Source organism: Brachycentrus maculatus, unplaced genomic scaffold, assembly GCF_059751285.1.
Source record: "Brachycentrus maculatus isolate JH-2025_06_01 unplaced genomic scaffold, ASM5975128v1 h1tg000564l, whole genome shotgun sequence".
NCBI classification, from domain to species: domain Eukaryota; kingdom Metazoa; phylum Arthropoda; class Insecta; order Trichoptera; family Brachycentridae; genus Brachycentrus; species Brachycentrus maculatus.
The window spans coordinates 73194-145282 of NW_028281307.1; the positions used below are offsets into that span (position 1 = coordinate 73194).

Below are 72089 nucleotides of genomic sequence, written 5' to 3' on the forward strand. Positions count from 1 at the left end.
TTTTAAGATTTTTTGATTGTATATTACTTTCCGTAAAGATTGGGTAAGGTGGCCTTGGCGTATTCATGGATTCACAAAACTGGATTATCTCCAATTATAAGAGTTACTTTTTTTTTTAAATTGACATCTCACCAAAGATGAAGAAGAATATTGAAGTCTAGCTATTTATGGGGCTTACGACCGTCAAAGGCTAGCTTAAATGACACACTTGTAACATTCACCAACTCTACCCATGATTGACAACCACACTACTTAAAATCTTGGAAGTTCTATATATACATATGATCCAATTTCAAAACATTGTGCTTGAATCACTAGAATTTCACTAGAGACATCTATTGGTTAGATGAAAGAAGCTTTTTATTGAGAAGACACTTTTTTATTTAAACCAAGCCATGACGGTCGTATGCCCTGTAAATGCTCAGATTTCCATATTCTTCTTCATCTATGTTGAGATGTCTTTTTTTTAAATAACTCCTTTAATTGGAGATAATCCAGATTTATGAACAACTATTTGGACACACTCAAAATGTTTTATAATATGTTATAAATGTTAGGAAGCTTACAGTAAAATATAACGTGTTGTTGATTGGAAAAAATCCTGCAGCTGTGAATCTCGGAGGTGTGTTTAGAATACTTGAAGAAATCTGGTGCACCTAAAAATATGAAAATATTAAGAAAGCTTTTATAGATTTTTATAAAAACATATAAATATGTATTTAAAATCCCGAATTATGAACGTATGAAAAGCCTTGGACCCTTAAGGTATGAAGGTGATAAAAATGTATAGAGTCTATGAAAGGGTGATTTTATGGAAAGATATTGCGTTTATCTGGTCCAACGGTAATTGAATGGGTACCATATAGAGTCAGAAAAATTACTGATTTTAATCAAATGAGGGAATTTCATTTATTGCTTTGAAAGTCACCTCGCGATAATTAATATCTATCCATTTGTTTAAGTTTTGATTAGTAAATATCACTTTTTCTTATTACGGTATTTGAAAATGATGCGGAATGCATCGAAACACGTGTCGCAATGGATTTTAAAAAATAGTGGAGTTTACTAAGAAATTGAGTACCTGTATCATGAGATATGACCAACTTATCCAAGGAATAATGATGAGGAATGTAGAAGGCAAAAGAGAAATGTCTTAGCTTTGCAACATCTGGAAGCGGACTGAGATTTAACGCGCTGAGGTCGTTTATGTCGATGGTGAAGCAACATTTAATATATTCCTGGATGATGTTACCAACCTTCATTTATTCGAGAGACAAAGATGAAACATAGATACAATACAATAAACTACAATAATTATTTCCAATCTATATTCATTTTACCTTTATTGTGATCTCTTTGTCTGTTTCCTTGCTAACGAATGTATTTAAAACCTGCGAAAACCATTTAGCCTGAAACATTTTTAAAAGTTATCAAGATTTTTAATAATATATCATTTTATACCAATATTACTACTCCTACCACCGTGACACCATTTCTCTGCTGGGAAAGATGGAAAGAATAGAACGCCACACTCGTCCTGACATACACTCCTAGCTTCCTCTACATCCGTACATCTAGTCATACATGCTCTCCAATTTGCGTAGATTTTTGAGACAACCAGATTTTAGGTTCTGATTAATTTGGTTTATTAAATTTTAAAACATTAAAAACATTAAAATACTCATAATTAATTACATTCCTTTACCAAAAAACTAAATCCTAAATGTTATTAAGTGGTTAAAACAAAGTTGTTTAATTTTATAAAGTTCATAAAATGTGCCACAAAGTATCTGCGAAAAACATTCAAGAAAAAATATAACTCTCTCCTTATCAGTCATCCTTCACATTATGTAATACCTCTTTAAAGTGGTATTACATAAAGCGAACGATGAATGATAAGGAGAACTAATTGTTTGCAAAATCTTTTCCGCAATCTCCTTTTCCACAATTTAGTAATTGTAAAACGTACTTAAGATAATTACGAAAAAAATGCTTTATTAATTATTTAAAACCAATATTATAATTATTACCTTTGTTTCACACTTGTTGCAAGTTTGAATCAGAGTTATGAGGTTCACAGAGCTGATGAAACATTGCGATAAAGTTGAAATGAGATTATCCCACTGAAAACCTATTCCTTGAAAAAAATCTATACACTGGCACATAAAGAAGAATGTATTGAGTAAGAATGTTAAAAACGACCATGTAATAATACCCAAGAAAGTCATAGAATACTGTTCATCCAGAACTCTGTTGCTGTAGCAAATTTTGACGTACGCAGTCCATATATTTTGCAATTTGTCTAAAATGATTTGATTTCTCGAATTAACGTTTTTGTTTTTCCGAAATTCGATCGCATTAATCTTGTTTGTATTGGTTTGGTAATCGTAAGGAGTTGATGTCAGGTTCCTTGTGATTTCACCAAGTTGGTTTATATTTTCCCAAATGAAGTTAACGTAAAATGTGCACACTAATCTCGTACAAAGTATATGGTATGTTGCTCCATAGTCGGCAATAGCCCAGGCAAAGTCTTCTAAGCTATTTATTGATGGATTCACGTATAAAACGAGTATCAGATAAGTATAGCATAGAATATGCTGAAATATTACTGAAAAAAGTATCTTTTTCTTGAGTATTGTATAATTTTTAACAGCGCCGAGTTTATGAAAAAGGCTGTCAATTTCTTCGATGGATTTTAAATAGATTGACCATTTTTGTAATGAGTAGTACCGGAAGAATAGAAGATAAAGTACAACAAATATTCCATTGAATATTTCAAAAATTTCAATGTAAATTATTGTTACATTTTCTTGTTGCTTTAATATGAACTGTAAATCCTTAGTGTAAAAAATATATAAGGAATATGTATAGACAAATAAAAAAAATAAACTTAATAAAAGCATGGGAATTAACAATTTGGTTTTTGGTTTTCCTGAAATAAATTCGTATCTAAATGGTGTAATTCCAGTAAGTCTCCCAACATTGATCATCGGGGACATTGAATCTAGGAAAGAATCCGATCTACAAAGCGAATCTAAATATGACTCTTTAGCCATTTTTAAATACTAAAAATATTAGAGTCTTAGATATGAAAATTATTTAAACTAATAACGTTATTCTATGCGTTTAAATAAATAATTATAACAGTCGAGAATGCTTCAAGAAGCTAGCTTTGTTTGATGACCTGTGAAGAATTGAATACAAATGGTGGCTCATTAATTATTCGATTACCTAATGTAAAGAAACTATTATCTGCAAGTATCAAATAAAAATATTAATGGAAATTAATGATCAATTAATTAAAGGTTCTAAAAAATAACATGATTTTATTATTGTAGAGTAATGAATATGGGAGATGGTATTATATTAAATATATCATAAAATACATGTTATATATTATACACACTCATTTTTTAAGGAGTGTTGAAACCAAATACTTGGTTTATTTATCAAACATTATTCTCAGTTATTAAAACAACTGTATAGGTAATTTCAACCCATACAGGCCTGGCATTAATTTCACCGATATATTTCAATTTGACCAAAAATATAATGCTCACAGTCATTCACACAGTCACAATTCATTAAGGTAATTGTTGAAACAGGTAAAAAATTTAATTTTTCATTATATCAAATCGTTGTGCAGTGGTCAGAGCGTTTGGCTACCGATCTAGACGTTCCGGGCTTAATTCCCAAGGGGATCAAATAAATAACAGTGATTTTTTACACTAATATTTATTTATTTATTCCCTGATTTGGTCACTGAAACACAGGGCCGACCACATTATTTAGGTATATAACCATGAAAATAACACTGCTTGTATACTATGCAGTATCCTATGCACTTAAAGGGTGCGGATAAGGGGTTGAAAGAATAATTTAAGTAAAATATGTAGTGAATAATAGAATCAACATTGCGGAGACTGCAGATTGCTCTTTTTGATTTACTAACTAACCATCGCATTCCGCAGGGCTGGGCACAATAAATAGAACGCCACACAACTGTATTTGCAAATACGTTGACAAATATTTGACATACGACATTTCCATGATAATTTCAAGTTCTTCTTTGCTTCTACTTTTAAGTATTTTTGCTCATATATTTGTTTTGCGATTTTTTTTCTCTCATTCATTCTACATGTTCAAACTATCTCAACACACTTTCTCGATTTTATCAACGTTTCTTATCTCAGCTCTGTTTTTTTATATTTAATTTACCATTCGAACATGCATCATCATGCAGCACATTTGTATACAAAAGGCGAATGAAGCAAAGACCTTTTTTTAAGAAATCCTTATTTAAATCAGGTTTTTTACTATTTTTTTTTTTCATGTATATCGATTGCTTATGACTTAACATTATAAAGCCAGGTCTGAAAAGGTTAATGTGTTTCATTCAAACAAGTCTTTTATTCCTCTTATTTCATTAGAGCATTGGACATCCATTGTTTTACTATTGTATTATATAAAACAAGATTCTCTGCTTCGTTCAAAAATGAAACAATTACTATCCAATGCGTTAGATAGTATCACCAAGAAATATTTCAAGTCCAATTCTGTTATGGATTCGATGAGCTATATCATCACAACTGGTCGAATCTTGGGAATGCTTCCGTTTGATTTCGACATCAGCAATGGCCAAACTAAAACCAAAATTAATCTTCCATCGCTTTTCTGGTCTATTCTAGTAAAGCTCGTTTACTTCATTTGTGCTTTGTTTGTAATTCTGAATGGCGTGACGTCCATCAACAATAATTTCTCAAATACTCTGCATTCCGTGGGAGCTATTGTGCAAACCAATGTAGCTTTTGCCGTTATGTGGATTATCTCCATAGACACGCTTTGTAAAAAAGATAGCTTGGCCAAAATATTTTACTTGCTAACTGAAATCGACAAGCTTCTGAAATCAATAAATCCCAGGAGGACCCAGAGTGATCTTAAATTCAATGTATTTCTTTGGACGGCGTTGATTTACGTCGCCACTGCTAGTATAACTATAAGTGAAGTCATCTTGTCTAATTCGTGGTTCAATATGAGTACGCTTATTCTCAGATACACCAAATATCTTCCATCCTATAGTTTTGTTTTCATTTCTGGAATATTCACTTTATTTTTATATATTATATCCATCAATTTAAGAACACTAAACCGAGAAATCGTCAAACTTTCCAAAATTTCAAATACATCCACCGCTTATCAGTTAAATATTATAACTGTTGAACGCATGGGAATCAAAAATACTTCAAGTCTAAAGAAAAACGACCCGATGAAAGACCGCATACAACTTATCTGGAAAATATACATGAAAATTTGCGAATGCTGCTTCGAATTAAACAATTTCTTTTCGATAAAGTTTCTCGCTATTTTGAGCGTCACATTTCTGAGCGTAGTTTTTAAGACATTTTTTTTGTTGAGTTGCGTATTTAATTTATTGAATAATAGAGTCGTGGCTTCAAGTAGTCTAGTGTACGTATCGTCACAGTTATTAATGACCATATGTTACTTGTTTTTAAGTATTCACGGCAGTGACTCTTGTGAAAAATTGGTAAGAAATCCGTACTTCTTATTTTGTAATCATTCATCTCTTTTGGATAACTTGGGCTATAGCATTTATAAGTTATCTACTATACAGATTTATACTTAATATAAATTTTAATCAGACTTAAAATAGAAAAGTAAATCATATGTTTTGTACCTACGTATTGCTTTCGTTCTTTATGATTCGGTATAATTATAATTAATATGTACATTCAATTATTTTTTAGACGAAAAAAATGGCTAATCTTATAAATAACATCATGATCACCGAAAACGATCAAGGAAACTCAAAACAGGTAAAATACATTTTGAGTGTGTCCAAATTCAGCTGTTCAAGTGTTAACTTGACATTTCGTTTCATGAAGGCAAGTTTACAAACACATCTTGCCTTCATGAAAAAAAACTAAGTTAAGCTAAACTTTTTACTGTCTGATTTCAGCTTCTTCGCTTCTCTACCTATATTCTTCATGTCCACCCCAACTTCACTGCTGGTGGACTGTTTACCATTAATAACACTCTTTATTTTACTGTAAGTACTCAGATGGAATATATTTTATATACCTTAATACCAAATGCACCTTCTCTCATAACTTTTGAGAAACGTCTGAGACATTACTATCTATCATTAGATTCCTAACTGTCCATCAAACCTCCTCCCCTTTATTTTCCCTCTAACTCCTTCCCTCAACTCATTTTTTCATTATCATCACTATCATCAACTTGTAATTTATGATTTTTTTTTATGTTTAATCACTATCTACCTTCTGATTGCAAACAGCTATATTTGGTATCTTACGTTTTGACCAATATCATAAGTCTGTTTTTAGTTGGTTGGAAGATATTGCTTTTTAGCAATAAGCCCACCAATGTACTTATTTCTTTTCTGTACATGAAATTTAAATAAACAAAAAACTATCATGTCGCTTCCCCTCAGAAGTAGGAAGGCAGCGTAGAACATTTGGCTTCCACGATGGAGTTAAAAGCTACATAAGTTAATTTTTTACAATTATATATTTTTTTTAAATTAAAGACTACTTATCACCTTTTTTAAAGATATCTTAGCATATAGTGCCCACTCGTTAAGTATTAACATTACTGAATGTCAAACAAATATTGTTCTAATTTATGATTCCTTTTTTTCAGATTATTGGTGCCATTACCACATATATGGTTATTCTTCTACAACTTACCCTCGACAAGTAAAATGTTTAATTATATTATTTCCAAAAAAAACTTAATGACAGTAAAAAAATAGTTAATACTAAAAGTCAAACATAACCTAAGGAGAATAAAAAGTTCTAAGTTTTAATCAATACTTTTTCAACACAAACAAGTAATGTTTCTTTAAATTCACAACTTCATCATAAAATTATGCTCAAAAAACCCGACAATTCACTTTGACAGTATGAATTCCTTAAATCACAGGAAAAATGCACTCTTAAGATTCAGGATTTAAATCCGTGTAATTTTATATAAGAATATTGCTTAGCTTAGAATCAAGATGGAGTCAAGTCTTGGAGGTACCAGATCGGACATTAAATGATCCAGGTTTGAATCTTGTGATATAAGAAATATCTTTTTTCCTTAACTATCGGTATGAACGATAAGTTTTCTACAGCAAAAAATATTATTTTGTAGGTCAGATATATTCCTAAACTAGGAAACATGAAGGATTGTTGATCACTTAAAATATAGTTCAAAAAGGAAAACACTACAGGTCTGAGATAGGAGCCTTGCTGCACATCCGACTTGCCATTGGTAATAAAATGGGAAGGTGAAATGGACAGAAACGGTGGAGAAGAAGACCAATGGACCGCAAAATCAAACATTGAGCAAGAAAAAACTTATAAAACAGTTTAATTAAGAAATGTTGAAAAACACATATAGAAGCAAATTCACTTTTAGGAGCATTAATTAAACTGTATTAATATAATCATGTACGTCGTCACAGCACCCACAATCTGGAACAAAAATCAACAGTTAGTCTGATCTAGGTACAATGTGTACTTTTTTCCAAATCTTAAAGTGAAGTGTGCAAAACCTTAAGTCTTATCGCCAACTATGTTACATGAATGCAAGGTGATCAGTACATGACTGCAGATCCCGGATGATAGAGTTTGATCATTAACGGACAACCCATCACCTCCTTGAACCGCTCACTCCATATCCACATTAATACAAAACAGAAACTTACCGTGAAATACAGAGTGTTATTTATTTGAAATAATCCCGAGGCTGTAAATCTGGGTGATGTATTTAGTATGCTTGAAGATATCTGAAGAACCTAGAGATAAAGTGTGATTATTAAAACAGTGACTATTAAAATGTAAAAGAGGACATTTGGGATCGAGTCGTTTTACTTTTAATAAATAAAAAATATTTTTGTTCCTAATTCAGTATAATAATGTATTACTCACCTTTGCTGCTATATCTTTGTCCGTTTCATTGCTCACAAAGGTGTTTAAGGACTGTGAAAACATTCTTACCTGAAAAATTATAAATAGGATGTTTTAAAAAAAAGTTGAACAGCCATATTAAGATTATTAGCGTAAAATACTCACACTTTGCTAACGAGATTTTTTTTTTAATTCTCAAACATTTCTCATGAAAAAAAAACTAAAAAAAAAACCAAAACAATAACAAAAAACAAAAAAATAAAACACAGAAATAGAAACAAAACTAAAAATAAAAAATAAAACAGAATACAAACACATGGACTAAAACAAAAATAACAAAAACATAAACAAAATCAAAAACGAAAACAAAAACGAAAACAGAAACTAAATACAAAAAAACAAGAACAAAAACAAAAAAGGGAAAAGTAAAAAGAAAACATGTTTTTGCTTTTGAGTGCTCTATTATAACTTTAGAAGTGGAATCACATGCTAGAATTTGGAAATCTGTTTTGAAAAGACGTATGTATCATAAGAAATTCTTACCTTTGTTTCACATTTGTCGCAAGAATGAATCAATCGAATTAGATTACTACAGCTGATACCACATTGTGCTATAGCCAAAAAGACTAGCTCCCATTTAATAACAGCTCCTACCAAGAACCGTACTAATACGGATGTAATATAGAATATATTAAACAAAAAAGTTAAAAACGACCATAATATGATTCCCAAAAAAGTCGTCGAATAATATTCCTCCAGAACTCTGTTACTTTCACAAATTTTGACGTATACCCTCCATACATTTTGTAATTTCTCTAAAAGCATCGCGTTTCTCGGTTTGAAGTTTGTCATTTTGCAAACATTCGTTACTTTTGAATCCCAAGGGTCAATTCGGTAATTGTTTGGAATGGTACTCAGGGCTGTAGTCACGTCGGCGAGACGATGGAGGTTATCCCAAATGAAGTCCACATAGAAATTACAAACCAGTCGAGTGCATATTAGGTGGTAAGTTGCTCCATACTTAGTTAAAGCCCAAACGAAATCATCCGAGCTCTTGACCAAAGGATTTACGTAGATCGTGCACAAAAGATAAACAGTCAAATATATTAACTGGTATGATACTGACAAACAAAAGGCCTTTTTCTGTTTGGTATAATTTTTCGGTGAAGCGAGGTTGTGAAAGTGCCTATCAATCTCCTGGAGCAGATTCAAATAGATTGACCAGTTTTTCTTAGACTTATATCGAAAGAACAAAAAGTAATAAGTAAATACAAATCCAATTAATATGTCAATTTTTTCAATATAAATTATTATGGTTGGAATATCATTTCGTTTATCTAAAATGAAAACGCTCTGTGTAAAAACAGAGTAGAATGTATACGTATAAGGTAACACGTTTAAAAAATTTAATATAAATGCTATTTTGAATAATTTAGTCTTTGGTTCACCAGAAATATACTCATATCGAAATGGAGTGATGCCAGTAACTCTTCCGATGTAAATAATCGGAGACAAAGAGTCGAGGAGTGAGCTTGACTTGCAAAACGAATCTAAAAACGAAACTTTTGTCATATTATGTGTTTTTCAATATCCTTTATATTTTCAAATACCAAATTTTCTCGTATACACACCAATCTTGCTACAAGAAACGTACTTTTGGTAATGACTGGAACTTTAATTTAAATATTATACAACATATATTTTTATCTTCATACAGTTTTCCAAGATAATAAATCATCCTTAGCTCTTTGTTGTTGTTATATTCCAATGCATATGGTAATTTGGGACATAAATAATAAATAATGTGACAGGTGGATGTTCATTTTAACTACTTTATAGCTATCCAATTTCTTACAACCATTTACTTTGATAATGTATAATATCAAAAACATTGAAGCAATGATATGATAATTTGATGCAAATACATACTTTATGGAATACAGCGGCAATTTTAAACACTTAAAATACGCTAGCTCGAATCTATTATACTTCGATGAGAAAGTTGGGGCTTGTGCGCCCGTATACCTCGCCGCTGTCATGGAGTACCTAGCTGCTAAGGTGTTGGAGATGCCCGACAATGCTGCCAGAGGCAACACGAAGACCAGCATCACCCCCCGCCATCTGCAGTTGTCTATCCACAATGACGAGAAAGCTCTCGCTTTTTGAGCAAAAAGTAGCTCTCCGGCGTCACCATCGCTCAGGGAGGCGTCCTGCCAACATCTTGGCCATGCTCCAGCCCAATAAGACCGAGAAGAAGGCGCAATAATACGACGGTTCCACTTTCCACCCTTCAGACTCAGCCGATTGACGACGTTTTCTTTCATATTTTTTAAATATCTATCATTATAATGATTAAAGAAAACACTTGTTTTTACCACTTGAGTTTTATTAAAGACTACATGTTTCAGAAGTTAAACTTCCATCATTCAGGTCTGTACAATAACTATAGCTTATATATATGTATAGTTATTATACAGACCTGAATGATGGAAGTTTAACTTCTGAAACATGTAGTCTTTAATAAAACTCAAGTGGTAAAAAACGAGTGTTTTCTTTAATCATTGTAACATGTCTTACCACAAAGTTAATGCCGAAACAATAAATAAAATATCTATCATTATCATTTTCACATCATAATCCACATCTGTATAAGCACCCTTGATAAATCCAAAATTATTATTATTATTTTTATTTGTGACGTTCATTCTATGTAAGAATTTTTTTTTAATATATACAAAATTAAAATATAATATGTATAGGTACTTAAAAATGATAGAGAGAAATAGTAGAATACGGATTTTCACTCTTCCAAATTTATATTGTATTAAGAATTATTCCTTTTGACAAATTAATATTGTAGGAGAATGAACATGTATGTTGTAAGAGCTCCTCCCAACTAAAAAGAAAAGTTTTTTTTTATTAAATGATTTGTTACTTTGTAATTTTTAATATCAATTTAAAAATTCAAACTTGGTAAACACCACTAATTATCATATTCTATTATAACACGTGTTTTGATGGACTCAGTTGACCAAAAACCATATCCAAACACCTTTTTAATTTTATCGAAAATGCATTTCTCACAAAGTTTCTAGTGCCAACTACATTCATCTCATAATTTGTTTTACCATCCGTTCTTCACTCATTTGATTCTCATACCCAAAACCACCTCAACACACCTTTTCTTAATTTTATCGAAAATGCTTATCTCAGGCTTGCATTCTTTCCTCGTTACAATATTCGAACAAGATCATACATCGATAGATCACAATTCGACTGCATTCGGTCTACTTTCATCATTATTTTGCCAACGCCATGTTTCACTCCATGATTGATTTCAATACACCATTTACTTTGTTCTCAGCATTCACTATTCTTTCTAATTCTGAACATAGTTGAAAAATAATTAAAAATAACAAAATTAAATAATTGAATAATATCGACTCACCGTGATATGAAAAGTGTTGTTTATTTCAAACAAGCCAGCAGCTGAATATTGGGGTTGAATGTGTAGTATGCATGTAGAGAAATGCAATATCTATAAAGAAAAATAATATGTTTGGATGTAAATGGTGAAATTTAGTATTTTCATTTTTGGAACAAATAATTTTAAAGAACTATACGTGTATTCTGTGACATGCATAGAATTAATTAGGATTGCCAGTAGAGGTAGGCAGTAAGGTAAGCTATCAGCGCTATCAAGTTTTATTTATTGATTCGGCATTAACTTTGTGGTAAGACATGTTACAATAATTAAAGAAAACACTTCGTTTTTTACCACTTGAGTTTAATTATAGACTACATGTTTCAGAAGCTAAACTTCCATCATTCAGGTCTGTATAATAACTAAAATATAAAATATAAAATTGTTCTATAAATAAGGATAGGGGGAAAGTAAGGGGAAGGGGTTAGTCAAGGAACGGAGTTTGAAAACAAAGGAAAAATTGAAAGCAATGGCGAAGAATTTTGAAACAATATATTATTTAATAAATTATTATTAGAATTCAGGTTTTTTTGTATTTCTAAATTTTCAAAATTTTCAAGATAATTCATAATTTGGCCTTGAAAATTTAGAAATACAAAAAAACCTGAATTCTAATAATAATTTATTAAATAATATATTGTTTCAAAATTCTTCGCCATTGCTTTAAATTTTTCCTTTGTTTTCAAACTCCGTTCCTTGACTAACCCCTTCCCCTTACTTTCCCCTATCCTTATTTATAGAACAATTTTATATTTTATATTTTAGTTATTATACAGACCTGAATGATGGAAGTTTAGCTTCTGAAACATGTAGTCTATAATTAAACTCAAGTGGTAAAAAACGAAGTGTTTTCTTTAATTATTGCTATCAAGTTTAGTTTAAAAAACTGGGCCATGGACAAGTGCCAAGAGATCTGGTCCAACAGCTCATGAGAGATCATGGGGTACATGGGAAATTCACCACAGAAGCCCTAAAGCTTAGCAAAAAACAAATAAGGATCCTAACCAGGACCTTGACAGGACACTGCAGACTGAGGAAACACATGACAAAAATTGAACTACATGACTCCCCAGTATACAGATTTTGTATGGAGGATAACGAAACGCCAATCCCCATTCTCCATAATTGTGACGCACTCGCTCTCAAACGAAGTCACATTTGAAGACCTCTACTAGACTCCGAGAAGGTGAAGCTCCTACCACCAAGACAGGTCGTGAGTTACATGACACAACTAGGTCTTGGGAGTGAGCTGTGATACAGAGGGAGGTCACAACAGGCCTAATATGGTCGCAGTGACATAAGGGATGCAAGATCCCTTGACCTCAAAAAAAGTTAAGTTAGGTACTACTTACTGGGGTAAGCAGTAAATGTAGATACGAAGTATGGTAAGATAGTACTACTTAGCAAGGTAGGGTAGGTACTGATTGCATTTTTATATGTCACGAGAGTAAATTAGGATGGGCACTGCTTTTCTGCCTACTTGGAATGCACGCCCCTGCATGTATTTATCCACGTATTGCAACATAATGAAATTTTCAAAAGTTTGTTTTAAATATTCAATTAATTTAAAACGTTATCCCCGAGTTTTAAATGAGACATATTGCTCACTCCTTTCAAGAATGTCATAAATAAAAAAAAACTTGATTTTTCAGTAGAACGTTTTAAAAGTTTAAAAATATAGCCCAATTTATTATAAATAAATATCTAGCCACTTATTAAAATTTTACTCTGCAACAGATATTTTTAGGTAAAACCTGAAGGTTTTTTCTCCATTTGAAAAATATTTAGTATATTTTAAAAAAAGAATTAAACAATGCCCATTCTTCAAAATGCAAAAACAACATTTTCCGCCCTGTAGCGGGTAAATATTAAGTTAAAAATACGCCGCTTTTGATGGGATAGAGTACATTCCCTGGGCATTCCAAAAATATGCACAACTGAAAATTTACGATTTTTGATTTATGATGTTCTCGAAAGGAGTGAGCGATATGTATTTCAATGCAAATCTATTATGACTATTAATGTAAGCAATAACGTGAAATACCTTCACACTTACCCTTTTCGATATCTTTTCATCTACTTCAGAAATCATCAAGTTGTTCACAAGTCTAACCGTTGTCTTTGACTGCAATAAAACATATTTAAAACATAAGGGTGAAGACTGACCGGAGCATTTCGTCGTAACGTAACACGTTACGATGCGAGCATTCGTATAGTCAGTACAGCGAGCCGAACGCTCCATCCATAGTTTCGGATGCTCGCTGATGCTCGTCGCGAGCGATATTACGACGTTACGTGACGACGAAATGCTCCGGTCAGTCTCCACCTTAAGGTATCACACACACAAGATACAAAAAACATCAAAATACTGCTATGTCATTCATACAATAAACAATGATAAGTCCCTCCCCAAGCACATGAGCTAAATTTCTTTGTTGAAGAGAAACAGCGTAATTATAATAGTATTAAGTTTTATTAAAAATACAAATGTCTAGCAAATTAATTCAGTTATAATATCTTTTGTAACTTTTAAAAAAAAAAAAATAATCATTGGAATATGCCATTTAAAAAATATTTTAAATTGAAATTAGTTTTTTAAAAAAATTGTCATGAGTATATTACTAGAAACAAGGATAAAATAAGACTGCCATTGTTGAAAAAAACCGAGTCGGAAAATTGTTTAATCTATAAGGGTTTGAAAATGTATGATGAGATGCCTGAATGTATGAAGAATGAAAAGAGTCTGAAAGAATTTAAAAATAAATGTTTTGTTTACTGTAAAGAGATGTAACTCTCCTCCTCTATCCTACGCCCATCTCTTCAAGTCGGCATGCTAATGTGTGAAACTAGCCGTAACTCAAGTTGCGGCTGTTTGGCGTAACACGGCTCTAAACATTCTTATAACTAGCCTCTGTCATATACTTTTACAGATTTTGCTCTATCTCTTTCCTTTGCCGAGATATTCATTATCCAAATAGCCGCAAAATTGTATTCATTTGATATATGTTTTGGCAAATATCATTTTAAGTTAACTATAAACCCGTTTATCTCAACACTACTGTTTTTAACTTGTGGCTATTTGCATTTTGCACATTAGCGTATCCGCTATAACTTATGTCGGGGATAATCTGATTCTTAAAGTTTAAGCGGGTCGTCTTCTGTAGTTTATGTCTTCGCACATGCCCTCCACAATCGTAAAAAGCAGACCTGGGTGTCTTATATTATGGCTCTATTTGGCTCCCTGTTGTGTTTCTTTATTCGGTAAGCATCTACCATAGACTCCCAAGCCCTGCTTAATACCTCGTAAATCCCCAAATTGTCAAAAAACTGTTGAAACTACAAGCATATCGTAGAAAGAGAATATCATATAACATATCATACAGGAGAAAGTGACCAAGATCATTGACTATTTTATATCTTACTAGCTTAATATTGCCCTTAAAAAAATCCCAAAGGATTTTAAACTCGGAAGTTCAATATATTGGCTTGTTAAAAATGACTAACTGCATTGGTGTTTATTTTCTTGCCAAGCAAAAGTGACTTGAATGGCCCTTCTGAACATTTTACGTTTTGCTAGTTGGTCACTTTCTCCTGTACGACTACGATATGAATTATTTGTACTTACCAAATTCTCGCATTGATTACATATATAAATTATCATATACATGTTGAATCCATGAATAAAACATCTTGACATTGAGAAAACCAGGAAATTGACATCAGTCAGAGTGTGTTTTATTAACTTATCCATTGACCGTAGAAAGAAAAAACTATGGAATAGTGAACTGACGAATGTAACTGCAATAACGGCCAGAATTTTCCAAGCGAAGTAGCTGTTGATTAGATCCGTACACTTACAAGCATTCGAGTATGCCCTCCAAATCATGTTTAGTCTCTCGTTCATCACATCATTTCTGGATCTCCAAACTTTTGGAGACCAGACGGATATAGTTCCTTTTGGATTACAGGGATTGCAAGTTATTGTATCGTCGGGTGACGGAAGTTTTAAGATTTCCTCGTTGATCGCTCTCAAATCGCGGGATACGAAATGCACAAATGTTAGGTACAACGAGAGAGTACAAGCAATTTGGTATGCAGGGATATAAGTGGCTGCCATCAGTATATAAGAATGACTAAATTGCATCTCTTCGAATCTAGATTTCAAATATATATCCAAAGCGACACATCCGTTGTATAACGTGAAGATAGAGAGCATGGAAAGGAATACGGTTCGTCTGAGCGTATTATATTCCACTTTTCTTCCGAGCGTCTCGAAGATATTTCTCGTATCAGAAAGGACGTTAAAAAAATCGGCTAAGTGATCTTTTCTGATGAATACAAGCATCAGAAGAACCACGATAATGGCGAATCCAGCGTACACTTGAAACCTTTCGCAAAACATCAGAAGATCCGATTGCAAACTGATCGATATGCTCGTTTGGTTACGGGCAATAAAAATAATTACATTGTAAAAGTACACGAAGGAGTGTAGTAAACTCCATAAGAATAACGGAACACTCAATATAAGCTTACACTCCTTGTCTATAATACGAAATCTAAACGGAAATATCGACATTAAAGGCAAAACTATGAAGACGGTTTTCATGGACTCTAAGGCATTGTTAGCTCGAAGCCTCTTGGTAAGAAAAGTCGGCGGCATTATGAATATCTTAATACTATCAAATGACAAACGTAACAGCTCCTAACAACTTCATAATTCCAAATCATACTGTGTCCTAAATTATATTATCTTATCGATTTTCATCATTGATCGTAATAGCCAAGATAATGATTATCTGTGGTGTTTTTGTTGTTATTTAAAGTGCGTACTTAATCAAAATAAAATATTAAATTACGCGAGAAATGGAATCGATATAATTATAATAAAGTTTAATGATTCAATAAAAAAAGACGTATTTCATTACCGATATTAATTATGAAGGATGCTTAAAAATAAAATAGTGTTGATTCCGTTTAATTGGGACATATTGGGACACGCTGGTAGATTCCAAAGGTAAGATAACCAATTATCAGTATAATCAGACCGTAATTTATGAACGAGCTTTGGCAGATTTTTAATTTTCTACCGCTATTGGCTAAAAACATTATATTTTAACGTGGTTTGCAAGTGGACTACTAAATTGATAAGTAACAAAAGTATACACAAATAAACTGATATAATATGTGTATTCTGCATAGTATCAGCCATACACTGCCTAGAGAATCTACACTTTTATTTAAGTATATTTGATCTTAATATTTATATATTAATATATAGAAAAAAAGAATAGAAAGTAAAGACCAATCATGGCATGCGGTGGATACAAGATCCGACACAATCAGAACTTATATATATATATATATATATATATATATATATATATATATATATATATATATATATATATATATATATATATATATGTATATATACATATATATATATATATATATATATATATATATATATATATATATATATATATATATATATATATATATATATATATATATATATATATATATATATATATATATATATATATATATATATATATATATATATATATATATATATATATATATATATATATATATATATATATAGTCTTTTTATATTAAACTTGATTAATTATTTTATGATAGCTATTTCACATTGAGAGAGCATTATATTGTATTAAAAGAAAAAGTTGCAAAAATAATATTATATTTAAGCCAAAAATATATTTTAATTAGTCTGAAAAATTGGATTGCACTATTTTGTAGTTAGGGCATTTTTCAACGAATGTACAAAATTCTTGAATTTACGATACGGAGTCAAATGGTTTATTATAAAATCAAAAAGTTTTAACGACTTTTGTCTATTAAATAATACAATTTTCTTCGTAGACTATAAGATTTGTGACATCTCTACACCATGAACCCAAGTTGTTCCTCGAGTCTACTAATGACGCCTGTGAATAATGTTTTGTACAAGTGTAAGCAAATAGTGACATGTTAATGTTGTCTGCAAACCGGTGTAATAATTGTCCTGAAGAAGAGAAATATATATTTTTGTCCCTTTTAGGTAAATTTGAATAATATAAAACGGAATGACGTTATTCTGCTTATAAATATAAACAGAATCATTAGGATTTAGTGTAATTTCATATTAAAACAAAGCAGATAAGAAATTCCTTTAACACCCTTGATCACTGTAAAAACACAATTATTCTCAATTTGAACACTAAGACGATTATCTGTATAATTTTTTTATCTTTATATAAGTGAAAAGAAAATCATGTGATGGATTTTAATATGGGAGTTTCATTGTATCCAAAAACAGAATATCAATTTAACAGTTGCTTCATAAATTTGAATAAAATATGAGCAATTTGAGTATATTAAAATATCAATCAACATGACACACTTCATCATCATAATATCAATAAATTTGACAGCATTTTCACAGAATCACATGAATAATTAATTGGTTCAATAATTTTAAAGAAGGGTATAATGTATTTGTCATCTATCGTAAATATTATATTTAATGTATCCCACAAACATAATTACACTTTTTTCTTTGAAATGGATCATTTAATTTTATATTCATTTGTTTATAGACAGGCTGATTGTAAAGTCGATTCTGTTTTGACTCTTTTATTTAGAATAATGGAAAAATTATTTGACTCTTTCTTTAAATCTACGTCGTTATCTGATGTTTTATCTCCAGTTTTGACATCGGGGCGGTTTACAGGAATCGCCCCTTTTTCATTTCACATATCTCCAGGAAAGTCCAGAACAGCTTTAAGTTATCGATTTACATTTATTTCGGTGATTTTTCTTATTCTGTACGTGTCTTGTTTCGTATTTGTGACCTTGTCTGATTGGTCGCAACTAGAGGCTGATAATGATACTCTGTATATCTACTGTGAGAAGTTCAGGCTGTACACTGGTACCATAACACTCGGCAGCATCGCAATCTTCAGACTGATCAAAAAGGATAATTTGGCTATGAATCTGGAGTACACGAATGAAATTGACAAAATGCTGGAGGAGCTCGGCCACGAAAGAAACTATACCAACATCAAAAAATATTTCTTCATCGCAGTTGTAGTTCAACAGTTACAAAGTGCAAGCTGTATGTTTTACGTTACGTACATGAGCCCGATAATGACAAAATATACGGATTTCACGATGTTCCTCATGAAATATACGCCTACCTATAATATAACATTTACACAGTTCCTTTGCTCGTCCTTTATATATCTTATAATTATCAATCTCCAATCGTTGAACAAGGAAGTCTCAGAAATTTATCGGTCTCTCGACGTTGAATACTCGTACGAGCAAACGTCCATTTCGAGCGGTGTAAAAATTAACAAAAATGCCAATATACATCCCAAGAATTACATTCTTATGGACAAACTGGATATCATCTGGAGAACTTACTCGAAAATTTGCGATTGCAGCTATGTGCTCAATGAGTATTATTCTATGACTACTTTCGCAATGATTGCCGGCTCTTTCCTGAACGTTTTGTTCAACACGTTCTACGTAATGAAGTCCGTTGTTAAAAACAGCGATTCAATCAATGTGGGCGGAACATCGATGGTCATAGTGGAGACAATGCTGAATGCAACAAACATGATAATACTAATCTATGTTTGCAATAAGTGCGAACAGGAGGTATGATCAAACCATATTTTTCATCCATTTTTATTCAAATATGCATATTATCAATCAATTATTTGCAAGCATTTGTGTGTGTGTGTTGTGTGTGTGTGTGTGTGTGTGTGTGTGTGTGTGTGTGTGTGTGTGTGTGCGCGCGCGCGTGTGTGTGTGTGTGTTTGTGTGCATGTTTATATATATAAAGCATGGTTCTAAACTTCTCGGCTTTTCAAGAGTTTCAAATGATTATAAGTGTCTCAACTCAAAATGGAACTCCTACTATTATTGTATAAAATAAGATTGGAAAAACGGTAGATGCTTCATCTCAATTTAAAACACCTATAGAAAAGATATCGCTCACTCCTTTCAAGAACGTCAAAAATCAAAAAAACTTGATTTTTCAGGAGAACGTTTTTATACTTTAAAAATATAATACAATGTATTAAACATAAATATCAAGCTACTTATTGAACTTTTTACTGTGAAACAGATCTTATAAAACCTGAGGGTTTTTTCTCCATTTAAAAAATATTTAGTTTATTTAAAAAAAAAAATTAAACAATACCATTTGTTCAAAATGCAAAAAGGACATTTTCTGCCCTGTAGCGGGTAAATATTAAGTTAAAAATGTGCCGCTTTTGCTGGGATATAGTACATTTTCTGGGAATTTTGAAAACATGCGCAACTGAAAATTGACGATTTTTGATTTATGAAGTTCTTGAAAGGAGTGAGCGATATGTCATATGTTGGGTGAATAATAGTGTCGGATAGAATATAATATAATAATTTCTAGCGCCGTTACTTTTCTTTATATTTAATTTAATTTGTTTATTATTTTAACTTCATTTTATAAAAAAATGTTGTTAAACATATATGGCTGGCTTAGTATTGCACTCACCACTTTGTCAAGCTGGAATAAAGATTTATTATTATTATTTTGTATTGCCAAATACCTGTCTGATGATGTCGGCAACGGCGAATCCTAATAGTTTGTTAAATAATATAACAGTAGAAAGAGCTGATAAGTAGTTGTTTTATTCCTAAATAAGATATACTTCCTTAATGAAAAATTAGTTTAGAGGTAATATGTGAATATATTCAATTTCATATTTTTTTACAGGCTAAAGAAACAGCTCGTCTTCTCAGCAACATGATGGCTATTGAAACTAGCACAGATGTGGGGAATAAGGTAATAAATAAATATTTTTGATAAACGTGTAAAAAATATTTGAAGTACTAAGTGAAACGACAAGTTATTGACACTTTATTGATTACATTTTAATATTGGCCAAGTCAAAAGAAATGTCTTAAATTTTGTATTTCAAAAACATTGTTAACTTTGTGGTATGGTAATATAACATTCTCCTTATCATTCAAATTGGTATTATGAACAAAGTGAACGATGAATGATAAGGAGAGTAAAATTTATATTTCATGCACTAACTTTGTGATTTTCCATTTTATAATTAAAATGTAACTTTATTTTAAAATCACTATAAATATTTTATTATAACTAAGAGTATTTTAATGTCTACCAATTTCGAAGCTAACTGCTACTTTATCAAGACTGATTAATACTATTAGTATTAGTATTAATCAGTCTTGATAAAGAAGCTTTTAGCTTCGAAACCGGTAGACATTATAATTAAGTTATAATTAAATATTTTTGTTGATTTTAAAACAAAGAAACATTTTAATTTTATTAAATGATAACGAGTTTTCAAATGTCTCTTATTTTAAATACTAAACTTTCAATAGTCACTTTGTGGTAATATATTTACATTTTTAATTTCAGTTTTTATTGGTTAATACTATTTTTTCTTAAAATCTATTGTGACGCGTGATTTGATGCATTTGACTCCTCTTCATACTTCAACATCCCAAGGACACAATTCTTACATTTAGGTTAAGCTTTACATACGTATACAGTATTTGAAAATGACGAGGAAACGCGTGCCCCATAGATTTTACAAAATAGTGGTATTTACCAAGCAAAACCTAAAATTTCAAATTAAATACTTGAACTTTATAAAATTAATTAACTTTGTTTAACCACTTTTTTATTAATAGATTTATATTATCCACGGGCACTTCGTGATGAAGTTGCAATTTTAATATATTATTAGATTAAAACCAATATTTTTAGCTTTTCCACTTTTTTTTTTATTTGACCAGTGACCGGGTTTCGTCGTTACCGACATCGTCAGACTGGTGGGAGGCTATACAAATTGTTATGTTATATATAAAACAAGGCAGGAGTTGGTAACCATGATTTGATATAATTTTATTGAGAAATTAATTTAATTTGAGTGAATTCACTCAAATTCACTCAAATTAAATTAATTTCTCAATAAAATTATATCAAATCATGGTTATCATCTCCTGCCTTGTTTTATATATATAACTTTTTTATTAATACAATTTGACTTGCATAGAATGAATTATAAAAAAAATATTTAGGATTTTTACGGTATGTGTGGAAGTTTTTGGTGAGAGTATTTTAATGTTTTAGAATTAAAATAAACCCTGATGATGACAAGGTTCTCGTCAAACCGGTAGGTAAAATTGTATCAATAAAAAAGTGGTTAAAATAAAGATGATTAATTTTATAAAGTTTATAAAATGTGCCACAAAGTATCTGCGGAAAACATTCGAGAAAATTAAATAATTAAACTTATATTATTTTCAATGGTAGGTAATTTTTACATCCAATTACTGTTGCAGCTGCACCAATGTTCTACTCATATGCTACACACGTTCCCAAAATTTACGGCAGCTGGACTGTTCCAAATTAACAACACTCTACTTTTTACGGCAAGTACTTTAGTTCTTCTTATCTTTTTATTTATTTTAATACATAGATACATATTTATTTCATAAATGCATTTACTAAATGTATTACGGCTCTTTAGGCATGGCCTGTGTTGAGCCGAATACTAACATGTTAATACAATTTTTAAATATTTTTTTTAATTTTTGATGATATTTGTTTTTTTTTTTTATTATTAGATTATATACATTAAATACAGGAGATACAATAATAATTTACAGTATAAATGTTTTACAATTAAAATAATTACACCTGGACTTTAATTAAATAACTTTCTACCTTGTCCCTTCCAATGCTAAGCAACCATCGACGGACACTGTTCTTAAAGACCCGATCACTCCTGGAATCTTAATGGTTTCGGGCAGCAAATTAAATATCTTTGGGGCAAGGAATGAAAAAGTTTTTTGAGCAAAACTTGTTTTAACGGCTGGGCCAATATAGTTTTTATTTTATTTTTTGATATCTCATCAAAGATGAAGAAGAATATGGAAGTCTGGGCATTTACGGGGCTTACGACCGTCATAGGCTGGTTTAAGTGATCACTTTACACACGTGTAACATTCACCTATTCTACCCATTATAGACAACCACACTACTCAAATTCTTGGAAGTTCTATATATATGAACCAATTTAGAAACCTTGTTCATGAATCATTAGAACTTCACTAGAGACATCTATTGGTGAGATGTAAAGAAGCTTTTTATTAAGCAGAAACTCTTATATTAGTATGTGAGATCCGAATCTTGGATTATAATCACACACATGAGAAACGCCAGAAAATACCATTTTCATTTTTATTATTAAGCTTATAATTTGACCAGATAATTTATATCAAAATATTGTAGTTTTTATTTAATGCTGCCCGGGTTCGAATAATTTGTTGCGTTCTTACCTTTTCCATTTTATTCCAGGAGTGAATTAGTACTTCAGTAATCAGTACTTTGTATAATTACTTTATTTTATTTATTGTTTCGGCATTAACTTTGTGGTAAGACATGTTACAATGATTAAAGAAAACACTTGTTTTTTACGACTTTTCTATAACTATTATTATACACAGTTATTATACAGACCTGAATGATGGAAGTTTAACTTCTGAAACATGTAGTCTTTAATAAAACTCAAGTGGTAAAAAACAAGTGTTTTCTTTAATCATTGTATAATTACTGCTACTTTTTAGCTGTTCCTTATTTTTGCCTGCATTTTAAAATATTTCCTCACGATTTTGATATTATATTTAAACAATAAAATAATAGCCATGTAGTTTTTTCCACATGAATTTTATTTGATCAGCCGGTTTCGTCGTAACCGACATCAGATGATGATGTCGCCAGACTGGTCTGAAAATAGCACCGGTCTGATGATGCCGTTAACGACAAAAATGGTTGCTGGTCATATAAAATTAATGTGGAAAAAACATCATAATTTTTATTTTATTCTATAAAATGAAGTTCCACCAAGAAATGTCAGTACAAAACTTTAAAATAAAGTTTTCTTATTTTGACTTTTTTTTCAGATTTCCGGCGCTATCACAACGTACATGATCATCTTGTTCCAGTTTTCTTAAAATGTTCCAAATACACAGATATACGAGCATCAAAATTATAACTGGAATACGACCGACACTATTGTTTCAAATGGATGTGTGTTATCTGTGATTTTCTCCCTAGAGTTTCAATCTTTGGATTACTTCTAGCATTCTTGCACCTGTGTTTTAATTCTATTTAAACATTTCAATATCAATCTTGAATTTAGCAATGAAATAATTTGTTATTTTCACAGATTAATGTATCAAAAAAGTGTGCAAATAAAAAATATACTAAAATTATTTGACTTTTGATTTTAATCCATCAATTTTTTTTCACTAAAAAAAATATTTCTGGTAAATTTTATTTTTATGTATATATATATACATATACATATATATAAATATATATATATATATATTTATATATAAATATATATATAAATATATATATATATATATATATATATATATATATATATATATATATATATATATATATATATATATATATATATATATATATATATATATATATATATATATATATATATATATATATACTCAGCTAGATTCGATTTTAACCAAACGAGCAGACAAACAGACAGACACGGAACAGTGCCAAGGCATTAAACATTATTTGCCTCTTCCACATCCACGCATCACCTCATACATACCCGCCAATTTAACCACATTCAAGTATTTGACATACTTGATCGTGTTAAGTCTTCCTCTGCTTCTATTCCCAACTATATTTGCCTGATACATTCATTTTTCCGTTCTTTCCTAGCTCATTCTACGTGTTTGTAAACCAGCTTAACACACCTTTCATAATTTAATTGATAATGCTGACGCATAATCAGACTACATTCATTCTTCTTTTGCCAACTCCATGGTTTACTTCTATCGTAATGATTGGTACCAGGACTCTGATGTGTGCTGCAATTTTATATTCCGAAGGGTGATAGAGAATTCAGGATTATTTATTTACACAAAACTCGATATTATTCTAATTAAAATGTGACATTAATAGCTGTTAGGGCGCACGCTTCATTAAAAAAAGTCAATTATGGCTACATACGATATCTAATATTTCAAATGAAAATCTTACTTACATTAAATGTAATGAAAACCTGAATAATTAATCACTTTACCAGAAAATTACACATATCTGTCATTAAAATGGTTCACTTCTTGGAGTGGAGTTGAACTGTATTTGTTGAACAAGTTATTTGAGTTTTGGAGTGTTTAAGTTATAAATTACTTTATAAAATGGGAAAAACATTATACTTACACTCATTTTTCAAATCAAATTCACTGCTGGATTCAATTTCTCCATTAGTCAATGTAGGAAGATTAACTGGCATAACTCCGTTTCGTTATGAACTTGTTTCCGATAAACCAAAGACGAAATTGTTAATTTCTTACGTTATTTTGATCATTATATTTGTGCTTTTCTATTTTAGTGCCTTCTACGTAATTTACGCGCAGGATTCATATTATTTAAAAAAAGATAACGATAACCCTGCTATAATTTATATTCAAATCTTTGAAATATTTTACGCGTTTCTTATTTTGTGGTATTTATTATTTTTTCGATTTTATTCCATGGATAAATGGGGTAGCTATTTGCAAATACTTCAAGAAATCGACGGCCATTTCAATCAACTAGGAAGAGTAAAAAACTATACAAAACACAAGAAAATATTACTCGTGACAGTTTTATGTGAGCAAATATACTCGACTGGTTATAGTATGTTAACTATTTACATGAATCCTTTGGTCAATAGTTTGAAAGATCTGGCATGGGCTTTAGTTCGTTACGGTCCAACTTACCACATACTCTGCACAAGACTAGTTTGCACAATGTATGTGTACTACATTTGGGACAATCTTTCTCATCTGAGTGAAGAAGTTTTAAAACTAAGTTCATTGAGTTATGATCCCCAAAATACCAGGAAAATCAACGTAACGAATGAGAACGCTAAACCAAGAAACGCAATCATATTGGAAAAATTGCAGACCATATGGATAGTTTACGTTAAAATTTGTGAAAGCAACAGAGTGCTGGAAAAATATTTATCCATGACGTTCTTGGGAATCATAGCGTGGTCGTTTTTAACGTTTTTGGTCAACACTTTTTACGTAGTGGCTGTGTCTAAACAGTACTTGGGAGGACAATCCGTCAAACTGGACTTGTTTCTTTTGGCTTTGACTCAATGCTGCATCAGCTCTGTTAATTTAATAAGCTTGATCAGAACGTGTGATAAATGCGAAACAAAGGTTATATTTTTCTACAACATTTTGAGTGTGTCCAGATACTTGTTTACAATATAAGTACAATATAACTCCAATAAAAGAAGTTATTTTCATATTATTTTTTGACATCTCATCAAAGATGAAGAAGAATATGAAAGTCTGGGCATTTACGGGGCTGAAAGTCCAGACTTCCATATTCCTCTTCATCTTTAATGAGATGTCAAAAAATAATATGTTACATTTTTCTCTTATTGAAATTAGACTTTTAAATTCAATAAATAAAAATATATTTTTAAACATCTCAACATAGATGAATAAGAATATTTTGAGTGTGTCTAAATACTTTTTCACAAATCTGGATTATCTCCAAGTATAGGAGTTATTTTTCATGTTATTTTTTGACATCTCATCAAAGATGAAGTAGAATGTGGAAGTCTGGGCATTTACGGACCTGATGACCATCAAAAGCTGGTTTAAGTGATCATTTTACACGCGTGTAAAATTCACTAATTCTACCCATTATTCACAACCACAATAGTCCAATTCTCGGAAGTTCTATATACATATATGAACCAATTTTAAAACATTGTTCTTAAATCACTAGAACTTCACTAGAGACATCTATTAGTGAGATGAAAATATATGTAGAACTTCCAAGAATTTTAGTAGTGTGGTTGTCAATAATGGATAGAATTGGTGAATGTTACACATGTGTAACGTGATCACTTAAACCAGCCTATGACGGTCGTCAGCCCCGTAAATGCCCAGGCTTCCACAGGCGTCAAAAAATAAGAATATAGAAAGATGAATATGGAAAATGGATGGCCAACGATGAGTTACCATGAAAGAGTTACTATGACGGCGTTCAGTATTAAACGCACCATTCTTGTGAATTCTCATCTTGTTTTATTTTCTTTGTAACTTATCACTTTAAGGAAATTAAAAGTAAATTTTCTTTGTATTTCAGGCTAAAAAGTTTTCACAGAATTTAAACACATTTGTGAGCAATGAAATAGACAAAGATATCGCAGCAAAGGTATGTACAAAAATGTCTTTATACAATATATCGCTCATTCCTTTCAAGAACGTCATTAATCAAAAAGCTTGATTTTTCAGGAGAACGTTTTTAAAGTTTAAAAATATAATACAATGTATTAAAAACAAATATCAAGCCACTTATTGAACTTTTTACTATGCATTAGATTATTTAAGGTAAAACCTGAAGGTTATTTCTTCATTTGAAAAATATTTAGTACATTTAAAAAATATATTAAACAAAACCTTTTCTTCAAAATGCAAGTTTAAAATATGCCGCTTTTGCTGGAATATTGTACATTTTCTGGGCATTCTGAAAACATGCACAACCAAAAATTAACGATTTTTGATTTATGACGTTCTTGAAAGGAGTGAGCGATATGTGTATATGGCTGACTATTTTGCTAATGATTCCTATAGACGAAATTTATATGTACTGCGTATACCTATTTCTAAAATCCTCCTTGTTTAAGATAGAGTTTGTAACGATAAGCACACTTTTATCTTAAACGGATGCTACTGTTAGAATGCAGTCCAATCACTCGACACCGGCTAGAACACTCCAGAAGGGTGAACAGCCATAAAAGAAGATGAAGAAGAATACAATCCGAGCCTTATACATACAATGAGTTCTTTTGCACATGCGCTTTAAGCGTTACAGTGATGTCTTTTGAACCTAAAAAAAAAAACCTTATCCGCACCCCAATGGTGCATAGGGCACTGCTTCATATAAACGCAGTGTTATCTCGATCGTTTACACACGAAGGAAAGGTGATCAGCCCTCCGCTTCAGGTACCAGTTCAGGGTAATATTTAATAAATTTTATAGTGAAAAAATCACTTATATTTATTTGTGCCCCCCTAGGAATCGAACCCGGGACCTCCAGAACGGTAGCCGAGCGTGCTGAACATTACACTACGGAGGCGGACCTAGAGATGTGATTTTTACAAACACACATTCATTGCAAAACTAAACTAAATTCATATTATTTCTTGACGTCTCATCAAAGATGAAGAAGAATATGGAAGTCTGGGCATTTACGGGGCTGACGACCGACATAGGCTGGTTTAAGTGATCAATATGATCCGAAAAGTTAATGTTTTCAATATTCAAAACATAAACTAAATTCTACTGTTCGTTAAGTCTACACACCTTATCGCCTTCAAAAAAGATAAAATGTTTATGGTCGTTGTATTTATGAGTTAATTCTGCCGTTTGTTTTAGATGAACAGCTGTTTTTTGACATTTATATCTCTCAAGTACAAAAACCTTGATTTTATTTTTCTTTTTCAAATTAGAATTTCTTCTTAAAACAGTCACCTCACATCTCAGATATTCTTTTGTATTAAAAACCTAATATACATTGTTTTCATCCATCTTTTGCTAATTCTTTGTTTCGCTTCCATACATTAGTGTCGGTGGCAGCACTCGTTGTAAACCGCCAGTTAAGCTTTCGTGGACATATTTTCTTAGCAATTTCTCCATTCTCTAAATGTCCTTAGCCATTTTCCTAGATAAAATTAATGATTACTTTTGTTCCAGGAAATCATGATTTATGTAATCTTGCAATGTCTTATTACAATGAATGTATGTATTTGTCGATTTATGTTTTCAGATTCATGAGATATCTGGAAGTATTATAAATACATCTCCCTCGTTTTCAGCTGCAGGATTATTTCCAATAAACAATACTTTGTATTTTACTGTATGTAACATATTTTTTCTATATTTCAAAACACCCTTAAAACGCACAAACAAATATCACCTACGCAAGCTTATACAAAAATTGCCGTGTTACCCTGAATGCAATTGTTGTATTAGTCCTTTTCCAATTCCTCAATAAACTTACTTTAAAAACTTTATAAAATTAATTAACTTTATTTTAACCACTTTTTTATTACATTTTAACCTACCGGTTTCGACAAGAACCTTCTCATCATCAGGGTTTATAAAATTCTAAAACATTAAAAACATTAAAATACTCACACCAAAAACTTCCACACACTCCTTAAAAAATCCTAAATGTAATTTTTATTATTCATTGCGTGCGAATGAAATTTAAATTTAAATTAAAATCAAAATTATAAATAGTTAAAATTATAAACATATACTTAGTAAAACATTTACAAGATTCTGAGTGTCCAAATATTCTTTCACAAAATCTGGATTATCTCAAATTATCTCATATTATTTTTTGACATCTCATCAAAGATGAAGAAGAAAATGGAAGTTTGGGTATTTACGGGGCTGACAACCGTCATAGGCTGGTTTAAGTGATCACTTTACACACGTGTAACAAATACACGTGTGTAAAGTGATGACTTAAACCAGCCTATGACGGTCGTCAGCACGGTAAATGCCCAGACTTCCATATTCTTCTTCATTTTTGATGAGGTGTCAAAAAATAATAGTATAACATTAATTAAAAATGGATAGATTTTACCACAAAGTACCTACACACCGAATCAATTAATGAAAAAATACTGGACTCTTGTCGATAATTTTAGTTTCCACTATGTTTTTTTAAACATTTATATTTTCTTGTTATTTTTTTCAGATTGTGGGTGCTGTAACGACATACATGATAATTCTATTTCAATTCGCTAATGCATTTGAGAAACCGTGAATAGAGAATGCATATTAATTAGTAAAAAATCCATCACCAAAACTAAGATTTATCACAGAACCAGTTGCATCAAAAATACCAGTCACACTTTGGTTTCTTTTAGAATATAGTACATACATAGAAGCTAGACACTTAATATTTTTTAAATCATACTTTTAAAAGCACGTGAATAAACATTACAAATTTAAGAAAGGCCTTTTTATTGGTATCCCTTTAATAATTTATGATAACTTGATTTATTTATTGATTTGACGTTCGATTTGTAGCACTCCATAACTAATATTTTATTTTATTTATTGTTTCGGCATTAACTCTGTGGTAAGACATGTTACAATGATTAAAGAAAACACTTGTTTTTTACCACTTGAGTTTTATTATAGACTTCATGTTTCAGAAGTTAAACTTCATATTATAGAAGTTATTATACAGACCTGAATGATGGAAGTTTAACTTCTGAAACATGTAGTCTATAATAAAACTCAAGTGGTAAAAAAAAGGGTTTTCTTTAATCATTACTAATATTTTAAATATTAAAATCAATTAGGATCTTCTAAATTTTTTTTTTAACATTAAATGAAATGTAATTCATGACAATCATTACGCCTTGATAGGGCAATCTCAAACTACTGTCAGTAATTTCATCATGCCCTAACAAGGCGAAACAATCGTCTATTTTTTTGTTTAAAAAAATATTATAGACCCAAAATATTAGTGTTTTATTGTAATATTTAAAATGAATTTTCTTCTTCTAACCCTGATCCGCGCCAAATGGTGCATAAGGCTCTACATCGTATTGACGCAGTGTTATCTTGATCGTTACTTACACGAAAACGATGCGCACTCCTGCCTTTCAAGGACCAGTCTAAGGTTAATTTTAAATAAATATTTAATTGTAAAATCAATTATATTAATTTCCCCCTCCCCCTCTCGGAATCGAGCCCGGAACCTTCAGCACGGTAGCTAGACACGCTTTAGCCATTACACCACGGAGTAAGACTAAAATATTTACCTTCATTTAAAAATTCGTCTTTGTTGCAAGATATTATTCATTATTATTTTCAATTTATCATTAAACATACACTGTGTAACATTCACTGTTCTAACCATAACCATATAACTTAAATTTCAGGCCAATGACAGATCATTAGCTCTGTAAATAATTAAACTTCCAAATATCGTTCTCAGTAATCCTCTTCATTTATGTTCAGATATTAATTTAAAATATTTGAAAACAAATCCGACATGGGGTAAATTTTGTATTTGTGAATAAAAATGTTATTTTTTGACGAATCAACATAGATGAAAAAGAATATGGAAGTCTGGGCATTTACAGGGCTTACGACCGTCATAGGCTGGTTTAAGTGATCACTTTACACACGTGTAACATTCACCAATTCTACCCATGATTACCAACCGCACTATTCAAATTTTGGAACTTCTGACGAGATAAGCTTTTTTGAACAGAAACTCTATTTGATTTCTCTATTCGAATTCTGGATTTTAATAAATGTTGACTCAGGAAGATTATTTTTGCTTGTAATTCAAAACATTTGTTTTTTTTTGTGTTTTTTTTTTGTGTTTAAGCATTTTATTATGATATAAAGAGTTACACTCATGGTATTACATGTACCTAACGCAATTACACTTATTTTTTCTATTACTACTAATACTACTACTACTATCACGCCGTTTCCCCGCAGGGGTAGGCAGAGAGGTAGGAACGTCACACTCTTCTGTCCTGACATACACTCCTCGCCTCCTTCACATAAATCTAGTCATACATGCCCTCCGATTACGCAGACTTTTGACACCACCAGATTTTAGGTTCTGATTGATGTGATCGTGCCAATTCTTTTTCGGCCGTCCTCATTTTGTTCTCTCACTCAAATTCGCCACATATATTTTCTTAGACATTCTCTCGTTATCCATTCCCTCCACATGTCCAACTATCTCAAAGAACTCTTTCTAATATTTTCAAATATCCTTTGTTCAGCCTTACACGTTCCTTTCTTATATCATCACTATTGATTTTATCGTACAATGATTTTCCACACATTCGTCTGATGGAGCGCATTTCAATAGCGTTCACTTTGCTTTTTCCTCCATTTACCAGTACCATGTTTCGCTTCTATACAACAGTGTCGGTACCAGCACTTTGTTGGGAACCGCCTGTTTGGCTTCTATGGATATATTTTTACTACAATTAATCTGTTTCTATGCACTGTTTATTTTATTCCCTGCATTCACACTTCTCTCAATATCTTCTTTTCCATCCTTTGTGAACATGCTTCCTAGACATTAAAATTCGTGCACCTGTATTATTTATATTTTTTCTAATTCTAACAAAAACTTCTTAATCTGAATATTTTTTTAACATCTTAAAACATTCAATATAAGATCACCTTATAAAAACTATTATGTTAAAAATTTTAAAACGCTCCTACAAAACTAAAATGTCATTTCAAGCATATGTCATAATATGTCACTTTCACATGTTGAGGAATGGTAAATATCTTCCCTCTATCGAAACTGGTATAAGATCACCATGTATGTTGTTATTGCTCCGATAATCTGAAAATATTTTTTTAACAAAATTATAAATTAATATTCACCATAAATACGTACGTTTTTAAACTTATTTATAAGTGTAAGATTATAAATTTACGTGGGGATTATTTGCATTATTTATTGAACGGCTACAGCCTTTAACAAAGTACATATCGCTCACTCCTTTCAAGAACGTCATAAATCAAAAATCGTCAATTTTCAGTTGTGCATGTTTTCGGAATGATCAGAAAATTTACTATATCCCAGCAAAAGAGGCCTATTTTTAACTTCATATTTACCCGCTACAGGGCAGAAAATGTTGTTTTTGCATTTTGAAGAAAATGTATTGTTTAATTATTTTTATAAATAAATTAAATATTTTTCAAATGTAGAAAAAACCTTCAGGTTTTACCTAAAAAGATCTGTTGCATGGTAAAAAGTTCAATAAGTGGCTTGATATTTATTTTTAAAACATTGTGCTATATTTTTAAACTTTAAAATCGTTCTCCTGAAAAATCAAGTATTTTGATTTATGACGTTCTCGAAAGGAGTGGGCGATATACACAATATCAAATGTAAAAATGCACTAATGAATACACTTATAGAGAAACAAAAAGTCTTAAACATAAAGTATTAATAAAACAACAAATAGTAAGCACTGGTAAATACACGTCTCCTTCACACACTATCAGCGAGCAGCGAGAGAGAGTGAAACACAACGTTTAAATTTATCCATTATAACATAGATTAAATAATTTAAGTCAGACATAACATGCTATGTTATGTTATGCTATAATGCAGACATGCTATGTTATAATGCTGGGAACAAAGTGAATGGTGCACTGAAATCAGTTATAGCAAATAAAAACCTATCAGCGGAAGCTAAACTGGCAGTGCACAACGGAGTCCTGGTTCCAACTCTAATGTATGGAAGTGAAACATGGAGTTGGCAAAAGAAGGATGAAAGTAGACTAAATGCAGTCGAAATGCGATCTCTCAGAAGAATGTGCGACAAAACGATGTATGATAGATGTACGAATAGTGAAATAAGGAAGGAATGCAAAGCTGAGATAAGCATTATCGATAAAATTAAGAAAGGTGTTTTGAGATGGTTTGGACATGTAGAACGAATGAGTGAGGAAAGAACGGTAAAACAAATTTATGAGGCGAATGTTAGCGGGAAAAGAAGCAAAGGAAGATCGAGAAAAACATGGCACGATCAGGTATGCCATCCCAGCGATCAGGTATAACATCCCAGCATTATAGCATAATAACAAAGATCAATTAATTAAGGTCAGGTTAGGAGTCGTAACAATCGGCGGGTATGTATGAGGAGATGCATGAACGTGGAAGAGGCGAAGAATGTTTGCAAGGACAGAGTGGTGTGGCGCTCTATTCTCTCTGCCTACCCCTGCGGGGAAGCGGCGTGATGGTTATTTAGTCAATTGCTTTGTTAATTAAATTTAATCCAATTGAAATATAGGAGAAAACTATTTAAGCTGATTAATTTTTACAAAATTTTGAATTCTATTTTAGACTGTCCCTTGTTATTGCAAATGATGAATATTTACGCCCAAACCAGAATCACGAGAAACCGTCATATATATTTTTGTAATAACAGCCGGACAGTATCTGGATTCAAAACTTCTATACACCGAATGGCAAACCTCATATCCATATCCTATATTCAGTGAAGACCAAATACCGCCTATATAATGCCTTTTTTTAAATTACCTAACGTCCAAGTGACTCTGAAATCTAGCTACGGCTTATGCAACACCGTTTATCATGTCCCTACTCAGGCTTCAACTTTATAAGTTTCAAGCCTATGCCCACTCGTGAGTGGATTTACTCTTTATGTTTAAAGTTACTATGATTTCATGTGATTCATGAGTGAAAATTCTAGACAAAAACACTCGCTATATAATGCCTGCATTGCTCCTATTCTCTTATACGGTTATGAAACATGGCACCTCACAAGGGCCTAGAGTAGCCGTGTTAGCTTTGAGAATAGGTGTCTGCGAAATATTTTAGGCGTGCGGTGGTTCGACTTTGTGAGGAATGAAGAGATAAGGCGTAGGTCGCAGCAAATCTTGGTCACAACAATCGCCAAGAAAAGGCTTGGCTATGTACCTACTCCGTATGCCTCCCGACAGTCGCCATCAAGCTTGCCTCCTTTACAAGGCATCAGGCTCGCGCCGGCGCCGCCCAGGACGACTACTGCTAACATTTCGTCGGCAGCTCTCGTCTGAACTTTGCGACAGGGCCTGACTTGGAAGGACGCAAGGCAGCTGGTAGCCGACAGAAAAGTCTGGTGACAGTTTGTGGACTCATATATGCTCCACATAGGGAGCAGAAATGGTTTTAAAAACATGTATATGTATATTTTTATCAACAGACTCTGAAACATGATTTATCATTTTTACTGTATTCAGGTAAGTACTTTCAAACTAGAGTGTTTTAGCGGACTGGTGTTTTGATTTACTTCAATAACATTGTGATAGATTATATAATTCTACAAAATTAAGTTCAATTTAATTCGTTTTAATCATGAATGAACACTTACTGTGAACAAAAGAGTATTGTTTATGGGAAATAGCCCTGCTGCTGTGAAACTCGGCGAGGTGTGTAACATGTAGGTAGACATCTGGTGAAGCTGAAACCACAAACACAAACTATTTTTTTTTTCAAACCCTTATCCGCACCCCAATGGTGCATAGGGCACTTCATCATATAAACGCAGTGTTATCTTGATCGTTAACATATGAAAGAAAGGTGATCAGCCTTCCACTTCAGGTAGCAGTCCAGGGTAATATGGAATAAATATTAGAGTGAAAATATCACTTTTATTTATTTGACTCACCTGAGAATCGAACCCGGGACCTCCAGAACGGTAGCCGAGCATGCTGACCATTAATTACACTACGGAGGCGGATTAATTTACCTGATGATATTTCCTTGATTGATTGGCGCTCGCTATTTAAAAAGATCTATTTATTTTTAATCCATGTTTTACTTAGTAAATACCACTATTTCTTTAAATCTATTTTGACACATGTTTTGCATTTCGCACTTTTTTTTCAAATAACCTATAAAATGATGCAGAACGCATTGAAACACGTGTCGGAATGAATTTAAAAAAATAGTGGTATTTACCTAATTAAATAAGAAATTGATAGCCGAAATTGACTGCCGAATCAATTAATTAGTTTAAAAAATCTTAAACTGGGTAGGAAACTCAAGTGGATACATTTTGTATTGATTGGGTCAATAATTGATTCTGTCACAAATAAAAGAAGGAATCAAAATTGGCAAGAATTGGAAACATTGTTGATAACTGACAAGATATTAGTAAATTTAAAAAAAACCGTATTTCGTATATTTGCTTCTAAACCGGTCGATACTGTGATTAGTTTTTGACAATGTATAAATTGGTAGACCATCAAAGAAATGGGTCCATAGCTGGGATTCAGCATCGCAGGAGGCTTAAAGAGGCATTCCTCTTAAAAATAAGCCACAAGGCCTACAACAAGATGACGAAGAAGAAGAAGTATAAATTGGTTTTATAACAAAATCAGTTTTATAGTTTAAAAAGGAAAATCAGAAATTCAGTTCTTCAAAATTTAATGTTCGAAAATCATATGACATATCACTCACTCCTTTCAAGAACGTCATAAATAAAAAAACTTGGTTTTTCAGGAGAACGTTTTTAAAGTATAAAAATATTTTACAATGTATTAAAAATAAACATGAAGCCACTTATTGATTTGTTTACTGTTCAACAGATCTTTTTAGGTAAAACCTGCTGGTTTTTTCTCCATTTGAAAAATATTTATTTTATTAAAAAAAATAATTAAACAATACCTTTTCTTCAAAATGCAAAAACAACATTGTCTGCCCTGTAGCGGGTAAATATTAAGTTAAAAATATGCCTGGGATATAGTACATTTTCTGGGCATTCCGAAAACATGCACAACTGAAAATTGTCGAATTTTGATTTATGACGTTCTTGAAAGGAGTGAGCGATATCACCAAATTAATACAAACCTTGTAAACTATGTCTTTATCTGTTTCATAAGCCATCAAACTATTCGTTAGCCGCGCTGTTTCTTTAGCCTAAAACAATCAAATAAGTGCATAAATATATTACATCTTTTCATCGTTTCATTCTAAAATAAACGAAATTTAAAAGGTACCTTGTTTTCACAACTATTGCAAAGGTATATTAGGACGTAAAAATTTAAGACGCTCCCAAAACATCGGAGCAAACGTAAAAATATAACATTCATTGATAAAATTGACACGCTCATTAATGATTTTAATAAGTGCAAAAGGTAAAAAAAGTTAAACAGGGCGTTAAAAAAACACAGACTTATGATAGTGAGAAAATATATGCTCGCATATTCGTTGAAATCATCGCAGCATTTGCAGATCTTGGAATATGCTCTCGCAACTAGGATCAATTTTCGAGAAAACATATGTTTGTTGACTCTCTGGTTTTTGTATGGCATTTTCACAACTATGCAATTATTTGGCTGATTGGATTTTGGTAAATTTGATAGCAGTTTTAATGTTTCGAGTTCAGTGTTTAATTTACTGAAATCTTCCGATAGCATGTAAATAAAAGACGAACAAACAAATTGCACCATCGATGTGTGAAACATTGGCGTAAATATTACAATACTCATAGGAATTATTTTTGAATTGTTAAAGTTCTTCAAGTATATGATTAAATGAACCATGCAAAATGCACCGTAAAGTGAAAAAAATATCGTAACTAAAAGAAATTTTATCTTCAGTTTCGCATAGTTTCTCTTGCAACAAAAATCTTCGAAGATCTTTTCGACTTCGTGCAATCCTCGAATGGTTCCAGAGAGTCTTTTGTGGTTTAAAAATCTGAATACTATCATGGCAGTGATGGCCACAAAGCCGGTACAAATTTGAGTTTTTTCACCAAAACGATAAACGTTCGACACATTTTTCCAATGCTCATCGATATCGTCCGTCGTAGTTAAAAAGAAGAAAATAATATATCCGAGGTAGTATGCTATAGCAAGGGTGCACAGAGGGATACTTATTGTAATTATCGGTTTGGCATTCGTATTTTGAATGTTAAAAGGAATTATGCTCGCTATTCTTCCCAAAGCAAATACAGGATACATCGCATTCAAAATGGAATCTGATTTGAAGAGTCGTTCAAAACACTCGATCATTTTTGCTTTTATATCAGTTATGGAGGTTAGAATAAATTTCGTTCAATAAACCGTTACCATACGACACAAACATTACTTAAACTACTAATTGAGCAGTATATTGACATGTTTTAATACAATTTATGTATATATGATCAATTATATATGGTTTTATACGACGCTATCAACAATTTCTATCACTTGATCTATTTTTTCGACACATTTTGATCCGAATTCCCTTTTAACATGACATAAATGTATGTTTTATTAAAATATTGACAGAATATTAATTAAATAGAATTGAATTAAATTAATTAAATGGAGTTTTAACGTAAATATATTTCTTAATTAATTAAGAAATAATTGAGTTTTTAGTGCTTTTTTATGTCATTAAAATATGGAAATAATCATTACATAATACTGTTTACTAAAAAAATCGTTAAATCAAGATATACATCTGAATGTATACAGTTAATTTTTGTTTATTTCTTCGCGTCTTTTGCAATTAATTATAAAAATATAATTAACAGTACGATAAAGAACACAAAGTTGGAAGAAATCAAAAACACTTAGTAAGAAAACGTTACAGAAATGAAATATTCGTAAAACACTTACATATTTGAAAGAATATTTACTGAAAAATCCAGTTTCATTAAATTTAATATGTAACTAAAGATGCTTGAGTTCAATATATGAATAATTGTGGTTTATAAGTTACATAAAACATGGAGAGTGAGTTTGTAAGTAACAAACAGAATTTTAAGGAATAAATACTACATTTTGTCTTGTTCCTAGTATTGATACACTGAAGTTAAATAAATTCAGGAACTTGTCACAATTGGATTTAAAATAAAAATAAAAAAAGTTTTCTTTTTCAACACATTAAAAATAGTAATTTATATGAACTATTTTCTTCTACAGTGAATTTTTATAATTAGTTTTTTAAGAATATTAATACAATAATTCATAAAATGCGTTTTTTTCTTCCCTTTGGACATCATCACTAAAAGTGAATTTAAGTAGATTTTTTTTTAATGAATTTTTTAAACTAAAAATAAATTGCAGTATTTTTTAAAATATGAAAATTAATTTTTGTATTTACCTCTTTCTCGCCGATATCACAAAAGGTTATCATTATAAACAAATTCAAGAGATTCCCAGCTAAGCCTACAAATCGAACTATGGCCATTTTAGAAACAGTTTGTTTTCCTTTATATATGACTGTGGACAGTTGCATAACGTAAAATGCGTTGAATAAACAATTTATAAATGATAAAAATACCACAAGTAAAGTTATAGTGGAAAAATATTTATTAAGGCCGACATTGCCTTCGCAAATTTTAGCATAAGCCCTCCAACAAAGGTCTAGTTTTTCAATCAGGCTCTTTTTTCTGATTTGAGTTTCAGTTTTTTTCAAAATATTCGCGGTATTCCGGTTTAAAGGTGGATTTTGAAACTGATGACGTAAATGAGATTTAATTATTTTATTTAAATCGCGTAGATTCAACCATGTGAGATAAGCAAAAGATGTAGAAACTTGTTGATTAATGGACATTTGAAAATACGGTATGAATTTTGTCAGTAGGAGAATTACACGATCATGAGTACTAAGAAATGTACTCGAAATAATACATAGTAATACGTATGTTGAGTAAAAAATGCACTCAAATGCCACTGCTAAAACAATTTTCCTTTCCAATTTCTTTTTTTCTTTTTTAAAATTCAATCTTTCCAACAAGTCATCGATTTCAAATTGAATATCCAAATTAGCTGCTAAATAATTTGGGTTTACAAATTTCAAGGGTATTATCAGAAACATTGTCACGATGCCTGCGTAGGTATTAAATAACTCGATAAAACAATACGCCTTAGGAATATGATCAGTAAATTTTAAGACGTTGTATTTGAACACGACAGTGATACAAAAAATATAGGTAAACATTGTGAGTAGAAACAAAATGAACGAAGGAATACATAAACCGATTTTATATCTTCCGATTTTTTTTTCGTATCTGAACGGCAAAATTCCTGTTAGACGGGCTAAGGTTATCACAGCTGACATGGCACCTAATGCAATTTCAGTCATATTATAAAATATTTATTTAGATTGAAATTTATTTTCTTAAGTAGCGAAAAATATATAATTTTGTCTTATGCGTTACTGATCGCAATAAAGAATGCTATACGATATTAATTACTTAGAAAACATAAGACATTATTGAAAAACGTTATTTTGATAATCGATTTCTTCAACTTGTTTTTATACGAGCAATAAGTAATCACTTATAACAATAATGTTAATTTATCATTTAATTACGATATTTGTATATACTTATGTGTGGATACAAATACATATTTATATATTAACATATATATATATAAATATATATATATATATATATATATATATATATATATATATATATATATATATATACATATATATATATTTATATATATATATATATATATATATATATATATATATATATATATATATATATATATATATATATATATATATATATATATATATATATATATATATTATATATATATATATATATATATATATATATATATATATATATATATATATATATATATATATATATATATATATATATATATATATATATATATATATATATATATATATATATATATATATATATATATATATATATATAATATATATATATATATATATATATATATATATATATTTATATATATTTATATATATATATATATATATATATATATATATATATATATATATATATATATATATATACACATATATATATATATATACAATATATATATATATATATATATGTAATAAAATACCCAGGTACCTACCTATGCATTTTATTAAGTACTTACAAATAGAACCTACATAAAACAGTTCTACCACCAGATGTCGCATGCGTCGCACTAAACAAAACAAAAGACATCAGATAGAAAAAATATAATATTCTGAACTGTCAGAATCAGATAGATAAATAGAAAAATATTATAAAGATAAATTAAGAATAAACTTTAATTATAAACTTTAATTACAGAGCAACACATTGTTTATTTTATTATTATACACCCACTTTACATATTATTTACACCCAATTTACGAAGGAAAATATTACCACGTTATATATATATATATATATATATATATATATATATATATATATATATATATATATATATATATATATATATATATATATATATATAAATATACGATTTTATTTATTTTCCGTTAAACGATATAACTTCGTGTGAACATTGTGCGTAAGTAAAATAAAATAATTTACTTACCTCTTTTACGCAGATGTCACAAAAAGTAATCATTAGAAACAGATTTAGAATATTTCCACATACTCCTAATAATCTTATAGCGAGAAGAAGTAATGAAATTTTGATTCCATTGTTGATCGACATACACAACTTCATGATATTAAACGTATTAAACAAAGCATTCAAAAATGATGATAGTATCACAAGAAGTACGATGATGGATAAATAATTATTAAAATGAAAATTACTTTTACAAATTTTCGCGTAGGAGCCAGAAAAGACTTTCAAGTTTTCGTGAAAAACCTTATTTTCTTGTAGATCTTCAGATTTTCTAAAAATAATGTATCCTTTTGTAACGTGATGTCGTGATGGTCGTGGGTACTGTTGGATGCGACTTGATTTAAAAGCTTTGTTTATATCGCGTAAGTTTAAAAGGGTTAGATAAACGAAAGACGAAAAGATAACCTGATTAATACACATATAAAAAAATGGAATAAGTTTCACAGCCAAAACCAGGATAAATTTATTATCTTTTGTCAATATCAATCGAGAAACGAAAAGCGTAAAGTGTATGGTATAAAAAACACACTGAAATATAACTGCTGAACGAAATTTAGTTTCCCGTTTTTTACTATCTCGTTTAAAATCCAACAGATCTAACAAGCCATCGACGTCGCGAAGGGTATCAAAAAGTAGGGGTAAATTATTCGCATTTAAATATTTCAACGGAGCCATTAATAAAAATGCTCCGATCCCTAAATAGTGATGGAACCAATCTATGAGTTCAAATACTTTGGGAATATTATTTCCTTTTGATTTCGATCGATTCAGATAAAATAAAGATACATTGCTGTAAATATAGATCAATACAGTTGTTACAGATAAAATGAAGGAAGGAATACATAAATTGATTTGGTATCTTCCGGAAATTATTTTAAATTTAAACGGCATTATTCCTGTTAGACGGGCTAGAGTCATTACAGGTGACATGCCACAGAACATCAAACATGCCATTTTATCAAAATATTTTTTTTAATGAACAGTCGTTTTTTTGTATTTCAAATTTATTATCACTAAAAGGAATGTTCCTTGTTAACGTGCAAACGACAAATGTCAAATTGAAGATGGCATATTAATAATTGATTTTCTTTAGTGGTTATCATATGAGCGACATGTGATTACTTATTTCTTTATCGTTAATTCATAAGTGAATTGTATTTTTTCATACAAAAGGTTTTTTATAAGTATATACTTATGTGAAATTCAACGCTTCATTTCAAGGATAGTATTTTTATATTTATGAACATATAACGAGTGCGATTGTTACGGGCGTACTCTCAAATATACCATTTAACGCGACCGGCTGTGCGAGAAGCCACACGTGTTGTCTGCGCACAATTTAAAAATATATTTATTGATTTTTTTTTAAAAATATTTATTGAAAAAAATTAAGCTCCTTACCTTTCAATAAATCTTTTTTTTTCAAAACCATATATTTGTTGTGAAGAAAAACACATTTCTTTCAACCCAGGTAACATTGGACGTAATTGATTTTTTGCTTAAAGCACCGTTTTTGTATTGAAAAATAATAATTTCTTCGAAAAAAAAAAACATTTCTGAAAAGAAAAGAGTTATCGAAAGATAAGAAGTATATTTTTTTTTTCAATATGTACTTTTTAAAATATGTATTTTTTTAAAAGTCTACTTCATATTGTAAAAAAAAAATCGATATATGACAATCGTATTGAATTGAAATATTTGTGTATATGTTGGAAATACCACTTTTTTAAAACAAAATTCACTTGCACTCACCTCTTTTTCGCAGAAATCACAAAAGATGACCAATAGAAACAAATTAAGAGCATTTCCACATACCCCTACTAACTTTAAAAGCATGACACTCAATGGCATTTTATATCCTTGGAAAATCATCATGCAGAATTTCATGACGTAAAATGTGTTGAACAAAGTGTTCAGAAACGATAAAAACATAATGAAAAATAATATATCGAAAAAAAATTCATTCAGAATAATATTGCTGTCACATATTTTTGCATACGCTTTTAAGCTAAGGTTCAATTTGACCAAAAAATCATTTCTTCTTAAAAAATCTCCGCATTTTTTTGAAATAATATAACTTTTTGATGCATTTCGATTTTGCGAAAAACGCGAATACTGCTGGATAAAATTTTGTCTAAAAATTTTGTTGACGTCGCGTAGGTTTACATAGGTAAGGTAAACGAAAGATGAAAATATAAACTGATTTAAAGATACGTGAAAAAATGGGATGAGTTTCACGGCCAACAATAATTTACGATTTTTATCGTTTATAAATGAAACCCGGCAAAAGTATAATAAAAAGTACGATATGTAAAAAATACACTCGAATATGACCGCTGAAAGATATTGCCTTTCCAGTTGTTTATTTTCGCGTTTGAAATCTAATTTTTCTAGCAAGCTGTCGATATCAAAAACAATATCAAAATTCACAGCTAAATTGTGATAATTTAAAAATTTCAACTGAATTTTTGAAGTCAATGTCAGTATATCTGCATAGATATGGAACCATTCTATAAATTCGAACGCTTTGGGAACATTATGACCCTTGAACTTTAAAGGGTTGTAGTAAAATACGTACGCAATACAAGAAAAGTAAATAATCATGGTTACAATTGATACAATTAAGGAAGGAGTACACAATCTGCTTTTATATCTTCCAGAATTCATTTCAAATTTAAACGGCATCATTCCAGTTAGGCGAGCAAGGGTCATCACAGGTGACATGCCACCAAATATCAAATAGGCCATTTTGTTTCAAATTTGTTTATTATAAAAATATATACGTGGCCTGGTAATAAATGTTCGTTCAATTATATGACACAACGTATCACGTAACAAGTTATGAAACAGAGAACCGATAAATTAATATTAATGAATGAATCGATCACTTATTACTAATGACAAAAAATATTACATTACTTGTCGCAATTAAACACGATATTTATCCTTTTAAAAATAGTGGGAACCATTAATTTAAATTATCTGATGCTTCCATGGTAATGGAGCCATTCAGTAACTTCAGATAATAAGTTTAAACTACGTTGGACCCATTATTCAAACTCCAAAAATTTATTTGAACCCTTTCCGGTCAATAAAAAAATTTAAAAAATTCCACCAGGTCCACAATAGATTTACAGCATTACAGGGTTAAACAATACATCCAAGTTTTTTTTAAACAAAACTACACTTGTATTAAGTAATAATAATAAAACCCTTATCCGCACCCCAATGGTGCATAGGGCACTGCTTCATATAAACGCAGTGTTATCTTGATCGTTTACACATGCAGGAAAGGTGATCAGCCCTCCGCTTCAGGTACCAGTCCAGGGTAATATTGAATAAATATCACAGTGAAAAAATCACTTATATTTATTTGACCCCCCCTGGGAATCGAACCCGGGACCTCCAGGACGGTAGCCTTGTATTAAGAATTTATTTTTATTTTGAATGTATACAATCTTGTCTGTGATTATTGCATTTTACACTAAATACGAGTGAGAAAAAAATATGTTTGCTTGTATTTTAACACTAAACTGATGAAGAAAAAAATGTCGAATGACATTCGACATAGGACTCACCGGAATAAAGTCGATGTCGAATGACATTCGACATAGGACCGGAAAGGGTAAAGAATTATTAATAAACATATTTCGACACACCCATCCAATGAAATATTTAGAAGCTACATGGTCCTAGACATGCGACAACTGTTCATCAAAGAAGCATTGATGAACTTTTGGAATAAAATGGATAAGGTAAGAACCCAATAAAATATTCGATCCCGTGCTGCATTAAATATTAACTATTGTTTTATTTTAGCACTGGAAGGGAAAAGTTAAGAACATTGTCCGTCGATGGTTGCTCCTCGTTGGTAGGGACAAGGTAGAAACAGACTTAATTAGAGTCCAGGCTTAATACTTGTGATTATTTTATTGTTTTACCTTTTTATTGTATTATATCTTGTAATGTATAAATCTGGTAATTTAAAAAAAACCTATATTTTATCAACATATAAGTATTTTGGCTCAACACAGGCTAAAGAGCCATAATACATATAATTAATGGAATATAAAAAATGTATCAACCTAAAATATGTAGCTAAAATAAAAAATAAAAAAAATACTTAAATGATTTCTTTTTGATTTCAATCAATCGAGATAAAATAAAAATAAATTATTGTAGTTCAATATAGTAAATAAAGATAAAATGAAGGAAAGCACACATTAACCGATATAATATCTTCTAGAATGTATTTTAAATTTAAATGGCAGAGTTCCGTTTAGACTACTTAGGGTCATTACAGGTGACATAACACCGAATATCAAATTTGCCATTTTGTTTTAGTTTGTTGATTTGCAAACCTAAAAACAAATATATGTTACGATATGAAGATAGATTTTCACGATCACACAAAAAAAATTATAATACATTAGGTGTCTTAACAGAGACAAAATATTTTATTAGGACATTCACGGGGGTTACGTCATGGAAATTTTGTAGATGGTTTGAGAAATAAAGGTTAAATAAGGACAATTTGTATTTTTCTACCAACGTTAATATTTTTTAGTCAAAAGGTCACAAAATTATGCAAATGAATGATTTCTAATTGTGTGTGTGTGTGTGTGTGTGTGTTTACTCAACAAACATTCAATTTCAAAAAAAAAACATCGTTACTACTTGCTTATAAATATAAGATACTGAATTTCAATGTGTGTTTAATATTACATAGTAATACATATCGCTTACTCCTTTCAAGAACGTCATAAATAAAAAAACTCGATTTTTCAGGAGATGGTTTTTAAAGTTTAAGAATATAATAAAATGTATTAAAAATAAATATCCAGCCACTTATTGAACTTTTCAACAGATCCTTTTAGGTAAAATCTGAAGGTTTTTTTCTCCATTTAATAAATATTAAGTTTATTTTAAAAAATGATTAAACAACACCTTTTTTTCAAAATGCAAAAACAACACTTTCTGCCCTGTAGCGGGTAAATATTAAGTTAAAAATATGCCTCTTTTGCTGGGATATAGTACATTTTCTAGGCATTCCGAAAACATACACAACTGAAAATTTGCGATATTTTATTTATGAAGTTCTTGAATTCTTTCAAGAACGATAGATAGTGAGCGATATGTAGAAAATATAAAACTAACTAGTGCTAATAATTTGTTCACTAACCTCTTTTTCGCAGATGTCGCAAAATATGATTAATAAAAACAAATTTAACATGTTTCCGGATAATCCCAAAAGTCGTGTCAAAATCACGTCGAGTGGAATCTGACGTCCCATCAAAATGACTGCCGAACACATATTCATGATATAAAACGTGTGAAACAAAATGGTGACAAACGTCAAAAATATTACCAGAAATAGCGTTGTGGAAAAATAATTAATCACTATGATATTTTCGGTGGAAATTTTTAAAAAACACTTGAAGAAAAGATCTAGCTTTTTAATGAAAAGTTTTTTCCTTGTTCGAACGTTGTGTTTCCTAGAAATATGATCACCGAATGTGGTGGCTTTATTAAATATTAGATAAGGGAATTCATTTTGTATTAATCTTAAAACCTTATTAGCATCGTTCAAATTCAACCAAGACATGTATATAAAAAAAGAACAAATTATTTGAACGATGGACATGTGGATATAAGTGACTAATTTCACCACCAACATCGAGACAAAATTTCTAAAAAAGGCAAAATTATTTCCCGAAATCAGCAACAAAATATTCGTTACATAAAACAATGATGCAACAATGACGGCAAAACGGATTTTTCTAACCAATTTGTGAATTTCTCGTTTGAAATCTAATTGCTCGAAGTAATCGTTGATTTCAAAGAGGACATCAAAATATACGGCCAACTTATTGACGTTTACAAATTTTAAAGGAACAATTAAATTTATCGTCAAGAAACTAACAAGGAGATGAAACCACTCGGTGAAAAGATAAACACTAGACCTATTTCGCGAGGAAAAGTTTATATGTTTGTTATATGTGATAACCGCTACAGAATAAACAAAGATTGATATTGTGACTAGGTATAAAATAAAGGAAGGAATACATAAACTTATTTTATATCTTCCAGAATGTATTTGGAATTTAAATGGCATAATTCCAGTAAGACGACCTAGGGCCATTACTGGTGACATTCCACTGAACATGAAATTTGTCATTTTTAATTCTCGTTTATTGTTCAATGTATGATTTAAAACAAGTTGCCTTCTGTATTCGTTTGCAAAGAATGAGTATGTTCAATTGTAAAGTAGGAACCTATCAGTATTATTTAGTGTAATCTAATAATACTAATGTATGCACTTTATTTATTGAAAGTACTTCTATACATTAAAAATGTTTCATAAAATGATAAACCTAATGTGTTTTAATCGTGATAAGTCCATTTCAAGGTTATCAAAACATATTCTTGGCTATTCAGAAATTCATTAATGAATTTCATTTCGTTTATTCATACTCGCTTCCCATGTGCGTGGAGTGCACAAACTTTCTCCAGACTTTTCTGTCGGCTGCCAGCTTCTTCGTATCTCCCCGAGTCAGTTCAGACGACACTGCCGACGGATTGTCAGGGTAGAATTGTGAATATTACACGTGTAGAAAGTGATCACATAAAATCAGTTTATGATAGGTCGTAGTCCCTGTAAAAACCCAGACTTCTTTATATATTTGTTTTTTTTTCAAATATTTTTTTTAAAGGAATAACCCGCAAAGCGTCTATTTTCAATTTTATAAAATTAAATAACTTAGTTTTAACCACTTTTTTATGAATTTAATTAAACCTTTTCGTTTCGATTAGAACTTTGTCACCATCAGAGTTTATTTTAATTCAAAAACATTAAAATACTCTCACCAAAAACTTCAACACACTCCGTAAAATTCCTCAAAATTTAGGAATTTTAGGAATTTAACGGAGTGTGTGGAAGTTTTTTGGTGAGAGTATTTTAATGTTTTTAATGTTTTTTTAATTAAAATAAACGCTGACGATGACGAGATTCTTGTCGAAATCGGTAGGTTAAATTGTTTTAGTAAAAAAGTGTTTAAAACTAAGTTATTTAATTTTATAAAGTTTATAAAATGTGCCGTAAAGTATCTGCGGAAAACATTCAAGAAAAATATATTTCAAATGCTTGTCTGCAGGTAGGATAGTAAGGATAGGGAAGGTAAATCTTTGAAATACATCACAAACACCTAGACCAATTGAAGATAAATCTTTCATGAATTCATTTTGCAATTGGCGGGAATCGAACCCGCGACGCCAGTTTCGCAGTCGAACGTCTACCCAACTACGCCATGGCGCCCGCCAAAATATATCTCGGGAGTGGAAAATATGATAGAATATTATAAATGAAACACCACGAATCAATTGATATTCTTATCATTCAAATATTTTATTGTAACATTTCAACTCTTCGCGACAAAATCTATGAGAATTATCATGTATGTGGTTGAGGCTCCAACAATCTGAAAAACAAACATTAAAAAAATATACAATTAAAATAAACACACACATAAAAATAAACATAAGATCAAAAGGGAACAAAAAAAAGTATTTTTTTTTCTTCGATTAACACTATCTATATAATTAATTAGGTTATTGAAGTATGTACTTGGTTCCCAAATATTTATAGTTCTGTTGAGAATATATATTGTGGACTATATTTTTAAAAAAATCTGTCAAGTCAAGTGACGTCCGGCTCTCAGCGAAGCCGGACGCTTAACGAATTATAGTTTTGCGAGTAAGGCCTTAGTGCCAAATCACCAAATAATATCACTCTTAGATTGTTTAATTTTTTAAATTAGAAAGATAAATGTTTTTATTATTTACAAAAATACTTCAATTTCATACTATTTCCGTGAGCCTAAGCGGCACTTTATTAGAAATAGGTATCAAATTGTGGTAGAGTGGGTTCGAACCGAGAAACTCTGACTCGAGAATCAGCGACACTAACCACGGGACCATGGCACGACACCAGTGTTCCTCAAAATTCTTCTTCATTCTTCAAACGCTTATCCGCTTCTCCAATAGTGCATAGGGCACAGCATCATATAAACGAAGTGTTATCTTGATTGTTAACACATTAAAGGAAAGGTGATCAGCCTTCCGCTTCAGGTACCAGTCCAGGGTAATATTGAATAAATTTTAAAGAGAAAAAATCACTTTGTTTATTTGACCCCCTCCCCTGGAAATCGAACCCGGGACCTCCCGAACGGTAGCCGAGCGTGCTGACCATTACACAAAATATAATGCTTTGAATATTGAAAGCATTAACTTTGTGGATCATGTTGATATATTATTTTGAGAAATAAAAAGACTTTGTTTTTCAATCCACTCACATTTTTATTAGCCAACTAGTTTCGGCAACAACATGTTGACTAGTCATAAATTAACCCTGAAGAGGGCAACAGGTTGTTGCCGAAACTAGTTGGCTAGTAAAAATGTGAGTGGATCAAAAAACAAAATCTTTTTATTTCTCAAAATAATATAGGACGAAATATCACTTAAATTGTTTACATGGTAGCTTTCTTCCGAATTTCTTAACTTTTACTTAGACTTTTCTTACCGTGAAAAGGAGCGTATTATTGACGGTGAATAAGCCAGATGCAGAGAAGCCTGGTCGTACATGGAGCATGTGCGTCGAGAAATGAAGTAGCTAAAACGGAAAATAATCTTACAACATTTTTTTTTGTTTTTTTTTGTTTTGAATATTGAAAGCATTAACTTTGTGGATCATATTGATATGTTATTTCGAGAAATAAAAAGATTTGGTGTTTTGATCCACTCACATTTTTATTAACCAACTAGTTTCGGCAACAACCTGTTGCCCTCTTCAGGGTTTAATTTATGACTGTCATAAATTAAAGATAGTCATAAATTAAACCCTGAAGAGGGCAACAGGTTGTTGCCGAAACTAGTTGGTTAATAAAAATGTGAGTGAATCAAAACACAAAGTCTTTTTATTTCTCGAAATAATAATACAACATTTTGACTCAAAATGTTGTAAATAAATTATCTGGTCAAATTATTAGCTTGAGTAATAAAAATAAAAATTACATTTTCTGGCGTTTCTCATGTGTGTGATTTTATTACAGGATTTAGACCTCACATACTAATTAGCTAACAAGCTGCTCTCCGGCATAACCATAACACAGTGAGGCGTCCTGTCCAACATTTTGGCCATGCTCCAGCCTAGGAAGACCGAGAAGAAAGCGCAACAAAACGGCGGATTCACTTTCCTGCCTTCAGACTCAGCCGACGTCTTTTTTCACTTAAATTTTTTTTAAATTTTCTCTCATTATCATTTTCATATCATAATCCATACCTGTATAAGCGCCCTTGAGGTAGTTTTTTTTACGAAAATGGCGCTATATAAATCATCCAATATTATTATTAATAGATACTAATAAATAGATGTCTCGTGGGAATAAAATTGTACGGACAAAATTGAATATACTAGGAAAGCATTTTCCCAGATGAGGTGCGATGCAGTAATTTGTAACAGAGATGAGCTACTTGCAATGCATAATATCATTGGGAGAGCTTTTATTATTAGTATTTAACTGTAACTTACGACTCGAATGATTAATTTTATTTACAACATTTTGAGAGTGTCCAAATACTTGTTCACAAATCTGGATTATCTGCAATTATAGGAGTCATCTTTCACATTATTTTTTGACATGTTGTAAATAACTTAACTGATCAAATTATAAGCTTAAATAATAAAAATGAAAATGATATTTTCTGGCGTTTCTCATGTATGTGATTTTAATCCATCTTTCAGACCTCATATAAAAGAGTTTTTGCTCAATAAAAAGCTTTTTTTCATCTCATCAATAGATGTCTCTTGTGAAGTTCTAGTGATTCAAGAATAATGTTTCCAAATTGGTTCATATATATATATAGAACTTCCAAGAATTTAAGTGGTGTGGTTGTCAATAATGGGTAGAATTGGTGAATGTTACACGTGTGTAAAGTGATCACTTAAATCAGCCTATGACGGTCGTCAGCTCCGTAAATGTCCAGACTTCGATATTCTTCTTCATCTTTGATGAGATGTCAAAAAATAACTAAAACCTAACTATGAGTATTTCAATGTTTTAGAATTAGTACATTAAGCCTGATAATGACAAGGTTCTTGTCAAAACTGGTTGGAAAAAGTGTACCAATAAAAAGTGGTTAAAACAAAGTTGTTTTATTTTATGAAGTTTATAAAATGTGCCACAAAGTTTCCATCAATATATATTTATCGATTTAAAGCAAATCACGACATACCTATGACATATTTTTTTTAAATAATGATAATGAACGTCTTGTCACTGTCTTTGCTTAGGCGTTCTTCAAAAAAATATAATATTGTAATAAATTTTATTACAGCATTGTATAAGTATTGTAAAAATTATTAAAATAATAAATTCAAAAATAAAATAAAATAAAGGTGGAACGTTAAGTCATTTTACCAGTGTTGAAGACGGACTTTACTTTTTTTAAATAATTTATTTTAAAAATAATGTCTACCTTTTCTGATATATAATAGTCTGGCTCCTGTATCATCATATCGTTGATCAAATTTGCAGTTATCTTGGACTAAAATCATTGAATGACATAAATATTTTTTAACGAAACATTGTATAATTATTGATGCACGGGATATATTTTTATTCTCCAAACCCTCATCCGCACCCGGAAATGCATATATCACTGCATCATATAAACGCAGTTTTATATTGATCCTTAACACGCGAAGGAAAGGTGATCAGCCCTCTGCTTCAGGTACCAGTCCAGGGTAATATTAAATAAAAATTAATGTGACAAAATCACTTATATTTATTTGACCCCCCCCCCTGGGAATCGAACCCGGGACCTTCAGTACGGCAGGCAAGCTTGCTGACTAGTACACTACGGAGGCGGACGAATTAAATACTAATATACGAAGATATTGGAATAAAATGATATTCTCTGAAACACTGAGTGTTTGATAACGTCTTAATGAGACGAAATGCATCACATATTATCATATATACGTACATAAAAAAGAATTCAATCCAATAACCGTGGTTAATTTTGGAAATATTACCCAAAAATTCAAAATGGAATTCTACCAACTGTCTGCAGTTACAAAAAATATGAAATTCTCGTTTGTTATTGCACACACTCACCAATTTCTCACATGTGTCACACGCATATATGAGGATGCAAATATTGGCCGAGTGAATAAGGCATTGAGAAGAGCAGAATATCAAATAATGATAATCTACAGGGGAACTTTTTAGCAAATCAAAAATCGAGGTTAGAATGTAAAATATTTTAAATATCACGCTCATGAATGATAGAGTGAGGAAAAAAAGAATTCTGACGTCAAAGTAACGATTGATAACGAACGCGCATTCGCAGGCCTTGATGTAAGTTTTCCAAATTATCATCAATCTTTTTTTAACAACTGCATTTCTCGATCGCCAGGATGCATTATTCAAAATATCCAATTGGGTTTTATTATTCATAAAACTGCAAGTGGCGGTATCTTGGATCAGACTTAGTTTTATTATTTCTTGGTTGATCATCGAGAGATTAAGTGATATAAAATATACGAAAGAAGAAAAAAATACCATTATAAATGATAAAGAACTCGAAGGAGCATGTCTCGCGATAAGTACGATTATTGATCCCCAACCGCGAAAAAAACTATTAAATTTAACATCTAAAATAATTAAACCTACGCTTGCAATAATGAGATATCCCGTAGCAACGTAGAATTTTAATTTGAGGGCATTGTAACTGATCTTGCAATGTAAAGATTGAAACATTGCTTGCATTTCTGAAAAAATATGAAAACCCTTTGCTAGATCATTTTTATCAACGAACGTGTCTAAAAATACCAAGGTCATTAAAAACGATCCGATATATAATTGCACCCTTGCAGCGATGTAATGGTAAGATTTAGGATCGAGGACTGTTACGCGGTAGAAAACGATAATTAAACAGCAACCGAGGTACACGGCTCTGCTGATTGTACTCCATATTAAGTAGGGAATGTTGATTTTTGTTACAAATTGTTTTTTACTAACTCGAATATCAAATGGCACTTCTGCTAAAAAGCGGCCGACGGCGATTATCGGCCCCATAGATTCTAAAAAAGAATTGCATGTCTTTACTTCAACGAAATTATTTGAAACACGAGTCTTCATAATATTAGATGAATCTAATGTTAAATTAAGTATTGGTTTTTTTGTTGTTATTAATGCCGTTGATTTACGCAGGAAAATGTCTAACGTACTGTCGAATATTGTTAAATTATATAGCACAAAACATTTTGTATCTTTATTTGAAATGCTCATAAACAATACACTGTGACGAACGAAAGACGTAAGTCTTACACACAACGAAAGCGTTGACTATAAGTTAAATATAAAGTATTTTTTATAGCATTTTCTAATCAATAAAGCCCAATTACTCAATTTTAATCGAACCTTAAATAAACAATTTTTTATTCCATTATTTCGTTAAAACTCTCTTTGTTCGACATCAACAAATATGTCATCGTTTTGAAGCACCTGCGTGTTTTGTATACAAAAATACATCCCCAAAGAGAAGAATAACAAAACCCTTTTTGTGATAATTAATAACGTATGAATGAATTAGCAGTGCGATGGTATTCGACATCCACGAAAATGGAAATATTATTTGTTTATGTACCAGAACGTGGAAACTCTTTGCTAGGTCATTTTTATCTACAAAAGTATCGATGAAAACAAAATGATCAATAAAACTTCACTCACAATTTGTACCCTCGTTCCAAACAAACCTTTTTTTCGTATTTTCAACTCTCTCTAAATTTTTTTTTTGGGTGTGTTCCTCGTATTATGCACCAGGGCTGCTTCTTTAAGTGACTGAGATGATGAATAGCGAGAAGTATCACCCAATTCTACTGGAAAATATACTAACACAGATACAAAAACGAATGTCAAATGGTAATGGAATATTCAGCAGGGTTTAACCCCCTGCCACAAAACCAAAAAATTTTTTTAAAATTTTCACACAAAAACAATTAACTCTGTTGGACTGGTCAAGAATTTTGCCAGACATAAACCTTATTGAAAATCAATCGGCAATCTGTAACAACGGTGGAAAAGCCCATTTTGTCCATAATTCATTGATGCTTTCGAGACGAAAAAATGGCATCGACGTGCCAAAACCTTAAAAAAATAATAGATGCCAAGAAGAGTAAATAAAATCTTTTATTTAGCCCAAATGAGAACATATTAAATATTTATTTGTGATATAAAAAAAAACGTTTTGTTTCAATTAATCTGTTCCATACTGTATTTTTGAGATGCCTTAAAACCCTATGAATAAACTCAATATTACTGCTCTACTAAATAAAGTCCAAGTAAAGTTGATTGTTGATTTTAGATTCAGAATGTTTGTAGTCAACTCGAATGGTACTTCTGCCGAAATGTGACCGAGAGAGATAATCGGTCGCAATAAATCCAAAAAGCAATTGCATCTTATGTACTTCTTAGCCAAATTATTTAAGAAAACCGTTATCTTCATAACTGATAATGAATAAAACTATACATGCTTTGATCCTATTTCGATCAATGCAATGAAACGCGTTTTAAAATACAGTAATTACATATATCACTCACTCCTTTCAACAACGTCATAAATAAAAAAAACTCGATTTTTCAGGAGATCGTTTTTAAAGTTTAAGAATATAGTAAAATGTATTAAAAATAAATATCAAGCCACTTATTGAACTTTTTACTGGGCAACAAATCTTTTTAGGTAAATCTTAAATGTTTTTACTCCATTTGAAAAATATTTAGGATATTAAAAAAAAAAACCAATACCTTTTCTCAAAATGCCAAAACAACACTTTTTGCCCTGTAGCGAGTAAATATTAAGTTAAAAATATGCCGCTTTTGCTGGGAAATAGTAGATTTTCTAGGCATTCCGAAAACATACGCAACTGAATATTGACGATTTTTGATATATCACGTTGTTGAAAGGAGTGACCGATATGTCAAGAGTTTTCGACTTTATTTTTAAAGCGAACTATTAATAATTCGTACTATATCGTTCAATTAGGTTTGTTTTTCTTCCTCAATGAGTTTATCCTGCTTATTTATTAAAAGCGAACTATTGTGATTACTTATTCTCTCAAAAATAAATTAAGTATTGTCATGTCCGCCTCCGTAGTGTAATGGTCAGCACGCTCGGCTACCGTTCTGGAGGTCCCGGGTTCGATTCCCAAGGGGGGTAAAATAAATACAAGTGATTTTTTTCACTGTAATATTTATTCAATATTACCCTGGACTGGTATCTGAATCGGAGGGCTGATCACCTTTCCTTCATGTGTAAACGATCAAGATAACACTGCGTTTTTATGACGCAGTGCCCTATGCACCATTGGGTGCGGATAAGGGTTTTATTATTATTATTATTGTCATTTTATGACAAGTATAAATATATGTACAACACTATTTTATATTGTTTAAGATAACAAGGTGTCATACGAATGTAGGAAATTTATTCGAAATCATGCCAATACAATTTTATGAACTTATGATGAAATAACATATTGTGTATACTTTAGAGTAGGTAATTACTTACCTCGTATAAAAAAACATCACTCCTACCTCTGCATCATTATATAATCTACAAAATAATTTTTAATATCAATAAACTGTATTTTTAGGATAATTTAACACCTTTAGTTTTCTCTACTAAATATTATTAAAGTTAATTTTTCTATGAATGCCTGGACGTAAAAACTGGCAGCAAACAGCAACACTGCCAAAAAAACGGAAGGATATATCGAAAAGGCCTAAATCCAGCAGAGGAGGACAAAAGAAAAAGAAACATGTCCATATTTTGATTGTATACAAAAAAGAAGCATAATTTCATTTTATTACATATCAAACAATTATTCAGAACTCCAACTCTAATGTATGGAAGTGAAACATGGAGTTGGTAAAAGAAGGATGAAAGTAGACTGAATGCAGTCGAAATGCGATCTCTCAGAAGAATATGCGACAAAACGATGTATGATAAATGTGCGAATAGTGAAATAAGGAAGGAATGCAAAGCTGAGATAAGCATTATCGATAAAATTAAGAAAGGTGTGTTGAGATGGTTTGGACATGTAGAACGAATGAGTGAGGAAAGAACGGTAAAACAAATTTATGAGGCTAATGTTAGTGGGAAAAGAAGCAGAGGAAGACAGAGAAAAACATGGCACGATCAGGTATAGCAAATACTTGAAAGTGGTCAGGTTAGGAGTCGTAACAATCGGCGGGTATGTATGAGGAGATGCATGAACGTGGAAGAGGCGAAGAATGTTTGCAAGGACAGAGTGGTGTGGCGCTCTATACTCTCTGCCTACCCCTGCGGAGAAGCGGCGTGATGGTTAGTTAGTTAGTTAGTTAAACAATTATTCCATATCTTGTTAGATTGAACGTGACACTTTTTGCTTTTCTTTTATGTGGAGTTTCGGAAGATAGAGACATATTTACATTTTACAGCGTTCGAAGCATAAAATACCAACACCTATTCTCATAGTTATAAAAATAAACTAATACTTTTAAATTTATATAGTATCTCAACCTTCAAAACAATTGTTTTAAAACGTTGTTTAATGTATCTTAACGTGTTAATGTTCTCTATAAAAATCAATAACACACGTTTAAAAGTAATGTCATACATCAGTGTCTACTCTACAGTTTTACGACGAACCGTCTGAACGACCACAAAATGATTTCTAAAATGTTTAAATCGGACAACATCTTGGACGCGATGAGTTCTTCTCTCGCAATCAACAGATATTTAACAACTCAACCTTTTAAGTTTATATTTGAAAAAGATACGAACAAGGCGGTTATAAGCTCCGCTTATATATTCCTTACAATATTGTTACGGGTGTTGTATCTCGGCTGCGTCGCATATGTGGTGATCAACAACGTGTCGAATGTCGTCAACGCTAAGCTCAATCACCTGGACGTCTTTGAAGAGAAGCTCCAACTTTATACCGGGTTGATTGCGATCATTTTTCTGACCGCCGAAAAATTTATCAACGTCCAAAACCTAGCAGAAGCATTTGGTCTCTTCTTTGAAATAGACGATTTGTTTAAAACCATGGGTCGCAAGAGAGTTTACCATGTTTTGAAATTTAGACTGTGTCTTATGGTTGTCTTGTTTTGTATAATACAAAATACCTTCACTGCAATAGAGCATTACTTGATGGTTGGCACACATTTCAAATTATGGGAGTCGTATATTTTGCTGACAGCTTTCTGTTTTCCGACATACGAAATCGCATTTCTTGTCATGTTATTCGCTTCTTTTGTTTACATGATGTCTCTCGATCTCTTAATCCTTAACAGAGAAATTATAAAGCTTTCTTTGATCCAGGATAATAAGCCTAAAAATATTACATCGTCCATTAAAAAAATGGTTCAAGAGTTCCCTGATAGAAACGAAATTGTTTCTGAAAAAGTGTCTTTGATTTGGAAAGCCTATACAAAAATTTACCACTGTAACGTTCTGATTGAACAATATTTCTCCAGAAAAGTCATGTTGATTATTGGTTCATCATTTCTTAGTATTCTGTTCAATACCTTTTTCCTCATTGGGTTGCTGCGATCTCTCGCTAATAATAAACTTCACGATTACAGTTTTTTGTTATTATGCACATCAAAATTTATACTCAACCTTCTCAATGTGGTGATTATCATATCATCTTGCAATGCTTTCGAAGAACTGGTAAGATTATAACTCGTTAAACTGTACACTTCAAATTGAACGTTTTATGCAACAAATTGGACGTTATATTGTATTTTATAAAAAAAACGTTGAATTTTTAAAAATATATACAAGGCAGTTCTCATGATCCGAAGTAGTATTGAAAATCTTGCCTTAAAACTTCAGTACACATCGCGCGCACTGACTACAACAGCGCGCCGCGCAGGCTTGCCAACTTGAAGACTAACTAAGTGCTAGTCTTAAGAATAAAATATCCATATCTTTTATTCTTAAGATCATCTTCTACCCATGCAGATATTCACACTAACGGTTTATGTAGTATGTACTCATATAAGTATATCATTAAACATTCATACGTTTTTTAAATAAATACAATATAACGCCAATTTGTTTTGAAAAACGTCCACTTTGATTTGTAAGGCTAGTTTAGTTTATCAAAGGACAACTTAGGCTAGTTTAGTTTGAAACTAAAGTGAAAAAGCTACATCGTCAACCTCTCTACTCTACATTTTAATCGTTACATTTTTAGGCTATGAAAACCTCACACCTTGTCAACAAAATGTTGGCTAATGAAAACGACGGAGACATTTCTGATAAAGTAAGTAAACATGCATTAATAGAAACCTACTTATTGTCAACACTTTTTTGTTTCCAAATTAAGTATCTTCTTCCTGGCTCCGTCCCAACGTCTTAGTAGACTGTTAGAGTCAGCTCTCCTTATCCGCAGGTTGTAGATCCTTCTATAACAACGTCACCTAGACCATGCCTTCGAATCATGTTATCTCTCTGAAGCATTCATGATTTTTTGGTCTTCCTCTAGATGTCTTTCGATGAAGATCCATGGCGATCGAGTTGTTTTTTTTATAAATCTATTTATAATTTATCTGCATTTTGGCTCTTTAGGTTAACAAAATGTTATTTATTTTATTTCCAAATAAAGTGTTAATTTTTTTACCTAAATTTCAGTCTAAATGAAGTCTGCGTGAGTACTGAGTACTGCTGACAACTTTTTCACTCTCTTTCATTTCCAATATTCTAGAAGCAACAACGTCAGCTAAATGTTATCACAATTTTCTTGTATTAATTACTACAACGATACTCTTAAGTTAAATTAATAAATGAATATTGAAATATATGCATTTCAATAGCGACGAATTGATGGCAGTAGTAAAAAGTAATACAAAAGTTGTTTGCTAAAGAGAGCGAGAAAATCGTCCAGAGATACTTTTTTGATTTAAAATTGTATAGAGACATCTCTTGTCATTATCTCGTATTAGGCTGCACCGCCATCTTTCGGCTTCTTTGATAACCTTCAAGAAACGTCAGAAATTGCTATTTATCTTTTGAATCATAACTCTCTATCAAAACCTTCCTTCATTTTCAATATTTCCTCTTTCTATACATCTCATTTACTTAACTTTCTTCATATACCTACCTTTCTCATAATATTTAGTTTTTTTTTATAACCAAACATTTTATGACATATCGCTCACTCCTTTCAAGAACGTCATAAATCAAAAAACTCAATTTTTCAGGAGAACGTTTTTAAAGTTTAAAAATATAATAACAATGTATTAAAAATCAAGCCACTTACTGAACTTTTTACTGTGCAACATGTCTTTTTAGGTAAAACCTGAAGGTTTTTTCTCCATTTAAAAAATATTTAGTTTATTTTAAAAAAATAATTAAACAATACTTTTCCTCAAAATGCAAAAACAACACTTTCTGCCCTGTGGCGGGTAAATATTACGTTAAAAATATGCCGCTTCTGCTGGGATATAGTAATTTTTTTGGCCATTCCGAAAACATGCCCAACTGAAAAATGACGAATTTTGATTTATGACGTTCTTGAAAGGAGTGAGCGATATATGACATATACCATGAAATATTTTATTATTAAAATTATTGCAAACCTACGTCATAAATAATAAAAAACTTGATTTTTCAGGAGATCGTTTTTAAAGTTTAAAAATATAATACAATCTAATAACAATAAATATCAAGCCACTTATTGAACTTTTTACTGTGCAACAGATCTGCTAAAACCTGAATGTTTTTTCTCCTTGTGTGTTTGAAATATCATTAAAAAGGTAGAGACACCTATATTTAAAAAAACACTCGCCCTTTCGGATAAAATTTTAATATATACGAGTATTATATGTCAAATTGTTAACACGAATTAAAAGCTTAAATGTATAACTGAATTGTCCATCCTTTTTTATTCGCAACACATCTGACTGCAGACATTTTTGTATTTAATTTGAAATTTCGAATAAGTAAAAAGTCTTTGCTTTTAGAGTATGTTTCTGCGAAGATCACGCGACGTTAGTGAAGCAATTTAATTATTTTTTTCAGCTCCACTATTTTTCTACGCACTTGCTCCATACACTTCCGCATTTCACTGCAGCAGGACTGTTTCAGATCAACAATACTCTCTACTTGACGGTGAGTATAATGTGTATTTGGACATCCATCAATGTGATGGTTATAGTATTCCAAGACGACATTCACTTGATACAAATACCAAGCCTAAGGGCGTTTGTCCACTACACGGATTTACACGGAATTTTACCGTCCGGCACGTCAGTTAGCGTTTTAAAACGATGATTGGCTTGGATCGCCTTGTGCTTGTGTCCATTTTTCTTCGGATCGGTGCTCTTGATCGGTGCGTGGACACGTTGCGCGTAAATTTGATCATATTATTTTTTGACATCTCATCAAAGATGAAGAAGAATATGGAAGTCTGGGCACTCATAGGCTGGTTTAAGTGATCACTTTACACACGTGTAACATTCACCAATTCTACTCATTATTGACAACCACACTACTCAAATTCTTAGAAGTTCTATATATATGAACCATTTTAAAAACCTTGTTCTTGAATCACTAGAACTTCACTAGAGACATCTATTGGTGAGATGTAAAGAAGCTTTTTATTAAGCAGAAACTCTTATATTAGTATGTGAGGTCCGAATCCTGTCAAAAAATAATATGAAAATAACTCCTGTAATTAGAGATAATCCAGATTTTGTGAACAAGTATTTGGACACACTCAAAATGTTGTAAATAAATTTGATCACGCTAAACTGTCGTAGTCGCTTTCATTTTTCAAAACCTGACTGCCGGACGATGAAATTCAGGGTGGTGGACAAGCGCCCTAAGAATAATTTTTTTTTTTACATTGTTTTTTTTGTAAAATATTCACTTGGTGAAATGACACGATATTTCTTGTATCATCGAACTTCCATTTACCAATTATTAATAGTTCTTTATATAAAATTTCTGTTATTCGATGTTTTATTGATAATAACAGTAAGTAAAAAGCCTTAGGGTTCGCATATGATACTGTTGTAATTGATGACTCCATTAAGGGACTTCAATTAACTGTCGATAGGGTGTTTACCCTATCGACAATTAATCACCTATTTAGGTATTCTACGCACATGGGGCTTACAATAAATGTTGCAAAACCCCATGTATTGTGCAACAATTTATGTCTAGATGCCCAGCAACTTTTGACGTTGAGTAATCAGCTCATCGAAAGGGTCGAGAGCTTCAAGTACTTGGGATTGTACATAGCTGAAAATAGCAGCCTTTAAAGGGAACTGGAAGTACGATTAGGACTCGCAGGGTCTGCATTTAAATAAAGGCAGATTGAGTGGAGCCGATAAACACTACATTATTTCGAGTAAGGTCCTTAAAATATATTGCCTTTAAACAAATTAACCAGCTGCCTTATATATGTCATAAAATAAAACCATTTTGGGGATCCAAAATAAATGATCTGAAAAAATTCTTTACTGAAAGATATACTTGTATTTTTTTTGTATGTATTTTTTTATTTTGTTTTTACCTTATGTTTTTTTATATTTTCTCATTTTTAATATTTTCTCGTTTATTTTTTTTAAATATGCTTCTTATACCTATTTATTATACCTGTTCATGTTTTTTTTATATTTTGTCATGTATTGGTTTTGGTTATTTAAAAAAAATCTTTATTATAACATTATTATTTGTGTTCTAGTCTTGTTAACCTTAATCCCATGTCCTAAAATGAGAAACAGAAATCACTCATCGGGAATATTATATATATGACTTATGTATGTAAAATGTTTAGAAAAATAAATAAACAAAATTTGACAAAATGAAGGCTGTCTGGAGATCGGATTTATACTCGGCGAAGACCAAATGCCGCCTATACAATGCCTTCATTGCTCCTTTTCTCTTATACGGTTGTGAACATGGCACATTTTTGTAAGGTTTTAATAATTTTAAGGGAATTAAATAAGGAAGGTCCTAATAATATACATGCTTACAGATGGGGGGAGCTGTGGCTACATACATGATCATATTGGTACAATTCAATTAATTTAAATTGTTTAAAAAAATATATCTCTGATTTAAAATTACTCTCATTATTTCAACAATGCAATATTATAAATACGTTTAATTTAAAATAAAACAACAACAAAAAACATGTAAAGGGTGTTATTTTTTGCGGATAAGGGTTAGAAGCAGAATCAATTTTCCTATAAATAATAAATAAATTTAAAATGTTTAAGAAGGTTTAACAAACATTTTTTTTTTAATTCGTTAAAGATCATTTTTTTTTTACATTCATATTTATACATTTCATATCTTAACTTATTTATTTTCTTTTAAAAACGAAACGATATTTTCTATCCAAAAAACTGATATAAAATAATCATATATGTTGTCGTTGCACTTATAACCTGAAAGAAAAATATGATTAAAGGCATGGCCTGTGTGTGGGTATACATTATATTTTAGGTTATAGTAAAGGGCACTGGCAAGAATACAATAGAAATAAAATAAGATCGAATTCGTAAGTATATACTACAAATATTTGATTTTAACAGAAAACAAAAAATCTTTAAGTTGAAAATTATAACAATTTTTTTATTATTATAAAATAATAGAATTCTTCAAAGCTTAAAAGAATACCGAATGCAGTTAGAAAACAATACCTCAGACGAACATAAATCTATGATAGATATTCAAATACTGTAATAAGAAGCGAGTGCAAGGCTGAGATAAGCTTTATCGGTTAAGATAGGTTTGTTGAGATGGTTTGAACATGTGGAACGAATGAGTGAGAAAAGAACTATAAAACAAAATTTGTGAGGCGAACGTACTTGTAAATAGAAGAAGGAGAAGACCGAGGAAAACTTGGCATAACCAAGTATCTCAAATACTTGAAAGCAGTCATGTCAGGAGCCAGCGGGTGTGTGTGAGGTGTGAGGAGATGCATGAATGTGGAAAAGGCGAGGACTGTTTGCAAAGACGGAGTGGCGTGGCGTTCTATTTATTTTGTCAACCCCTGCACAGAAGCAGGATGATGGCTATTTAAGTAGTTAGTGAAAAAATGCATTTATATATTTTTTTATTAAATGAAAACCCTTATTAAGTATGTAGTTTATTTTTCACTTACGACAAAATGCACGGAATTGTTTATAGGGAACATTCCTGCTGCCGTAAACTTTGGACAATTATGAAGCATGTATGTAGAAATCTGGTGGAGCTGAAACCAATAGTTAGGATAAATTGGCCTGGAACGGACGAAAATGTGAAACGCTCTCATGTACGCTTGTAGTGTTCTGGTTTGAAACTCGGATGATTTATATTACGTTGCTATGTTTACTGCAAAACTCACTAGATGTCACATATATATGGTTTAAAAAATTAAGTGTAATCGAAATGGATACATTAATTTTGATACATGCATTTAATTAAATAATAAAAAATATAATTATTTAAGTAAATTTCACATTTTGAGAAGTATTTTAAAACATGTTTCTTTTATAATAAATGTATTAGCAAGAGTATTTGATATCATTGAACACATTCGTGTAGTCTTAGGTATTCGCCTACACTATTGAAGATCCAGCATTACTAGGAAAAAAAAACTGGACAAAATGACAATTATTTTAGTGGTGATTTCACCATCAACTTCATCTCAGACGAAGCTCAACCATTTATAAGATATTCAGATGAAAATTTTAAGCTAAAATTAAACTGAAAAAAGTCAGTATAAAGCCAAATTATGTACCACCATCGATGCAGTATTATCTCGTTATTTAAAAAAATGCAGTCTTAATTATTTGTACCATAGTTCAGCCAACATAAACCTATTATTTCTTTCTTTGTGCATGAATGAATGGAAATTGATGAATAAAAGAAACATTTCATGTCATTTTCTTTTCCGTCTTTTTTCTCATTATTGAGGGTTGTGACCCTTGTGGAAGCAATGACTATTCTCCAGTTATCTCATGACTGCGCTGCGAATAGCGCTCCAACCACCGAGATGCCTGCTGCTGTCTTAACTTGATCTGATGTGGGGATCTTTCTCTCCCTCTCTTCCCCTTCAGGATACCGATCACAACCAGTCGTTCTAGGCTATCCTCGTTGGAAAGCGCAACGTGTCCAAAGAACTGAAGAATCCTTTATGTAGAGATATTGGCCAGAGTCAAGCCATCTAAGTGTAGTTCCTGGCGAATGGACTAACTTGTTGGTGCGTCTAGCTGTCAATGGAATTCGGAGCGTGCGCATCCAACGCCACATTTCGAAAGCGTCAATTTTTCTCCCTTGTGCTGCTTTTATGGTCCATGTTTTAGCAGCATAGAGAAAAATGAAGTGGATTCATGTAATTAAGAGGGATTATATTCAATTCGATTTCACGTGAGTATTTTCCAATCCTGAGATGGTAAAATCGTCAACAAATGCAAACAGAGGAATACATAAAATCAAATGTTTCTAGAACCTAAAAAAATCACTCCTAACTTCGAATGTTTTTTTCATTGGTTTATTTCATCAAAAATATTTGATATTACTTACTTTGAATGAAATTTGCTTATCGTTTTCGTAGGCCAGCAAGCAGTTTATAAGATATGTGGATTTCTTTGCCTAAAAAACATCATAGTACAAGAATCGTAACGTGAATCATCATAGACTATTTTGATAATGTTGAAATTAAGGCTGTTACTTTCAAAAATAAATTATTTTAAACGGAATTATGTATTTAACATTCAAATATAACAAATTTAATAAAAAAAATTGTCTTTATTTTTTAAATTCAAACGCTTGAATGAATAATCAATAAATTGTGAAAAGTATAAATTGCTTAAATCCCGCAAATAATCATTTGAAATAAACACACTTTTAATGTTTTGCTTGTCACTGTTGATACATACCTCTTTATCACACTTGTTGCAAAAATCAGTCAGCAAAAAAAGGTTTGTAAAGTTTGATAAGCATCGAATCACCCTCAAAGGAAATACGTTCGATCGAGAAAAATTTCCCTTCAGAAATTCCGTTACAGAATATATTAAGTAATAGGAGTTTAATACTGTATTCAGAAATGATATGAAGAAGATAATTAATATAGAAAATGAAAAATAATCGTTAAGAAGGACACCGCTGTCGCAAATTTTGCCATACGCCTTCAAAACCAGGCATAGCCTACGAAACACTAGATCTTTGGCACTCAACTTGGATACAAGAATCACGGAACTGTCAATGATTGGCAAGTTGAAGATTTTTTTGGCTGAAGGTTCTTTAGTACTTGACAAAACATCAAAAGTATTTTGTGGATATCCCGTTCGTTTTATTTGACCGATTTTAACGATCTCATTGTTGAGTATTTGGATTTGCAAACGTATTTGTTCCACGAAAAATGAGAAAATAATACGTCCGACGCCTATTTGATTCGCGCAATAAGAAGAAAGGTAAAACAAAGGAATCCCATCGAGACTGAAAAATAATTTAGATATATAACTAACAGCTAGTATTATAGAAACGAACAAAATTTGCTGAAATAATATACCAAAGAAAAAACGCTTTTTTAAACCCGTGAAGTCCCCATCGTGGCCTAAGTCTTTCAGAATATCTCCTACTTCGAGTGAATATTGAAAGTGAACTGCTAGATTCTCCCGTTTCGCAAACCGTCGAGAAATCAGTATCATAACCGCAAAAAAACTGCCATAATCTTGAAACAATTCAATATTGACGAAAATCGCCGGCATATTTTTTAAAACGTCTTGGAAGCGATCTACAAATAGGATTACAAATACTGATATTAGGCACGCGACGAAAAAAAGGATGTGGATTATCAAATACGGAATGTGAAGGGTGATTTTCGATCTCCCAGGATGAACGTGGAATTTGAAAGGAATGATTCCCGTCACTTGTCCCAGTCTTATTACAGGGGCTACTGCCTCCACTAAAGAATGACATATAAACTTTGCTTTTATGAAACGTTTCATTACGCCAAACATGGTCAACTTATGATTAGTATTATTTTTAGCCATTGCTGTCAACCGCTACCAAAACTACTCACATACTTTTGACATCGGCATATATCATTATATTATTCATAACGTTAATACCGGGCAATTATTATTAATAGCCGAAAAAATAAATAGTCATCAAGTGATATTCGATTAGCGAACATAAATTAATTAATTAATGGAAAACGTAGAAACATTTGTGTTACCTACATTTACTTTATTCAATACTCATATATAACATATTCAAGTATAAAGTTAAGAATTTCAAATAATGCGTTCTCACTGGGTTTTCTCATGCCAAAAGGGACATTTTAACAAACACTTGTTTATCATGAGTTATCCAATTAAGGATGACGTGGCCGAGTAATGAGATCTGTAACGTTTCTATCCTCCGTCATTTTAAAGTTGTTGATTGCACTTTTATGAATAGTTTCGTTATTTTATGGCTTTTTTGGATAGTGGGAGTGTGTTACGTAAAACTTTTGACAACATTTTGAGTGTGTCTAAATCTTGGTTTATAAATATGTGTTTTCTCCAATGGGATTTTTTTTTACATTACATTTTTGTACATCTCAACATGGATTTAGAAGAAAATGGAAGTCTTAATATTTACAGGGCTGTCTTACCTGGTTTACCTGTCATAGGCTGGTTTAAGTGATCACTTTATTCGCTGTTTTACCCATGATCGACAACCACACTACTCAAATTTCAGAAGCTGTATTTATCCTTCAATTAACACCTCATTTCACTTGCGAGCTCTCGGCCCCTTAAATGAGTTTTTTTGGTGAATATGAGATCGTAAGCCACGTAAATACCCAGATTTACATATTCTTCTGAATATATAAAAACAAAACACTGCACTGGTATAGGGCGTTCCCCAGTATGTAAAAATAATCCGGGATTTGATCTTGCATACATGCAAAAATAGTCTCTGCTAAATAAAAGCTTTTTCTTAGTTAACAATCATATTTGATTCTAAAGCATTGTTCCTAGTATATTACAAACATCATTTTCAACATTTTGAGTGTGTCCAAATACTTGTTCACAAAATCTGGATTATCTCCAATTACAGGAGTTATTTTCATATTATTTTTTGACATCTCATCAAAGATGAAGAAAAATATGGAAGTCTGAGCATTTACGGGGCTGACGACCGTCATCAGCTGGTTTAAGTGATCACTTTACACACGTGTAACATTCACCAATTCTACCCATTATTGACAACCACTCTAGAATTAGAATAGAATTAGGGTAGAATTGGTGAATGTTACACGTGTGTAAAGTGATCACTTAAACCAGCCGATGACGGTCGTCAGCCCCGTAAATGCCCAGACTTCCATATTCTTCTTCACCTTTGATGAGATGTCAAAAAATAACATCATTTTCATTCAGCGATCGAACATAAAATACTTACATATTTTGATATAAGATTTTTTTTTTAAATGACGTCTCAGGTTTTATCCAAAAAACTGATACAAAATAATCAAGTATGTTGTGGTTGCACTTATAATCTGTAACAAAATAAAAGATGGGTAAAGTTAAAAATTTAATACTTAAAAAAAACATATTCGAAAACCCAAAAATTCAAAATGGCATAAAGAAGAAGGTGTTTATCCCACAGTTTAGAAGCGTATCTAACCAACAGTAGACATCTACGGTTGGTTAAATACGCTTCTTGTTATGTTTTAGACGATTTATTGAAGAAATTCAGATATTTTGACACAATGTAAGTTTAAATGGTGTATATTTAATACTGAAAAAAAAACAGATTCTACAAAATAAAGAGATTCCGACCTGTTTAAAACGAAAAGTTTATGAATCCTGCATACTGCCAGTGAGCACATATGCACTAGAGACTAAGACTGGCTCTGACAAAAAGAAATGCAGAGAAGCTCAAGCGGTTCATGGAAAGATCCATGCTTGGTTTTGGCCTGAGGGATAAAATTAAAATTACAATAGTTTAGAGACTAGAAGGAATGTGTATTTAATTACGCATTTTTATCGATTGTTGCGCGGTATGATCGATAATCCTGAAATTATCCGGAGCATTGGTCTGTATGTTCCCGATAGTTACCTAAGACAGCGTCGGCATAGATTGTTTCACATTCCTATACACAGGACCAACCTGCCGATGGTTATGCCTGTAGGAAGAGCTACCGCTATGTGGAACAATATCACATTGGATATTGATCTGTTCCATGTGTCCGAAGGAGTTTTCCGAAGCGGGATTCTTCTACACCTTTAAGTCTTCTTGCTTACTTTTACTTTTAATATATACGCCTTGAATATTGTTTGTTATGTACATATATATTATTTTTTTATTGAATAAATTGAATTGAATTGAATTGAATTGAAAAATTGAATTGAAAAAATGAATAGAAAAAAACTAAAGTTGAGGACAACATGGATCACGTGGTAAAACTCAAATGGCAGTAGGCATATAGCAAGACAGGACCTCACAAGATGGAACCCAAGAATTCTACGATGGAGACCTTGGGAGAACAAAAGAGGTGTCGGAAGACACCAAAGGAAATGGTCTGACGTCATTGTTGCTGTGGGGGGTAAAAACTGGCTGCAAGCAGCAACCAACCGCAGGAAATGGAAAGAAGGGGAAGAAGCCTATATCCAGCAGTGGAGGTCAGAGGGCTCATGAAGAAAGAAGAAGAAGATAATTAATAGATGTTGTTAAAACTCACAGTGAAATGTAAGGAATTATTGACAGCAAAGATTCCTGCAGCTGTGAATTTTGGAGAACAGTGAAGTATGTAAGTAGAAATCTGGTGGAGCTAAAAACAAAACAAAAAGCGAAAATTCTATTACTCACGGTGCGATATCTAACATACTCTACTACTACTACTACTACCAACATGCCGTTTCCCCGCAGGGGTAGGCAGAGAGGATGCAACGGCACACTCTTCCGTACTGACATATACTCCTCGCCTCCTTCACATCCATACATCTAGTCATCTAGTCATACGTGCCCTCCGATTACTTTTGACTTTTGACACCGCTAGATTTTAGGTTCTGATTGATCTGATCATGCCAAGTCTTTTTCAGTCATCCTCGTTCTGTTTTCCCTCTCACATTGTCTCGTTATCCATTCGTTAAAGAACTATTCCTAATCTTTTCAATTATTCCTCGTTCAGCATTACATTCGTTTCTTATATCTTCGTTTATGATAACATACTCAGTTATGTTATATCACAAACCATAACCCAGGAAGATGGAAAGGAGGCGAGGATTAGGAGGAAGAAGGATATCATGGTAGAGGAATATAAAATCTGGAAGAGTCTGGAGTGAAACAGCTGATCAGGTTCAAGAATGACGAGATTCAAAAACTTATGAAAACGACACTCACAGTAACTCAGTATTAAAACACTATCATTATCATTCACCGTTCACATTGTGTAGTACCACTTTTATAAACACTAATTCGTGACAACCCATTTCAGAATAATCATTCCATCATCAGGTCATTAAAATAAAAGTATTCCGGTCTGACATTTGTTCAAAAATAAAATTTTGAAAGAGAGAAAGAAGTCAAATGAATCACAATGTGAATATTTTCAAAAGTGGACTTGAAATTAAATTTAGTTGGTTATTTACTATGGGTAAGTCTTCATTATTTTTTAACTCAGTATTACTCAGGCCACTAGTAAAGGGTGGCGCAAAATTAATCACCCTACGGGAAGATATATTTGTTGTAAATTACATTGTACGTCAATTATATCGCTCACTCCTTTCAAGAACGTCATAAATCAAAAATCGAGAAATTTGATTTGTGCATGTTTTCGGAATGCCCGGAAAATTTTCTATATCGTGGCAAAAGAGGCATATTTTTAACTTAATATTCGCCCGCTACAGGGCAGAAAATGTTGTTTTTACATTTTGATGAAAAGGTATTGTTTAATTATTTTTTTAAATAAACTAAATATTTTTCAAATGGAGAAAAAACCTTCAGGTTTTACCTAAAAAGATGTGCTGCACAGTAAAAAGTTCAATACTGGCTTGATATTTATTTTTAATACATTGTGTTTTATTTTTAAACTTTAAAAACGTTCTCCTGAAAAATCAGGTCTTTTGATTTATGACGTTCTTAAAAGGAGTGAGCAATATGTGAACTGGACAGCTCTAGTTTACAAAAAAAAATTGCGCGGTGGTAAATTAGTCGTCTAATTCTGTTTTTGAATAACTTTGTTCCTAAATAAAAAAAAGTAAGTCATGGAAATCGTTATTTGGACCATAACAATGTTTTCTGTTAAATGGAAATGATGATACCCATCAAGTGGCTGCTGACAGTGTTGATACACATCTGTGCCTGTTTTCTTAATTAATTTATATACTAAAGCTGTCTAGTTCACAACTGTCAAATATGATTGACGTACGACGCCATTTGCAATTATAACATCTTCCGATAAAGTGATAAATTTTGCATTTTGGTATCAAGCATCTTCCGTTTTGAAATGGAAGAATATACAAGTCATAGCATTCTAGAGTGACATAAAAAAGATGCGTGAACCATTCATTGTTCATAACAATGAAGAGAAATTTAAAGAAATAATTTAATTTGAAAAATGTTTTTTTCTGAAATATATCATTCAATAACCATATATTTTTTCTTACCTTAAAAGCAATTTTCTTATCATTTTCAACAGCAAGCATAGCGTTTATTAGATCTGCAGTATCCTTTGCCTGTAAAGATAAGGAATATTAACAGTTATATTGGTCCCAGCATTATTAGTAAAATAAAAATATATACTAACCTCCTTTTCGCATTTGTTGCAGAATTCGATCAACAAAAAAAGATTGATGCTACTCCCGAGGCATCGAGTTAGCCTCATGGGAAGAACATGTAAAAGGGAATACTTTCCCTTTAAAAGGTCTCGTATAAAATTACATAAGTAGTATGTTGTGATTACTGTACTCAGAAATGAGAGAAAAATGATAGTCAAAAGGCTCATGGAAAAGAAATCGTTAAGTAGCACACTACTGTCATATATTTTGCCATATACCTTCCAGACCAAATTCAGCTTGTGAAGGGTGGAATCCTTTGTAATAACCGGGATTTTTTTCGACACAACGTTAATTTTTGATGACACGACCACAGTTTTTGTTAAATGATCATTTTTACTAGCTAAGGAAGTCGAATTATCTAGTTTGGATGCGTTTTGAGTTGTTTGTTGTAACGTTTCGCGAACTCCCCTTATCTTTCTGATCTCGTTGTTCAAAATGCCAAGCTGTATCTGAATGTGTGAGATAAAAAATGTGCATATGATCCTCTCCACTACAACTGTCTGCGAATTGTATATCGATACTAACAATAACGGAAACCTATCGAAGGTTAAAAAGTATCCACCCATGTATGAAAATATAAGCATACAACTCATAAAGAAACATTGTTGGACAGTTATAATGAAAAAATAACGCCTTTTTACAGATGTGTAAACACCGTCATCTCCTATGTCTTTCAGAATATCTCCAATAACATTTGAATATTCTAAGTGAACAGCCAGATTATCACTTTTTACAAACCGCAAATAAGTCAATACAATCACTGAAACAAACCCGCCGTAAATTTGAAACAACTCAGTGTTTACGTAAATCGCTGGGAATTCTTTTAAAGCATCTCGAAAATCATCCACAAAAGTGACGAGAAAACATGATATCAAATAGGCAGCAAATACAAATATGTTGAGGATCAAATGTGGGATATTGAGAACTGTCTTTGAATGTCCTGGTTGAATTTTGAAATCATAAGGGATAACTCCCATAATTCGACCGAATGCAATCACCGGTTCGGTGGCATGTAGCAAAGAATGACATATGAACTTTGACGTTATGTAGCGCTTTATCTCGAACATCGTTCTTCGCTTAGACTCTGTTAAATATTAAGACAAACTAGTGCTTTAGTTACTCCAAAAAAATTAATCATTATTAAAAGGTAAAAAACCGTCAATATTAATTAATATACATTATCTGATAAACGTGTTAAATTAAAATGGAGTTAAGTATTCTTCGATCGAGAATCCACTTTCAATCAGTATTGTGTTAGTTTCAGTATTTATTTACGACACAAAAATGTTTTTATAAATATATACGAGCATATATATATGTATATATATGTATATGTACAGCCCTGTCGATATATAATATATTAGGCACCCCCTACAGAATTGGTTTTTGTCTTTAAACACTGCGACTCTTGGGATTGTTGCAATCTTTTCGGATTGTATAGTATTTTGATGGATTTTAATAATGTAAAACCCTTATCCGCACCCTAATGGTGCATAGGGCACTGTGTCATTTAAACGCAGTGTTATCTTGATCGTTTACACATGAAGGAAGGGTGATCAGCCCTTCGCTTCAGGTACCAGTCCACGGTAATATTGAATAAATATTACAATGATTAAAGAAAACACTTGTTTTTTTACCACTTGAGTTTTATTATAGACTACATGTTTCAGAAGTTAAACTGCCTTTAATAAATATTACAGTGAAAAAATCACTTATATTTATTTTACCCCACTTGGGAATCGAACCCGGGACCTCCAGAACGGTAGC

The 72089-nt window shown here is 31.4% G+C and overlaps 1 protein-coding gene and 1 pseudogene across 1 annotated transcript; both read left to right on the forward strand.

The window, feature by feature from the left end:
- The first annotated feature begins 9866 nt into the window (after positions 1-9866).
- On the forward strand, positions 9867-10200 carry LOC148301428 (histone H2A-like; annotated as a pseudogene).
- Positions 10201-18414: 8214 nt separating this feature from the next.
- LOC148301429 (putative gustatory receptor 28b) lies at positions 18415-29347 on the forward strand. Its single transcript, XM_088273263.1, has 4 exons — positions 18415-19089; positions 20192-20260; positions 26654-26722; positions 29279-29347. Exons 1-4 carry the CDS (start codon positions 18415-18417, stop codon positions 29345-29347), a joined length of 882 nt encoding a protein of 293 aa, XP_088129389.1.
- The last annotated feature ends 42742 nt before the right edge of the window (positions 29348-72089 follow it).

Bases quoted from the DNA above. Each gene is read 5' to 3' on its own strand.
- LOC148301429 (XM_088273263.1), top strand. From the start codon at position 18,415: ATGAATCTGGAGTACACGAATGAAATTGACAAAATGCTGGAGGAGCTC. The intron at 20,261-26,653 runs GTAATAAATAAA...TTTGTATTTCAG, and splicing joins GCACAGATGTGGGGAATAAG to GCTAAAAAGTTTTCACAGAA. The intron at 26,723-29,278 runs GTATGTACAAAA...TATTTTTTTCAG, and splicing joins ACAAAGATATCGCAGCAAAG to ATTGTGGGTGCTGTAACGAC.